This window comes from Callithrix jacchus, chromosome 20, assembly GCF_049354715.1.
Source record: "Callithrix jacchus isolate 240 chromosome 20, calJac240_pri, whole genome shotgun sequence".
Classification (NCBI taxonomy): Eukaryota; Metazoa; Chordata; class Mammalia; order Primates; family Cebidae; genus Callithrix; species Callithrix jacchus.
In genome coordinates this window covers 1,282,105-1,354,193 of record NC_133521.1, presented here as the reverse complement: position 1 = coordinate 1,354,193, position 72,089 = coordinate 1,282,105, and the positions used below count along the sequence as shown (strand labels likewise).

Genomic DNA, 72,089 nt, shown 5'->3' with positions numbered 1-72,089 from the left:
ACTGTCATCCAGACCTCACTCACCCAGGTCCTGTCAGTCATCCAGACCTCACTCACCCAGGTACTGTCGTCCAGACCTCACTCACCCAGGTCCTGTCAGTCATCCAGACCTCACTCACCCAGGTACTGTCATCCAGACCTCACTCACCCAGGACCTGTCAGTCATCCAGACCTCACTCACCCAGGACCTGTCAGTCATCCAGACCTCACTCACCCAGGACCTGTCAGTCATCCAGACCTCACTCACCCAGGTCCTGTCAGTCATCCAGACCTCACTCACCCAGGTACTGTCATCCAGACCTCACTCACCCAGGTCCTGTCAGTCATCCAGACCTCACTCACCCAGGTACTGTCATCCAGACCTCACTCACCCAGGACCTGTCAGTCATCCAGACCTCACTCACCCAGGACCTGTCAGTCATCCAGACCTCACTCACCCAGGACCTGTCAGTCATCCAGACCTCACTCACCCAGGTCCTGTCAGTCATCCAGACCTCACTCACCCAGGTACTGTCATCCAGACCTCACTCACCCAGGACCTGTCAGTCATCCAGACCTCACTCACCCAGGACCTGTCAGTCATCCAGACCTCATTCACCCAGGACCTGTCAGTCATCCAGACCTCACTCACCCAGGTACTGTCATCCAGACCTCACTCACCCAGGTCCTGTCAGTCATCCAGACCTCACTCACCCAGGTACTGTCATCCAGACCTCACTCACCCAGGACCTGTCAGTCATCCAGACCTCACTCACCCAGGACCTGTCAGTCATCCAGACCACACTCACCCAGGACCTGTCAGTCATCCAGACCACACTCACCCAGGACCTGTCAGTCATCCAGACTTCACTCACCCAGGTACTGTCAGTCATCCAGATCTTACTCACCCAGGTACTGTCATCCAGACCTCACTCACCCAGGACCTGTCAGTCATCCAGACCTCACTCACCCAGGACCTGTCAGTCATCCAGACCTCACTCACCCAGGACCTGTCAGTCATCCAGACCACACTCACCCAGGTACTGTCAGTCATCCAGATCTTACTCACCCAGGACCTGTCAGTCATCCAGACCTCACTCACCCAGGTACTGTCAGTCATCCAGAACTCACTCACCCAGGACCTGTCAGTCATCCAGACCTCACTCACCCAGGTCCTGTCAGTCATCCAGACCTCACTCACCCAGAACCTGTCAGTCATCCAGACCTCACTCACCCAGGTCCTGTCAGTCATCCAGACCTCACTCACCCAGGTACTGTCATCGAGACCTCACTCACCCAGGACCTGTCAGTCATCCAGACCTCACTCACCCAGAACCTGTCAGTCATCCAGACCTCACTCACCCAGGTCCTGTCAGTCATCCAGACCTCACTCACCAAGGTACTGTCATCCAGACCTCACTCACCCAGGACCTGTCAGTCATCCAGACCTCACTCACCCAGGACCTGTCAGTCATCCAGACCTCACTCACCCAGGACCTGTCAGTCATCCAGATCTCACTCACCCAGGATGGACGCACCTGGCTAAGCCTCATGGGCGAGCACTGCTGAGCTGCCCTCCACCTGGCTCAGGACTGGGGCCTCCTGGCATCTGCATTCACTTCCCCTCTGTGGTAGGAGCGTGTCACAGGGTGCTCTTGGGGCACCTACTGGGCTGAGGACCTCAGTTCCCACTGACTCACGGGGCTTATGATTTTGTTTCCATCACAGCCATCTCTCAGGTCCCACTCAGCTCCACCCGGGAAGAACACAGGCCTGCAGGCGGCGCTCCTGGAGACGCTAGTGGACTTACTGGACAGGAGCTGGGGTGACCGCAGGTCTCTGCACAGCAACGAGGCATTCCTTGGTGAGTCAGGGTGGCTGCCAGCTTTTGCCCTCCAGGCGACATCTGTGTGGGATCCTGGGTCCTCTGCATGCGGTGACCTGGGAGTTATCTTAGCCCTTCCCATGTGTGTGTGGTGGCCCTGCACTGGGGCCTTCCTGGCAGTCTGCCTCACACGGTCACCATGCCTCTTGGCACCATGTGGGCCTGGGCCTGTGGGTCCCCCATGTGCTCTGGGTGTTGGGGGGCCTGTCACTTTGTTTTGCTCAAAATGCCATCCAAATGCGTTTGGTTCTGACAGTGGTGTTCACGTGTAGCCTGTGCTGTGCCTGCCTTGCTGAGCTTCTGCTTGGCATGGGGCCCAGGAGGGCAGTCCCTCTGCAGACAGGACTCAGGTCTGTTTGATTCTTCCGGGTGACCTGTGTGGGAGCATGCTGGGGTCTCCCTCATCTGGGGTCACAGTAGGAGACCAGGAGGCGCCATGTCCCCAGTGGCACCTTCTCTTTTTCCTACAGCCTGGGGTGTGGCTGTACGTGTCCGTCAGGAGCCTGGCCTCACTAGCCTGTTCCTCCCACCAGACCTTGGGTGTGGCTCTGAGCTGTCTGAGCGCCCCTCGAAGTGTTGTGGCCCCTCAGCTCCTAGAACAAGGATGCCCTGCAGTTGCAATCCACCTGGACCCCAGCCCCGTAGACCCCTCCCCTCTCCCTCGCCTGGTGTCCATGCAGCCCATCCAGCCCCCAGCCCCCAGTCCTCACCTCTCCCTGGGCTAGTGTCCTGCAGGAGCCTCCTGAGCTTGCTGTGGTCAGTGGCAGTGGCACTGTCCCTGGCTCTGTTCCAGTGTGGAGTTGCCGGCTGTCGTCTTTGTGGTGGTTTCCACAGCAGGGCGGTCGGTGCTTGTGGAAGGCGTAGCGAGTTGCGGCGGTGCCATTAAAACCTTGAGACGTGGCGGCCCGTCACAGCCTTTTTTTGGGGTCACCTCTTCTCTTTCTTCAGTTCCTACCCTGCCTGTGTGGACGCGCAGAGCCTGAGGTGGTTTTCTGGCGCCCCCTCCCTGCCTGCCGTCTTTTTAAGGCATCCTCTGTGTGATTCAGGACACACTGAACCGGTTTTATGTTCACCCTCCAAGTCTCAGTGCTGACGTAGCATTTGATTTTCACTCCTAGCTCAGGCAAGACGCATTTTGTCCTCTGTTGAAGAACTCACAGTAGCCCAGGATGGCTCCGCGATGGTGGGTGACGATGTTGGCTCCCCGGCTCTGGAGAGCAAATCCCTGCAAAGTCGCCTTGCAGAGCAGCGGCACGCCCTGGAGATGAGCGAGGTGACGGCGGAGCTGCACCGCACACGCAAGGAGCTGGTGAGCCCGCCCTGGCGGTGCTTCTGCGCCCACGTGACTGGGGGAGATGGGCTTTGACTTCCAGGAGTGAGGGCTGCTCCTTGATGCCACACTGCCCCAGCTGCCATCTCTGCAGCACATCTCCCCTCCCTGCCCAGGACCCGGCCACCCCCAGGATCACTGCCGGCCCTGTTTCACAGCAGGCCAGAGCACTTCGGGGACAGCAGCAGTGCTGGCCACCTTCCTTCCTTGGAGGGGCTGGGCTGGGGAGGTGGGCAGGGGTGACGCCAGCAGGAGACGGTCTTTAGGCCCCTGTCCTCTGGCCCAGGCTCCCCAGTCCCCTACCGAGAGGCTCCAGTGCTTCAGGCCATCGCAGGCTCCCTGCTGCTACCCTGCCTGTGCCAGGTGAGCAGCCCCCTCCCCCGGGCCTGAGGGAGCCACACGGTGCCAGGCGCTGCGGGAGCCAGGCCTGGACCTGACTTTATCTTGTTGGCCCGCCTCACAGGGCCTTGAATTGGAGACACCTGAGCCCACTCTCCTTTTACGAAGGAGATGACGGTCAGTGTCTTACAGGGAGGTGCAGCTACAGGGCAAGTTACCCCAAAACCAGCAACTTAAAACCCACCTTTATCAGCTTGGATTTATGTGAATCAGGCCTCAGGCTCAGCTCAGTTAGGTGTGTCCATCTCCATCTCCACTGAGGCCTCATGGGCAGGATCCTCCCAGGCTCCCTCCAGGCTGCACGGGCCTCCTTACGGGCTGCTGGAATCCTCAGGACATGGAGGTGGTGGTCAGAGAGCCACGCCCAGACAGAAGCCACCCTCCAGGAGTCCTGGTGAAGGCAGGGCCCCACGAGTGAAGGCACTGTGGGATGGCTGAGAAAACCACCTCTGAACTTGTCTGACAGGTAGATGCTGTCTATTTTATGAGAACCTACATCTCAGAGAGCCCACACAATGTTTCCTCTTTAGAGAAGAAAAAGGACAGTTGGCGAAACAGCACAGGCAGCCTCTGTATTTAAACACACGTGGCCCATGCCCCGTCCCGTCCAGAAGCCTCTGTTTAAACACACGTGGCCCCACATCTAAAATTCTCCCTTTAAACCTATGTGGCCTTCATTTGGAAGCCTCTGCATTTAAACACATGGCTCCCTGTCCAGAACCCTGCATTGAAACACACGTGACCTCCTACCCCCCATTTGGAAGCCTCTGCTTTTAAACACACGTGGCCCTGTCTGGAAAGTGAGCTGGGCGCCATCACTGCTGATGTCTTTTCTGTGGGATGCATCCGGGCACACCCCCTGCACTTCTGTGCCTGGGACCACACAGAGCTGACAGACGGAGCCCGAGGGTGAGCTGAGCACCAGGGCCGCCTGGGGTGGGAGTCACATACAGCTGTGGCCACCACGGCAGCCTTCTTTTTCACCCTGTGCTGTTTGTCCAACCCTGTCCCTCAGGGCAACCCTGGGCCACGGGACAGAGCAGCCTTGGTTCCCTGGTGAGTGAGCCGGAAGAGTCACCACGGGCAGGAACCCCAAAGAGAGAGCAGCCGGCAGTCGGGTGGACGCCGCCTTCCAGGGAGGTGCTCTGTCATTCCAGAAGCACCCAAGTTTACTCTGTAACACGGGGATGCTCATCCCTCAGTCACGTGAACTGTGCTTCCTGTGGAAGCTGCAGTGGTGTGTCCTGGGATACAGTTGGCCCCACTCCCAGCTGCTGTGTCGGGCACAGCCTCTGAGGCATATGTGCTGTGCCCAGCCTGGGTGCAGCTGGTCATCCATTCCCCGCACCTGCCATGGCCTCAGCCTCAAAATTAAAAGTCAGTCACATGTGGTGGCACATGCCTGTCATCCCAGTTATTTTGGTAGGTGGAGGCGAGGCTCAAGAGTTGGGGGCCACGGTGAGCTGTGATTGTGCCACAGCTCTGGCTGGATGACAGAGCAAGAACTTAAGTTCGATGAAAAACAGCTGGGAGCCCACAGCTGCGCCTTCCAGAGCTCATTGCATCCTTCGGAGGCCAAACCATGAGACGGGTGCTGCCAGGAGCTTTCAGAATGGCCCAGAGCGCTGCAAGGAGGTGCAGGTTGGCATCACTGCAGCAGACGCCTTGGGGAGGAGGCTGCAAAATGAACAATTGGTGAAGATAAGCCTGAGGGGAAGAGTCTCAGACCCAGCGATCAGCCTTCACCACGGGTGTTGGGAGCCTGGTGGATCTCTGCATGCCAAGGGGTCATTGGCAGGTGGGCTCAGGCGGGTGGGCTCTCCGAGCAGAGATACCCCGAGCATGAGGGCTCTACTGCACAGACTCTGGCACTCCCTTTCTTGGGGGTAGCAAGGTGGGGCCTGCTCAGCGCCCCCAGCCCCAAGATGTGCCTGCTGGTGCCTGAAAAAGCAGCAGGCAGGTGAGACTGGATCCCTGGGGACCTTGGCTACAGCTGCTGGTGGCTTAGATGGCTCACGCCTCACTAAGCACCCTGGGGCCCGGGAGGGGCAGAGGCTGCCATGTGGCTGAGGGCATGGCCCTATCCTCTCCTTGATGACAGCTTGTCCTGTGCTTCATGTGTTCACGATACTTTGAGGATATGAGAGCCAGAGCAGAAGGGGGTTCCTGCAGGGCCCCCGTGTGTCATGTTGGCACCAAGGCCTGGGACCTGCAGTGTTTGTGAGGGTGTCCTGGGAGAGGCATCAACCACCACCAGCTGCCCTGCCCAGCATCGGGCCTGCAGGTCCCACTGGAGCACAAACCACTTGGGAGACTTAGGAGTGGGAATCTCGGGTCCAGGCGCCCCTTCTGTCCCCTCCTCTCTGCCCCTACCCTGAGGGTGCTGGAGGTATGGGGAGATTTGGAAGTGGGGCTCTTGCAGGCTGGGGTCCCCTCTCCATCACCTCCTCTCTTCCCGCCCCTTCCCAAGGGTGCTGTGGAGCTGGGCAGGGCTCAGGGCTGGGAGCAGGGAGCTTTGCCAGAAACGGAATCATTGCCTTTGCGTTGTGACTACGTGAAACGAACTGGGGTTTTCAAAAGGTTTCAGTTCTGTTTTCTTTATGCATTTTACTGAATTTGACTTGTGCATTTTAAGTGTGTTTTCTGTGTCCCCAGAACGATTTGAGACAACATTTAGATACATCTTTGGAAGAGAACAGTGGCTTAAAATCGCTTCTGTTCAGTATGAAAAAAGAGGTGAAAAATGCAGACGCTGCAGCTACATTAAATTTGCAGATCACTGGTAAGTTTGTCTGGTAAGAACGTTGCAAAACGTCAGTGTTCGGATGTGCCTGGGTGGACCTGTTTAAATTCCTACTGAGGGAGGGAGCAGCCACAGACACAGTTGCTAAGTGCAGAGCCTAGCCCCTGCCTCGCGGCTGGCATGGAGGCTGCCTTCGCCAGAGTTTGTGCCACAGACACGTTTCGGGGAGGTCTTGGCGTGGATGTGGTGTGGCAGCCTGTGTGGACGGTGAAGGTGGCTTCATTATATGCTGTGGGAATGTCACTCCAGCTCCCGTCAGTCTGTGTGGACACTGAAGGTGACTTTGTTACACGCTGTGGGAATGTCACTCTGGCTCCTGTCAGCCTGCTCAGACAGTGAAGGTAGCTTCATTACACACTGTGGGAGCGTCACTCTGGCTCCTGTGAGTGGCCTGTGTGGACGGTGAAGGTGGCTTCATTACACACTATGGGAGCGTCACTCTGGCTCCCGTGAGTGGCCTGTGGATGGTGAACATGGCTTCATTACGCTGTGGTAACGTCACTCTGGCTCCCGTGAGTGGCCTGTGGATGGTGAAGTCGGCTTCGTTACACACTGTGGCAGCGTCACTCTGGCTCCCATGAGTGGCCTGTGGATGGTGAAGTTGGCTTTATTACCCACTGTGGGAGCGTCCCTCTGGCTCCCATGGGCGCCCTGTGTGGACGGTGAACATGGCTTCATTACGCTGTGGTAACGTCACTCTGGCTCCCGTGAGTGGCCTGTGGATGGTGAACGTGGCTTCATTACGCTGTGGTAACGTCACTCTGGCTCCCGTGAGTGGCCTGTGGATGGTGAAGTCGGCTTCGTTACACACTGTGGCAGCGTCACTCTGGCTCCCATGGTCACCCTGTGTGGATGGTGAAGTTGGCTTTATTACCCACTGTGGGAGCGTCCCTCTGGCTCCCATGGGCGCCCTGTGTGGACGGTGAACATGGCTTCATTACGCTGTGGTAACGTCACTCTGGCTCCCGTGAGTGGCCTGTGGATGGTGAAGTTGGCTTTATTACCCACTGTGGGAGCGTCCCTCTGGCTCCCATGGGCGCCCTGTGTGGACGGTGAACGTGGCTTCATTACGCTGTGGTAACGTCACTCTGGCTCCCGTGAGTGGCCTGTGGATGGTGAACGTGGCTTCATTACGCTGTGGTAACGTCACTCTGGCTCCCGTGAGTGGCCTGTGGATGGTGAAGTCGGCTTCGTTACACACTGTGGCAGCGTCACTCTGGCTCCCATGAGTGGCCTGTGGATGGTGAAGTTGGCTTCGTTACACACTGTGGCAGCGTCACTCTGGCTCCCATGGGCGCCCTGTGTGGATGGTGAAGTTGGCTTTATTACCCACTGTGGGAGCGTCCCTCTGGCTCCCATGGGCGCCCTGTGTGGACGGTGAACGTGGCTTCATTACGCTGTGGTAACGTCACTCTGGCTCCCGTGAGTGGCCTGTGGATGGTGAAGTCAGCTTCGTTACACACTGTGGCAGCGTCACTCTGGCTCCCGTGAGTGGCCTGTGGATGGTGAAGTTGGCTTTATTACCCACTGTGGGAGCGTCCCTCTGGCTCCCATGGGCGCCCTGTGTGGACCGTGAACGTGGCTTCATTACGCTGTGGTAACGTCACTCTGGCTCCCGTGGGTGCCCTGTGTGGACGCTGAAGTCAGCTTCCTTACATGGAGGTTCCTTTGCTTTGTGGCCGTTTCTGGGAACCATCAGTGGGAAGGGAGGGCTTGCTGGGCTCTGTCTTAGCTCCTTCTTAGCCTTCCTTCCAGCGTGATTCTTCTCCGAGTTCAGACATCTCTTTTCTGATGTTTCCGTCATTGTTTTTTCATCTCTTCTGTCATTTCCTTTTTGTGTTTTGCTCATTTTGAAATGATGGCTCTGGTTGTGAGCTCATTCTGTGGGCGTGGCTTGCCGTATGATGTTCTTGTGCCCTTACCCTTTGTCTCACAGAAACTATGGGATTTGGCTTCAATACTTTACTCCTTTTTACGTGAAATTGATTCTTCTGAACTTCAAGGAGGAGGCAGGGTCGGGACAGCTTTCTGACCTCATGGATCAAGGCCAGGGCAGCCTCCTTCTGGGGATTTTCACGCCCTGTTCTCTCCTCTACCCTTCCCTGATGCTGTCATCTGCTTGACCTCGACCCTGACCCCACACCCACTGTTCCTCTTGGTGCAGGCTGTGTTCTACAGGGCCCAGGTGGATCAGCTTTGAGGGATAACAGGGCTGCACCAGCTTTTCCACACCACGTGGGGCTCCCGGGCCTCACCATCTTGGATGGGGGGCAGGACTGTGGTTCCCTAGTTGGCCCACTGGGTTTCCCAAGGGAGCAAGGACACTTGGGGGCTGTCAGCTACCCACTGCTGATAGCTGCCTCACCCCTGCAGAGGTGGACATGGTATGTGACATGTGGCTGCTGGGGGTTTGTCCCAGGTCTTGTGTTTGGGGTCCCAAGGCTTCTTTGTCTCTGGGGTGCTGTGGTGTCATCCCTGGGGTGCTGTGATGTCATCCCTGGGTGCTGTGGTGTTGTCCCTGGGTGCTGTGGTGTCGTCCCTGGGTGCTGTGGTGTCATCCCTGGGTGCTGTGGTGTCGTCCGTGGGTGCTGTGGTGTCATCCCTGGGTGCTGTGGTGTCATCCCTGTCTGCTGTGGTGTCGTCCCTGGGTGCTGTGGTGTCGTCCCCGGGAAGCTGTGGTGGTGTCCCTGGATGCTGAAGTGTTGTCCCTGGGAAGCTGAGGTGTTGTCCCTGGGTTCTGTGGTGTCGTCCCTGGGTGCTGTGGTGTCGTCCGTGGGTGCTGTGTTGTCATCCCTGGGTGCTGTGGTGTCGTCCCTGTCTGCTGTGGTGTCGTCCCTGGGTGCTGTGGTGTCGTCCCCGGGAAGCTGTGGTGGTGTCCCTGGATGCCGAGGTGTTGTCCCTGGGAAGCTGAGGTGTTGTCCCCGGGAAGCCATGGTGTTGTCCCCAGATGCCGAGGTGTTGTCTCCGGGAAGCTTTGGTGTTGTCCCTGGGTGCTGTGGTGTTGTCCCTAGGTGCTGTGGTGTCGTCCCTGGGTGCTGTGGTGTTGTCCCTAGGGTGCTGTGGTGTTGTCCCCAGGAAGCCATGGTGGTGTCCCTGGGTGCTGTGGTGTCGACCCTGGGTGCTGTGGTGTCATCCCTGGGTGCTGTGGTGTTGTCCCCAGGAAGCCATGGTGGTGTCCCTGGATGCCGAGGTGTTGTCCCTGGGAAGCTGAGGTGTTGTCCCCGGGAAGCCATGGTGTTGTCCCCAGATGCCGAGGTGTTGTCTCCGGGAAGCTTTGGTGTTGTCCCTGGGTGCTGTGGTGTTGTCCCTAGGTGCTGTGGTGTCGTCCCTGGGTGCTGTGGTGTTGTCCCTAGGGTGCTGTGGTGTTGTCCCCAGGAAGCCATGGTGGTGTCCCTGGGTGCTGTGGTGTCGACCCTGGGTGCTGTGGTGTCATCCCTGGGTGCTGTGGTGTTGTCCCCAGGAAGCCATGGTGGTGTCCCTGGATGCCGAGGTGTTGTCTCTGGGAAGCTGTGGTGTTGTCCCTGGGTGCTGTGGTGTCGTCCCTGGGTGCTGTGGTGTTGTCCCCAGGAAGCCTTGGTGGTGTCCCTGGGTGCTGTGGTGTCGACCCTGGGTGCTGTGGTGTCATCCCTGGGTGCTGTGGTGTTGTCCCCGGGAAGCCATGGTGTTGTCCCCGGATGCCGAGGTGTTGTCTCCGGGAAGCTGTGGTGTTGTCCCTGGGTGCTGTGGTGTTGTCCCTAGGTGCTGTGGTGTCGTCCCTGGGTGCTGTGGTGTTGTCCCTAGGGTGCTGTGGTGTTGTCCCCAGGAAGCTGTGGTGGTGTCCCTGGGTGCTGTGGTGTCGACCCTGGGTGCTGTGGTGTCATCACTGGGTGCTGTGGTGTTGTCCCCGGGAAGCCATGGTGGTGTCCCTGGATGCCAAGGTGTTGTCCCTGGGAAGCCATGGTGTTGTCCCTGGGAAGCCATGGTGGTGTCCCTGGGAAGCCATGGTGGTGTCCCTGGGAAGCCATGGTGGTGTCCCTGGATGCCGAGGTGTTGTCCCTGGGAAGCTGAGGTGTTGTCCCCGGGAAGCCATGGTGTTGTCCCCGGATGCCGAGGTGTTGTCTCCGGGAAGCTGTGGTGTTGTCCCTGGGATGCTGTCATGTTATCTCTGGATCCTGTCGTGTTATCCCTGGGGTGCTGCACTGTCATCCCTGGGTGCTGTAGTGTTGTCCCTGGGGTTCTATAGTGTTGTTTCTGGGGTGCTGTAGCTTAAGATGGTTTTGCCATCTAAGGACTCTTGGTTTGACTACCATGGGGACTGTGGAATGTCCCAAAATGGTGCTGCCTTGCGTTTCCTTCACTCATGCCCTCCGTGAACATATATGTCAACACAGACTCCACATGGCATGGCGTGGCATGGCCTTAACACTGTGGCTCCTCCTGCAGCGCCACTGCCTTGTGGGTGAGAAGAGCCTGCCGTAGGAGTCACCATGACCCTTTGCCTGCCACCTTCCCCCCAACCCCGGCTTTCTCACTGCCTCGGTCACCATGTGGCTCTGTAAGAGTGGGTCTGTATGTGTGTTGATTTGTATCCCATGTGTGAATTTGGGAAGCCACTAAAGAATATCTCTCTTCTCCTCTTGCGTTGGAAATCCAGAAACAGGCAGGGGTTTGTAGATGGAAACCGGCCATGTGTTTCACTGCTAATGGATGCAGAGGCAGAGGGCACTGGGGAGACCTGTGGCCACTGTAGGCCGCTTGGTGCTTTTCCCTAAACCCATGGGCTCTCTAGCCGGTGCTGCCTCCCCCTGCCCTCACATGGGTGTGGCTCCATGGGGGGCTGTGGAGGGCAGACCACACAGCTTCAGCCCTGGGAGGGCAGGGGTAGAAACAGCACAGGTGGGGCCGTGGCATTCATGCTCACCCTGTCTTTGAGTCTCATTAAAACTGATCTTTTCCTGCTGTATTCCTCTGGTAACCAAGATCCAGTTTAAATCTAGAATTGTTTTCATTTTCTGCCAGGCGTGGTGGCTCACGCTTGTAATCCAAGCCCTTTGGAGGCCAAGGTGGGCAGATCACCTGAGGATGGAAGTTCAAGAGTTGTTTTCATTTTCAAAATGCATGGATGAGTTTTACCAAAAAGTGGCACTTTCTTTTCTGTCTCTTTCAGGACTTCAAACGAGTGTGACGAGGCTGTGTGGTGAGATTGTGGAGCTGAAGCAGCACCTGGAGCACTATGACAAGATCCCGGAACTCACGCAGATGCTGCAGGAGAGCCACAGCTGCCACCGGGAGGCCTGGCGGGGCCCTTGGGAGGAGGCTGAGGCACAGGGAGGGCGGGGCTGGCCTGGGTCGCACCAGAGGGCACAAGGAGTAGCTGCTTTTGAGTCTTGCTGGATGGCACCCAGGACCCCTGCTGCCTTGAAACTTCCATAAATGTTCCTCTGAAAACTGAGGTGTTTCCTGCTCTAGCAGGTATGAGGTGTGGATCAGGAAGTGTGACCCAGTAAGTGTGACTGCGAGGTGTGGATGTGAGGTCTGACCATGAGGCATGACTATCAGGCATGGACAGTGAAGTGTGGACCGTGAGGTATGTGACCTTGGGGAGTGGGTCGTGAGGTGTCAACCATGAGGCATGACTGTGAGGCATAGACTGTGAAGTATGAAGGTGAGGTGTGGACTCTGAGGTATGGGCTGTGTGGTGTGACTGAGGTGTGGATTGTGAGGTCACTGTGCAGTATGGACTGTGAGATGTGACTTAGGTGTGGACTGTGAGGTGTGGACTGAGGTATGGGCTGTGTGGTGTGACTGAGGTGTGGATTGTGAGGTCACTGTGCAGTGTGGACTGTGAGATGTGACTTAGGTGTGGACTGTGAGGTATAGGCTGAGGTGTGGACTGTGAGGTGTGGACTGAGGTGTGGACTGTGTGGTGACTGAGGTGTTGACTGTGTGGTGTGGACTGAGGTGTGGACTGTGAGGTGTGACTGAGGTTTGGACTGTGAGGTGTAGACTGGTGTGGACTGTGAGGTGTGGACTGTGTGGTGACTGAGGAGTGGACTGTGAGATGTGGACTGAGGTGTGGACTGTGAGGTGTGACTATGAGATATAACTGTGAGGTTGGGACTGTGAGGTGTGACTGTGAGATATGACTGTGTGGTGTATACCCTAACGCATGGACTATGAGGTGGGACTGTGAGGTGTGGACTGTGAAGTGTGATTGTGAGATATGAATGTAAGGTGTGGACCCTGATGCATGAACTGTGAGGTGTGAACTCTGTAGTATGGACTGTGATGTGTGACTGTGAAGCGTGGACTGTGAAGTGTGGAATATGAGGTGTAACTATGAGGTGTGGACTGTGAGGTGTGACTTAGGTATGACTGTGAGGTGTGGGCTGTGAGGTGTGGACTGTGAGGTGTGACTAAGGCATGGACTGTGAGGTGTGGATTATGAGGTGTGATGAGGCGTGATGAGGTATGACTGTGAGGTGTGGGCTGTGAGATGTGACTGTGAGGTGTGGATTATGAGGTGTGACTGTGAGGTATGGACTGTGATGTGTGACTGTGAGGTGTGGACTGTGAGATGTGACTGAGGTATGACTGAGGTGTGGACTGTGAGGTGTGACTGAGGCGTGGACTGTGAGGCGTGGACTGTGAGGCATGGACTGTGAGGTGTGACTGAGGTATGACTGTGAGGTGTGGCCTGTGAGATGTGACTGAGGTGTGGATTGTGAGTTGTGACTTAGGTATGACTGTGAGGTGTGGGCTGTGAGGTATGGGCTGTGAGGTATGGGCTGTGAGATGTGACTGAGGTGTGGACTGTGAGGTGTGACTGAGGTATGACTGTGAGGTGTGGGCTGTGAGATGTGACTGAGGCGTGGACTGTGAGGCATGGACCGTGAGGCACGGACTGTGAGGTGTGACTGAGGTATGACTGTGAGGTGTGGGCTATGAGATGTGACTGAGGCATGGACTGTGAGGTGTGACTGAGGTATGACTGTGAGGTGTGGGCTGTGAGATGTGACTGAGGTGTGGACTGTGAGGTGTGACTTAGGTATGACTGTGAGGTGTGGGCTGTGAGGTATGGGCTGTGAGGTGTGACTGAGGTATGACTGTGAGGTGTGGGCTGTGAGATGTGACTGAGGTATGACTGAGGTGTGGACTGTGAGGTGTGACTGAGGTATGACTGTGAGGTGTGGGCTGTGAGATGTGACTGAGGTATGACTGAGGTGTGGACTGTGAGGTGTGACTGAGGTATGACTGTGAGGTGTGGGCTGTGAGGTGTGACTGAGGCATGACTGTGAGGTGTGGGCTGTGAGATGTGACTGAGGTATGACTGTGAGGTGTGGGCTGTGAGATGTGACTGAGGCGTGGACTGTGAGGTGTGACTTAGGTATGACTGTGAGGTGTGGGCTGTGAGGTATGGGCTGTGAGGTGTGACTGAGGTATGACTGTGAGGTGTGGGCTGTGAGATGTGACTGAGGCGTGGACTGTGAGGCGTGGACCGTGAGGCATGGACTGTGAGGTGTGACTGAGGTATGACTGTGAGGTGTGGGCTGTGAGATGTGACTGAGGTGTGGACTGTGAGGTGTGACTGAGGTATGACTGTGAGGTGTGGGCTGTGAGATGTGACTGAGGTGTGACTGAGCTGTGACTGAGGCATGGACTGTGAGGTGTGGACCGTGAGGTGTGGACTGTGAGGTGAGACTGAGGTATGACTGTGAGGTGTGGGCTGTGAGATGTGACTGAGGTGTGGACTGTGAGGTGTGACTGAGGTATGACTGTGAGGTGTGGGCTGTGAGGTGTGACTGAGGTATGACTGTGAGGTGTGGGCTGTGAGATGTGACTGAGGTATGACTGTGAGGTGTGGGCTGTGAGATGTGACTGAGGTATGACTGTGAGGTGTGGGCTGTGATATGTGACTGAGGCATGGACTGTGAGGCGTGGACCGTGAGGCATGGACTGTGAGGTGTGACTGAGGTATGACTGTGAGGTGTGGGCTGTGAGATGTGACTGAGGTGTGACTGAGCTGGGACTGAGGCATGGACTGTGAGGTGTGGACCATGAGGTGTGGACTGTGAGGTGAGACTGAGGTATGACTGTGAGGTGTGGGCTGTGAGACGTGACTGAGGTATGACTGTGAGGTGTGGGCTGTGAGGTGTGACTGAGGCATGGACTGTGAGGCGTGGACCATGAGGCGTGGACTGTGAGATGTGACTGAGGTATGACTGTGAGGTGTGACTGAGGCGTGGACTGTGAGGCATGGACCATGAGGCGTGGACTGTGAGGTATGACTGTGAGGTGTGGGCTGTGAGGTGTGACTCTGAGTGTGATGTGACTGGGGAGACAGGCACGTGGAGATGGCCAGGCATGGTGGGGCATCCTGGTTCCCTGGGCTGAACTCCTCCAGCTCTGCTTCCCCTCATTTCAGTTGGTGTTCAGTTAGAAACATGGAGATGTCACCTTTACTCCCTGGTTACAGTGGGGAGTAGTGAGAAGGAGGCTGGGTGTGAGGGGTTCCTCAAGGCGGAATCTTAGTTTGTATTCAAAGAATTGTGTGTTGGGAAGTGGTTGAAGGCCAGGTGTGGTAAGGAAGAGGCGAGCTGCTGGAGGAGGCGAGGACAGGCTGCTCTGGGTGGTTTTGTGGGTGCTGTTATGTGAACCCCTGTTCCTGTGGCCTGAGCAGGGAAGGCTGGTCTGTGTTCGGTTCCTCCCCCTCCCCCTTTCCCCCACTCTCCCTTCTTTCCCCTCACTTTCCCTTTCCCATTCTCCCTCCTGTTCCTCCTCGGTCCCCCCCACTCCCTCCCTCCCCCTCCGGGCGAGGCTGCTACACCTCACCTGGGTTAGAGTATAGTCTGGCCATATGTGTAGCCAGGCTTTGCCCCTTCCTGGATAAATGCCACAGACCCCCATAGGTCCACCACAGGTGTAAGTTAGAGGGGAGGGGTCCTGAAAGATGAGACTGGGCCAAGACAAGATGCAGAGGAGCAGAAGGAAGGGGACTATGATGGGCGTGTGCAGCCACGCCACTCCCTGTAACCTGGCAGGCCTGTCTGTGGCAGGTCAAGGTAGAGTTAGGGGTCATGCTCCTTGAGCGCTGTGGTCTGGATGTGGACGAGGCAGGGTGCACAGCTCCCAGAATGGTGGGACTGGGCTTCTGCCCCCAGGATCCATGCTGGCTTCATCCAGTCTGGGCCTCTGCCTGCCAGCGGCTCCATGGTGTCCAAGGGAACAGGGCCTGTGCCTGCACAGTGGCTCTGTCCATGGCCTGCACATCTCTGCGGCTCATGTGGCAGAGGTCAGTGGGCCCTGCCTGGTGTAATACTTGCAATGCCCTGAATGTCCTTAAGTCACCGCTGACTGGGTGAGCAGGGCAATTTGGAGATGACAGAGTTGGTAAAATGCAATAGCCCTTTATTTCTAAAAATCCCTTCTAGAATAAAAATGGTCAACAGTATTAAAAACTAGGGCTTTTCTATTAAACTGTTATGATATCAAAATTATTAGATTGTACTGGGAATCAGAAAGATTCAGTTCTGTATCTTTTCTAGAATTAGAACATTGTCAACTATGATGCTTATCATCCTTTTCTCATGAAACCGTGTGTTAGCTGGTATACCAGGGGTGTGTTCACTCACTCATTAGCCCATTCAGCTCATCGATTCTCAGTCGGTGCGGAGCAGCACCTCCCAGCTGCTCAGGGGTCAGCCAGTGGCCGGGAGGGAGGAGGCAGTAGCCAGTGGGACACAGGTGATGAGACCATGTGATGGGTGGTGGAAGGAGCCTGGCATGTGTCGGGGGACGTCCAGGTCTGGCAGGTGAAGGCGGCACTGCTGGAGAGGACAGAGGCCTCAAGCAGCCGCTTCCCTGCCGTTCTGCAGCTCCCTGATCAGCACCAATGAACACCTGCTGCAAGAGCTGAGCCAGGTGCGGGCACAGCAGCCGAGGTGGAGCAGATGCACTGGAGCTACAAGGAGCTCAAGAAGACCATGGCCCTGTCTCAGCATGGGAGCGCCGGCCCCAGACGCTGCTAGGCCTGCTGACTCCTGCCAGGAGGCAGTGCTGCTCCTCGAGCTACCTGCTGAATTACATGGCCTGTGCCTTCCTATTTCTTTACTGAGTGTATTGACTGGCAAGAGTTCTTGCTTCTGTTTGTAAGTACTTAGGGTTTTTGGAATGTATTCAGGGGCTATAGCTTGGTTTTCTAAAGCATCTGAAAATGATATGACCCATCCAAGCCCTTCGCATGTTTGGAGACAAAGCACACTGACATATTTTGAGACCAACTGACCATTAATCTTTCATCCAGTATCCAGAGAGGACGTAAATGCAGTGTTTCACTACCTCATGTAAATGAGAGCTGTGCATGATCTTTATTTAATAAATGGACACATTGTTCTGAAATGTGTCTGGATACACATTATAACAGCTTGTTGTTGAGTTATTTTCTAGAGCAAGTTATGCACCAGCTGGGTGAGTGGGAATAATCGAGTTCAGAGACTTAATACAAGTAACACTTACAGATGTGGGCAAAATCCTTAAGTGTTGTTTCATGGTATGAACGTATTGTAGCTAACGCACCTGCCTAAGCCCTGGCTCTCTCGTTCGCAGGGTAGTTCCGAAAATCGTGCCATGATAGAACACAAAAGTAGATGTTTACTTTGGAAATTCCATATCTATGTCACACTCGCTGTGATGGTAAAACAGGGTTTTGTAAAATGACATTTAAATGATTTGGGAAGATGAGCAGGCCTAAGAAGAAAATGCTCTGTGCTAGGTGTGTGTGTGTGTGCATGTGCGTGTGTGTGTGCATGTGCGCGTGTGTATGTGCGTGTGCGTTTGTGTGCACGTGTGTGTGTGCATGTGCACGTGTGCATGTCCGTGTGCGTGTGTGCGTGTGATCCCTGGGGAAATCAGAGGTGGGACTCCACGGTCCGTTCCCCAGAAGAGGACTTCCTGGGCTTTAGGCTGCCTGCCCTCTTGTGTCACCTCTGTGTGGTCCTGGTTGTAACTCAGCAGGAAAATGTGTCATACCAGATTTATTTTTCATAGGGTTGGAATGGGGTTCATCTGTCATCACATAATTTATATATGTGATAGGCCACTTGAAGCTTATAGATGCTACCTCCTCTGAGTGTCAGTGAGCTTCTTGGACCTGGGAGTTCATATTTTTCCTCAGCTCTGGCAGAGTTTCAGCCACTATTCATACTCTAGTCTGACCCCATCTCTCTCACTCCTCCCTCCCTCCCTGCCCCGGCTGGGACTCCAGTTCGCTTTCTGTTAGACTGTGATCCTGTCTGTGGGTCACTCAACTCGAATATTTTTCATCCCTGTTCTCTTATCCTTTACTGTAGATGGTTTTATTGTCCTGTGGCAAAGTTTACCGATCTTTTCTTTCACTCGCCTAATTTGATGCTACGCTTGTATGGTGAAGTTTTTATATCAGAAATTAGATATATTTTTAGTTCTAAAATTTATTTGAGGCCGGGCAGGGTAGCTAACACCTGTAATCCCAGCACTTTGGAAGGCTGAGGTAGGAGGACCACTTGAGGTCAGGAGTTCGAGACCAGCCTGGCCAGCATGGCGAAACTCCATCTCTGCTAAAAGTGAAAATAAGACAGTTTATGGCACGTGCCTATAGTCCCAGCTTCTTGGGGGCTGAGGCAGGAGAATCGCTTGAACCTGGGAGGTGGAGGTTGCAGTGAGTCGAGATTGTACCACTGCAGTCTAGGCTGGGTGACAAAGCGAGACTCCATGTCAAAAAAAAAATTCCACTTGATTATTTTTATTAGTTTTATATCCCATTATGTTCATGTTTCCATTTCTGCTTTGTGAGTTCCATTTGCAAATAGCTTTTCTTGTGTTTTTACTTTAATGGTGTCTTTTAGTGAAGAGAAATTTTAAACAATGTGGCCCAGTGTATCAATATTTTCTTTTATGATCAAAGCATTTTGGATCCTAATTTTTAATAATCTTTACTCTGCCTTCATCATAAAGATATTCTGCTCTGTTGCATATTTTGGATTTTAGATATAAATTTGACCCAGAATTAATTTTTGTGCCTGTGGTGAAGGCGAAGGGTCCCGTTTCATGGTGTTCCGGACATGGTGTTCCTTTTTTTTTGAGATGGAGTTTCGTTCTTACCCAGGCTGGAGTGCAATGGCACAATCTTGGCTCACTGCAACCTCCGCTTCCTGAGTTCAAGCAATTCTTCTGCCTCAGCCTCCCAAGTAGCTGGGATTACAGGCACGGGCCACCATGCCCAGCTAATTTTTGTATTTTTTAGTAGAGACGGGGTTTCACCATGTTGACCAGGATATGGTCTCAATCTCTTGACCTCGTGATCCACCCTCCTTGGCCTCCCAAATTGCTGGGATTACAGGCATGAGCCACCGCGCCCGGCCCGTCAGGATGATTTCTGTGTCTGTTTCTGCACCTCCTTGTCTGTCTCTGTGCCAGTACCACACTCTCAGGTGCGTCCTTCCATCTGAAGTGAGGACTTGGCTGCGTTTGACCCTTGCGGCTTATGCATTTGAGAAGCAGCTGGTTGAGCTGGGATTTTGTTTGGGTTTGCACCTGTCAGTCAACTTGGGAGTGATCCACACCCTGTGATGCTGGGTTGAAGAGACAGTGAATATGGACTGAATACAGGTTCTCTCCTGGATAGAAGGATGTTAGCACAGCCGGATGCTTTCTCAGTGGTCTGGTATCTTTTGCTACATTTAATTCTAGGTCCTTGTTATTTTGCAATGCTGCTTTTAAAAATGCGTTTGGGTTTCATTTTCCTAATTACGAGTTGCCATTTCATGGAAATTCCATTTTCATGTATTAGTTTGTAGCCGGCAATCTAGTAATGTTGATGACTTGCCTCCAGCTCTTTTCTCCTCACTGGGCACACAGTCATGTTCCCTGTGAGTAACGGGTTTTCTTTCCCTTTCCTGCTACTCAGGATCTTCACTTTATGTTTGTATTTTTGTTTTGTGTTTTGCTTTCCTGTGCTGGTCGGAACCGCTAGTGCAGTGCCGATTAGAGGTGGCAGAAGAGCAGGCATCACGTTCGGATATTCAGAGGGGTGATCAGTCCTCACCATTCATCCGCTTATTTGTCATAGTTTTTTTTTTGTCATTTTAAAGCTGCTTCTGTCAGTAATTTGCATCAGGAATGGATGAATTATATCACCTTTTCTGCAATGATTGAGAATACCACGTGATTTTTCTCATTTTAATAATTGATGTGGTTAACAACCATAATTTGCTATTGTGAAAAAAGCCTTGAATTTCTGAGGTAAGTCCCGCTTAAAATTTCCAATTTTCTTTTACGTACATATTATTGTGTTAGGTTTGTGAATATTTTGTTTAGCATTTTGTGGCCCGGCTGTACCATTTACCAACTGTGTTTGGGCCCTGATTTCCTCATCTGTGAAACGGAGTAGTGCCTTCCTCACAGCGTTGTTGTGAGGGTGAAACGAGTTGGCGTGAATGGAACTCTCGGACGGCCTCTGCGCATCCTGAGCGTGGGGTGGCTGTCTGCTGGAGCGCAGCATCAGTGTCTGTCTTCACAGCTGACGGAGACGTACGATTGTCCTTTGTGATGCTGTTCTTGCCAGGCACCGCATCTTTACACCACCGAAAAACGAGCTGGGTTGTCGTTCTTCCTCCATCCTCTAGGAGAATTTACTTAAGATTCTAATTATTCCTTCCATGGATGTGTGATGGATCTTGCTGGCGAAGTCCCTTGTGCCTGCAGCTTTCTTTGTCAGGGGTCTGACTGCAGATCCAGTAGAACTCATGTTCCCGGATGTGGCAGAACCATTCACATGACCATCCCTATGTCCCCCTCATTGGCCCTGCGTGTTCCTGAGCTGGGTAGGGGCCGTGTGACTGCTTCTGAGCTACGGCCTGTGCGTGGGGTCGAGGTGAGTCGTTTCGGGGCCAGAGCGGTGCGGAGCTGGGGCGCCACTTGGAGAGCCTCCCTGCCAGTGACCCGGGCAGCTGCATCGCAGGGTTAGGAAGCCTGCTCGTCTCTGTTGGAAGAGCTCTCCTGTTACTCCTGCAGCTGGGCGTGCTGTGAGTAGTAAGTTTTGTGTGCCCCACCATTGAGGTGTCAGCGTTTTCCACTGTAGCTGGCAGTGACTTACCCTGAGTCACAGGGCTGAGCAGGCATTCCATTTCTTTTGGAGTTAGTTTTTATAAGTTATGTGTCTCTGAGAATTGGTCCATATTGTCTTGATTTTCAGTTTTGGGGGGTATAATACACATAATCTTTAACGACATTTGAATGGCTTCAGCGTTTGAAGTTGTGTTCCTGTGTCAGAGATGTAAGGACAGTTGTGTGCCTTCAGGCAAGTTCTTGCCATCCAGGGCAAGGAGTGCAGGGTCAGAGACCATCTCTAGCCACCCATGCCATCCGGCTGTGCCTGGGCTCTGGAGCTGAGGACACATGCCCAGGCAGCCGAAGCCGGGTTCCCTGCAGCAGAGCCCAGCCCTAATGCGAGCCACGGGGGGCTCCCTACCAGGCATCTCCAGCCAGCAGGCCACATCCCCCTGGCCACCCTGCCTCCTTTCCTGTGCCGTTCAGTGAGCCTCTGGTAAGACAAAGGCCACTCAGTGTGGGTGGGAGACTGCATAAGTGCCGGGGCAGGAGTCAGAAGCCTCAGCCTGTTCCCATATAAATAATGAGGAAGAAAATAACTAGAGATATAACCATAGTAGTTATTCACAGGGGATCTTAGTTATTCACATGGGACCTTAGTTATTCACAGGGGACCTTGGTTATTCACAGGGGACCTTGGTTATTCACAGGGGACCTTAGTTATTCACAGGGGACCTTGGTTATTCACAGGGGACCTTGGTTATTCACAGGGGATCTTGGTTATTCACAGGGGACCTTGGTTATTCACAGGGGACCTTGGTTATTCACAGGGGATCTTGGTTATTCACAGGGGACATTGCTTATTCACAGGGGACCTTGGTTATTCACAGGGGATCTTAGTTATTCACAGGGGACCTTAGTTATTCACAGGGGACCTTGGTTATTCACAGGGGATCTTGGTTATTCACAGGGGACCTTCCTTATTCACAGGGGACCTTGGTTATTCACAGGGGATCTTGGTTATTCACAGGGGACCTTAGTTATTCACAGGGGATCTTAGTTATTCACAGGGGACCTCGGTCATTCACAGGGGACCTCGGTCATTCACAGGAGACCTCGGTTATTCACAGGGGACCTCGGTCATTCACAGGAGACCTCGGTCATTCACAGGGGATCTTAGTTATTCATAAGGGATCTTAGCTATTCATACGTAACCATTAAGATATGTATATCTTTTACTAATGCCTCTCAGGTCGGGAAGTGTGAACCTAAGGTGACATTGTGAAAGAAGTGACCCTGAGGCAAAATGTTCTAAGCCCTCTGTCATGCCTGGGTAAGGGCTGCAGGAGGACGCCTTGGCTGTGCGGCAGCCACAGTGCTGGGAAAGCACTCGCTGTTTAGCCAGCTGCAGAAGGAGATGTCTCCTTCCTCGGGGGAGTTAGGAGAAAACTCCGCCCCTCCAAGCTCTTGTGGTTAAGTCCTAACATTGGGGACATAACTGTCTCTGTGTGATGCTGGGCTTCAGGGGTCACGTTCCATGTTACTCTCAGGTTCCGCTTCTGCACCTGGTTCCTCTTTTTCTTAAAAGAGATAACCAGTAAATGTAACATAAATCTTAATGTGTTTGTTCTGTCCTGACCAGTCTGGAAGAAGCGCTGACACATTATGCTCCTTACCTCATCTCGGCTACTTGAAAGTCCTGGCCCATCCCTAAGATGTGTGATGTACCTTACCCTACCACTGACCAGCATCACCTCACCCCACCTGCCCTGCCCCCTGCTGTGTACTGAGTAAAAGTCAGAGCGTGCGGACACTTGGGCCACGGCCAGGCTCCGAGCTTTGGTTGGCAGTGACCCTGGGCCCAAACTCTTTTCTCTTTCTTGGTGTCTTGTGTCTTTCATTTCTGCAGTTTCTCATCTCCACACCAGCATAGAGGGGCTCACAGGACTCTGCAGGGCTGGACCCTGCAACTCAGCATCTGCCTCCCAGAGACCCAGCCCATTCTTACTGGTTGTTTGAGCTTTCTCTTCAGTCCTTTTGAAAAACCAGCCTTTGCCTCCATTTTCTTTTCGTTTGGAGTTCTGATCTGGTCTATCTTTAGCTGAAGTTACAACTAAGTAAATCGTATTTTATCAGTTTCCCTGTTCTGTGTTTCTGTCTTGCTTTATCAGTGAATGTGACTGATCCACCGTCTCACTAGTTTAAGTCTGCCATCTCATTTCCTGCTTTGTGCCGTGTTCCATGATTTTTTCCCTCTCCACATTTGCCATTCTCAGATGCTCTCCTGCTGTCTCCCATGCCCCGCTCTGCTCATTTGGAGACTGCGCTCTGCCTCTGTTCCATTCCTACACCAGGTGTGCGCTCAAGCCACGCTCTCACCCACCCCGGGTTCCTCCAGCGCGAGGCGCACGCCCCTCCCCATGCTCCCTTCTGCTTACCTCTGGTGGTTCCCATGTATTTTCACAAAACATTTTAATCTCACAAAGTATTGATGCAGTCGCTGGTAATTTGGATTATTTATTGATTCTCTTTGCTCCACTTTGTTTCCTCACACACCAGATGTATCATCTGTGATCACCTTTTCTTTCTGCATTTATGATTTCTCAACGTCTGCTAGTGGCAAATTCTCCCTTCACTAAGAATGCCTTTATGTGTCCTGATTGGGGAAAACGGTTCACTGGGTGCTATTTCAGGCATTTTTCTTTATAGCAGCCTGTGATGACATCGCCCTGTTTTGGGGGCGACGATGGTTGGTGGTCAGTGTTCACATCCATTCCCCTTCAATCTACACCCCACCCAGGGCTGCACCGGCACCAGACCAGGCCTCATACCTGACAGGCGGCTGGTCTGCCTCTTCCTTCTTCACAGTCCTCCTAATGAGGAAGTGAGAGCCTCCCTTGGGCGACAGGGACACAGGACTCTCAGCCTGGTGAGCTTCAGCCCAGCAGAGGCGCTCTGCAGACTCCCACCTGAGCCCCTCTGGTACCCATCCCCCACTATCTGTTATGGACGCCGTGCACTCCAAGGAACAGAGAAATCCATGTTTTAACACATTTATTTTTCTCTTGACCAATGTGACACACAATGTTAACGACAGCAGACACACAGGGGCAGTGTGCACACAGACATGAGCTGTTTCACTACAGGTTTGCAAGCCAGGCTTGACGGCAAGTCCAGCAGGCGACACCACGCCTCGCGCTGCAGGAGCCACAGCAGGGCCACGGAGCCCGCAGACGTCCCCGTGAGCACGGGTCAGACAGCGCAGAAGTGCCTTCCACAACATGCAAGACGTGGACACCCGTCCGCTGATAAAGTGATTCGCTTAGTACTCCCCAGCGTTACTCAGTGTAAAAATATATTGCATATATATATAAATTTGTTTCCCTTTCTTGAAAAAAACTTAGTGGCCGGGCACAGTGGCTCAAGCCTGTAATCCCAGCACTTTGGGAGGCCGAGGTGGGTGGATCACGAGGTCAAGAGATCGAGACCATCTTGGTCAACATGGTGAGACCCTGTCTCTACTAAAAATACAAAAAATTAGCTGGGCATGGTGGCGCGTACCTGTAATCCCAGCTACTCGGGAGGCTGAGGCAGGAGAATTGCCTGAACCCAGGAGGCGGAGGTTGCAGTGAGCCGAGATTGCGCCATTGCACTCCAGCCTGGGCAACAAGAGCAAAACTCTGTCTCAAAAAAAAAAAAAAAAGAAAAAAACTTAGTACAAACTAGTAGTTACACCATCCCTTTCAAGTTTCTCTTAAGTTGTGCAGGTTTCCTTTGTGGTTTGGCTTGGTTTAGTTTTTTAAGAGGTCGAAAGAAAGAGTTAAGTAAAGCATCTCCAAGTGCCCTTGACTCCCTGCCCTGTGCCCATGGACAAACGCCACACCCTGAATCACCCGAGGCCACACAGCACTCAGTAGTAAGGGGGAAAGGTGCAGGCTCAGTGTTTGAAAGACATTCTAGACTATTGGCATATCACGGCCCAGCCTCATGGTCACCTGTGCTATCCCCTCATCTATGGGCTGCAGGTGGGAGAGTGGCCAGTGCATGTGTGATTGGCTGCAGGAGGAGATGGGCTGGACCAGCATGCCCGCTTTCCCCGTGGAGGGACAGAGAAGCATCCAGGGCCAAGGTGTCTCCATCTCAACTCCTCCCCGCTCCAGCCACAGAGCCACAAGCAGTGTGTGAACACACAGGACAGGCCCCCTGCCCATAAAGCACCATTCGCAAAAGCAGGTGGCCACAGCAGCCTCAGGCGGGGTGGGGTGGGGGTGACAGCCATGCAGGGCAGTTGTGGCCAGCCCTGAGCTGGCACCACTGGGGCCCAGGATGGAGTGGCACCCATGGGCAGGTGGGGAGGCCACAGGGCATGATGCCCACCCAATGCCAGCATCTGTGCCCAAACTTGAGACAGGATATTAGAAGGTGTAAAAATAGTCCAGTATAAATATATATCTTCTGCTACAATATTTTAAACATAATTTGAACTTTAATTTTGGTAAAGCTGTTATGAACACTACCTAGTTGCTTATCCTATGGCAGTAAATAAAAATAAATAAGTACTCTGGTGAGACCAGTCTTCACACACTCTTTCCGCCTTTCTCCCTTCCTGATTCTGAGACACCATCAGCACTGTCCTCCCGACAACCTGTCGCTGTGTCCTGGTGTCACCCCCCCAACAGAACCTGTCCCTCTCTCCTGGTTTGCAGGCTGTGCAGTTTTTTTTTTTATCACAAATACACATTTATTTTCTGTTGAACCATGGTTAGTAGAAGCTAATTGGCAGTGCATAAAAACATAGAGAAGAGAAAAAACATCTGCCTGGAATTCACAATATTCAGAAACCGACTGAGGAAGATGCACGGGTCTCTTGTGCAGTGGACAGATACAGTCACAGATTCTGCAGACAATTTTTAACTGACAGTGGTGACCGTTCTGTCCTCACGACTTCATTTTTGCTGCCCCCCTGGTTAGGTGGCAGAGACAGGAGCAGGGTAGGTGTTTTAAAAGGTTCGCCTTGGAGCTGAGTGGAGAAGGGCACTCTCCTGGTTCCCGCACATCTGAGGACAGCCTGGGGGTTGCGGGGGGAGGGCGGGACACCAGGGAGGCCTCCCCTCTGACTCACGCTGGGTGTCTGGAGGAAGAGCAGGGGCATGGGGCCTCTCCCTCCAGGAGCCCAGGGTGCTCCAGGTAAGATGGACAGGGTGCCATGGCAGCCTCGATTTTATTCACGGAACCCACAGGCATGTCCGAGGGTTTGGGACACACGCCATGATGTCCCTTGGAGTGAAGGGGCCACTTCTGTGAAGGAGCTCATCTCCAGGGCCAAGATGGATGCCATAGGCCCCATGGCTCCAGCCACTCTGGCCAGGTCTGGGGAGGGCTTGGTGAGTCGGTACTGGTGCATGGGCAAGGTGGCCTGGCATGGGCAAAGTGGCCGGCAGTGGCAGGGCCTGCTCCCTGCGAGGTTGCTGGTGCCTGGGCTGGGCGGAGGCACTTCTCGTGCTCAAATCCAGCTTCTGGTTGCTCCTGACACAGTTTCACTCTTTTCTCAAGGCCAACCAGGGACCAGGAGGCAGCATCCTGCACCCAGCACCTGTCCTCAGTGTCCGTCATCCCCACAGACCAAAGCAGGGCCTGGGCCAGCCTCTGCCTGCTGCACAGTGTGGAGACCCATGACCCCCAACCCACCTGTCCCTCCATCCTGACCCAGCGCCCTCAGTTCCAGCACTGGGGTCCTCTGGAGTCACGTTCATTCTGCATGACTTGGCTGTCACTGTGGGGAACGGGCTGCCCATGGACAGAAGAAAAAGAAACGCAGCCTCGGACTAGGAGACGCAGCCCAGGGTGAGCTGCACTGGGGCCGGGGAGGCTGAAGAGGACAGGAGCATGAGGGGTGAGGGTGCCAGGGTCCTCTGGGTCTTGGGCTTCGGGACCTGGGCAGCCTCCCTGTTCAGTGACGTTGTCCTCAGCCTCTTCGAGGGCTTTCCGGGTTGTGCTGGGGCTGTGATTGGGTGATAACACACTTTGCACATTCAAAGTTGTTTTCAAACGTTTCCTGCATGTTAGTTCTGCCTTTCACGCGTGGTCCCGCCAGGTTCAGCGAGGGCATAGGGCTGGGCTTGTGCAGTCTTTATTGCCAGGCACCATGAACTTCCAGGACCTGTCGTGGAAGCTGCCTGCCAGGACCCTGTCCTCAGGTTGAGGCTTCCCTGCCAAGGGGCCTCAGAGCCCCGCCCCAGGTCTCAGTGGACCATGCTGGCTGGAAGCTCAGGCCCTGGGGCTCCTGTTGTGCTCAGGTGGGGGGAGTCTTCCGTGGGGCAGTGGCTGCATGTGCACTCTTGGGAGGGGGGAGGTGGGTGGTGCTCACGTTTGCCATGGCGATGAGGGAGAGACCTCACTGTCCTGTACTGTGAGCCTGGCCCTGGCTCTGACTGTGGCCACGGACAAGCAGGCTCTGAAGTGTTTCCCTGAGACCACTGAAGGCTCCTCCGCAGGTGGGCTCCAGACCCATGGCCCAGCAGGTCCACAAGAGGCTGTGGCTATGTGCGTGCCAAGGGACAGTGGCAGTGGGGCCACTGTGACAGTGGTGGCCACACCCATCAGCCACCCCAGGAGGGAGCAGGAGCACCGGGTTCTCCCCAGGTGCATATGGGCAAGGGTGGGCAGCCTGGGTGTGTCCTGGCAGTGCAGAGGGTCCTGGACAGGCTCTGCTGGGCTGCCCACTAGCAGAGAAGCACCCCAGACGCTGCAGGCCTGGGGGTCCTCCTGGTGTCCCGCTCTGAGGGGAGGGGCTGGGAGAGGTCAGGCGGGGCCATTTAGGGAGAGTTGAAGGAGGTGCTTGGGCTGTGGGTAGGAGGTCTGTGAGCAAGCAGAGTGCAGCTAGTGAGGACGAGGCCGGGCGAGTGGGAGGCCGGACAGAGCCCTGCCACATGTGAGGTGAGGAGTGTCTCGGCACCTCGTGTCTCCTGACTGGTGACACCAGGGAGATCAGACATTCCGAATCTTCCCAGACCCACTCTGAGAACGACAGGCAGCCACTGCCCCTTCTCCATAAAGCAGAGGGAGCCAACTCCAGCCACACACTCTGGGGCACTACAGTCAGCTGGGAAGCCACCCTCTGTTCCCCACAGCCTTCCTTTTACCAAGGCCGCCCTGGGCACAGAACTGGCCCGTAGGCACGTGTGCACACGTGTGTCTGTGTGGTCAGCCTCCCCACACCTGCACCAGGCGCCCAGTTCGCCTGCCTGGTGGGCCGAGTCTCCCCTCTGCCCAGGAAAGCAGGCAGGCCCTGTGGTGTCCGCCACGTGCAGGACAGGCCTTGGCCCCATAGACACCTCCTGCATCTGGGGTGGGGCCAACTCGTGTTAGCCGCCTGCTGGTTGGTGTTAGCTCCTGCTGCCCTGAGAGCTCCTGGAAGGGGTCTGCTGGTCAGGAGGTCAGCATGGCCTCCTGTTGCCACGACAGCCCGCTCCTTTAAAATGCCCCTTTGACCAGCAAAACACGTGCCCAACGTGGCGTGATCAGGGAGACATGTTGGAAACAGCTTCCTCTTCCCAGCTGAGGACGAGGCGGTGTATTGGAGAGTCAGTGAACGGGGGCCCAAACCTGGTTTGAGAGGGGAGCGCTGGGGGCAGCTGGCAGGAGGAGGGGCAGGAGGGAGGCCTGGGCCCAGCCTCCCCACAGCCCCTGCTGGGGCACTGGTATGAGTTCTGCCCGAGTGAGCACAGGAATGTAACGAAGTGTGAGGTGACAGAGTCCCTGCTCCGGGGACACCTGCAGTGCCTCGGGCATGGGGGGCTACTTGCCCCCTTGCACCTTCTGGTCGTAGGTGCCCGTGTGCTTGTAGCTGGACCCGTAGCCTGACTCGTCCACCAGGTCCATGCGGCCGGCCTTGCCCTTGCCGTTGCCAGAGGGGTCGAAGCACTCCTTGTGTGAGCCCGTGAACTTGGTGGTGTCTGTGAGCCTCGACACGGTGGGCGAGGAGATGGCTTTCTGCAAGAGGAGTGGGAGGGAAGGGGCAGGTGAGTTGCGAGCCAGGTGAGGTGGCTGCGCCCTAAGCAGGTCTGCTGGTGGTGGGCGGTGGGCAAGGGGCATAAACCCTGTGATCTATGCCCCTTTAAATTTTCATTTTTATTTTTACTTCACCTGGCCCTGGGGCAGCCTTGGGCCTGTGAGATGCCACAACCCTAACAATTGCCCAGCTCCACCTGGTATTTATGTGGTTGAGGACACTATGGCCTGCACCCTCAGAGGAAAGGAAGGGGCTGTCAGGACAGCCAGGCCCCACCCTCCAGGCTACGCCCCCAATCCTTGCCCCTTCTGACCATGCCCCCAGGCCACACCCTCTGAACATGCCTCTCATGAACTGCCCAGGCCACGCCCCAATCACTGCCCCTCCTGGCCACGCCTCCACAGGCACCACCCACCCACCAGACCACGCCCCAATCCATGCCCCCTCCTGACCACGCCCAAGGCACCACCCACCCTCCACGCACCCAGCCCCCTCCACGCCCTGCCTTCCGTCCCGCCCCGCTCAACGTCACCCCTGAGATGATGGGCGCCTTGCCCTCGATGAGCCTGTGCACCTTGCGAACCGCCTCCTCGCTGCTCTTATCTTCCACCCAGGAGACGGGACGGGGCTGGACCCGGGGCTGGGGGAACCGTGGAAATGAAGCCACTTCCACCCAGGAGACCGGACGGGGCTGGACCTGGGGCTGGGGGAACCAAGGAAACGAAGCCAGTTCCACCCAGGGCTGCAGTGAGTGCAGGAGCAGACCGTCAAAATGAAATAATAGAGGGCACGTTTAGGCTCCTGTGTCTGGGCTGCTTCTGAGAAGGGTGGGGTCTTGAAGCATGACCCCGTTCACCTCACCATGGCCCGCTCCCCACAGAACCCACCCAGGGACTCAGCGCTGCAGACCCCGTAGGTGAGGCTTTGGGCTCGAGATGCCAGCGCACTCACTTGATCTTGCTGAAGATGATGTCCACGTCGGTGACAGTCACATTCCTGCCATCGATCACCTGGCAGTCCTTGCACAGCTTCGACCAGTTCTTACCGTGCATCTCCCTCCCGGTGGCCCTGGTGTCCCCGTGCACAGCGAAGTGCCAAAAGGCCTCCTCCAGGGCGCTGAGCTTGGAGGCCACAGCCGCCCCCTCACCAGCACCCTCCGACTCCAGCGACAGCCTCTTGGCCACCCTGTCCTTCGAGGGGTCCCCCGGGGACTTGGGGGGCGTCTTATTGGCAGCTTTGGTGGGCTTGGCCTTGTGAGCCATGTTGCTGTGGAGGAAGGAGAAGAGAAAGGTGTCACCCAGGCCATGTCCTGGCAGACCCTCCTGGGGCTGGGTTCGAGGCCCCTCAGACATTCAGAGCTGAGGCACTTCTGTCCAGCTGCCAGACAGAGCTGAGCCGAGCGAGGCCCTGCCCGCCGCCATCAGTGGGTCAAGGACCCATAAGCCAGATAAATCCAGCAGCACAGCAGAGCCCAGGGTGGGAGCTGAGCTGAGTGCCCAGGGACTCCAGGCCAAGGAGGCTCAGGGTGTGACCTGGCAGCGTCAAAGCCTATCCCAGGTCCCCCACCCCACAGTTCCACTGCCTTTCCGGGTCCCACGCCACAGTTCCACTGCCTTTCTGGGTCCCCCACGCCACAGTTCCACTGCCTTTCCGGGTCCCCCACGCCACAGTTCCACTGCCTTTCCGGGTCCCTACGCCACAGTTCCACTGCCTTTCCGGGTCCCCACGCCACAGTCCCACTGCCTTTCCGGGTCCCTCATGCCGCAGTTCCACTGCCTTTCTGGGTCCCCCACGCCACAGTTCCACTGCCTTTCTGGGTCCCTCATGCCGCAGTTCCACTGCCTTTCTGGGTCCCCCACGCCACAGTTCCACTGCCTTTCTGGGTCCCTCATGCCGCAGTTCCACTGCCTTTCTGGGTCCCCCACGCCACAGTTCCACTGCCTTTCCGGGTCCCCACGCCACAGTTCCACTGCCTTTCCGGGTCCCCCACGCCACAGTTCCACTGCCTTTCCGGGTCCCCCACGCCACAGTTCCACTGCCTTTCCAGGTCCCATACCACAGTTCCACTGCCCCTCCTGTGGACGCCAGCTCTGCAGCTCTGGGGGACACCTCAGGTCATACCCTCCCCAGCATCCATGAGGGGACGCCCTCCTCTGGGGTCCATGATGGGTCACACTCTCCAGGGGGTCCACAGCAGTCATGTGACAGCTGCTATCACCACAGTGCAGAGCCTCTAACTGAAGAAGGAGCTTTGGGTTGGGGAAGGTGTATGGTGGCCCTGGGGATGCCTGAGGAGGCTCTGCCCAGGAGCCCAGGGCCTGCTGAGCAGGAGGTGGCCCTGGCCAGGGGAGGGACTGTGAATGTTCAGGCCTGAGGCAGTGGGGGGTGGGGCAGGGACACCCTCTGGACTTTGCAAGGCACCCACCTCCAAGCAGATGGCTGGGCCATGGGGTTGAAAATGGCACCATAGGGGTGCTGCCCAGGCAGGGCTCAGGGATGCAGGGCTACCCAGAGGGGCGGTCGTGGGCTGCTGAGGCCACCTCCCCACCATGTGTGGCCTCCAGTGAGACCCAGTCAGGCCCCAAAGGACCCAGCATGTGGCATTAGACTCAGGGCACCACAGCCACTTCCCTGAGGGGCCAGGATACCAGGTCACCTGTCAGCACCATGCTAAGAGCTGAATGTGGCCTCCACATACAGGCACAAGAGCAGGTGGAAGGGTCTGTGCTGAGGACACAGGTGCATGTGACACAGGTGCGTGTCCCAACCCTGGGCCTCACGATGCCCTCTCAGACCTGCAGTTCTCAGCACCAGTCATGGCCAAAGTGCGCTCCATCATCGTGGGGGTCCTGTGGGTGGCCCCTGATGACCTTGAGATCCCACAAATTCCCCCAAAACAGCTGGAAAAAATCCTGGGGCACTCCCTACATTGAGAATCAGGACCTTGGTCCCACCCACTCACCCCTTTCCCAGAAAGGCACTGAAAATGCAGATGCCAACCCCAAGGGGGGCACAAGGGTAGGACTGAGTCAGGGGCCAGGCCATGTGGGGGCAGGATCCAGGTGGTGGGGCAGGGCCATATGGGGGCAGGATCCCAGTGGTAAAAGGGCCGGGTTGGGTGTCAAGCTGGGAACAGTTTCCAGTTTTACCGCTGACACCATTTCTTTGTCTGAAACAGGAGTTTCTCACAGGCCTGACCTGTGTTTCCCCCGGGCCTCAGCAGCAGGCAGGAGGACCGAGTGGGAAATTACTGGAAGCAAAGACAGGTTCTGTGAGCACCCAGAACTGCGGTGAGCATGCGGGTGAGAGAGAAAGAACCTTCTGGGATGCTTCAAACTCAGGGCTGCATTCTGTGTTCTCATCTCCTATGGGGACGTGCCTAAACAGACCCATATTCACACACCTCAGCGAGGCATCTGAGAACCTGCCCTGTGGGGCCTGGCTGGGAGCAGAGGGATGAGGGGAGCCCCTCAAAACTGCCTTCTGGGTTCACGCAGGACATCCCCGCCCAGCAGCCCATGGTTTGCATGATACGTGCACACATTTGTTCTTTGCAGCACTGTTTACAATAGCAAAGACTTGGAACCAATCCAAATGCCCATCGATGATAGACTGGACAGGGAAAATGTGGCACATATACACCATGGAATACTATGCAGCCATAAAAAAGGATGAGTTCATGTCCTTTGTAGGGACATGGATGAAGCTGGAAACCATCATTCTCAGCAAACTAACAGAAGAACAGAAAATTAAACACCGCATGTTCTCACTCAAAAGTGGGTGCTGAACAATGAGAACACATGGACACAGGGAGGGGAGCATCACACACCCGGGCCTGTTGGGGGATGGGGGGCCTAGGGAATGGAGAGCAGGGGGTGGGGGGATTGAGGAAGGATAACATTAGAATAAAGGCCTAATGTAGGTGACAGGGGGATGGATGCAGCAAACCACCATGGCGTGTGCATACCTATGTAACAATCCTGCATGATCTGCACATGTGCCCCAGAACTTAAAGTGTAATAAAAATAAATAAACTTGGAGACTGGTCTTGGAGGGCTGAGTGGGACATGAAGTGTCCTGTCCTCATGAGGCCTTCAGCTGGGACAAGTGATAAGCAAATAAGCAATGAAACATCGGGCAGTGAAGAGGAGAAACTGGGGCAGATCTGAGGGAGGCCGGGCAGAGAGGATGCACAGGAGCACAGACCTGGGCAGAGGGAAGCTGGTGGGAGAGGACACACAGGAGCATGGATCTGGGCAGAGGGAGGCCAGTTGGAGAGGATGCATGGGAGCACGGACCTGGGCAGAGGGAGGCCAGGTGGAGAGGACACACAGGAGCATGGATCTGGGCAGAGGGAGGCCAGGTGGAGAGGACACACAGGAGCACGGACCTGGGCAGAGGGAGGCCGGGCGGAGAGGATACACGGGATCATGGATCTGGGCAGAGGGAGGCCAGGCAGAGAGGATGCATGGGAGCACGGACCTGGGCAGAAGGAGGCCGGGCGGAGAGGATGCATGGGAGCACAGATGTGGGCAGAGGGAGGCCAGGTGGAGAGGATGCACAGGAGCATGGACCTGGGCAGGGGGAGGCTGGGTGGAGAGGACACACGGGAGTACGGACCTGGGCAGGGGGAGGCTGGGCAGAGAGGATGCACAGGAGCATGGACCTGGGCAGAGGGAGGCTGGAGGGAGAGGATGCATGGGAGCACAGATCTGGGCAGAGGGAGGCCAGGAGGAGAGGACACATGGGAGCACGGATCTGGGCAGAGGGAGGCCAGTGGGAGAGGAATCACAGGAGCACGAACCAGGGCAGAGGTGGGCCAGGTGGAGAGGATGCATGGGAACATGGACTTGGGCAGGTGGAATCTCGGCACGTGAGAATGGTCCAGTACACGGCCCCTGTGCCTACGTGGCCCTGAATCCCTATTGGGCAGGCACCACCTGTGCTGGGCTCAACCCCTCCCATTACAGCAAGCAGCATGAGACAGCACCCAGGAGAGCACTGTGGGGCCGTCGGGGAGAGGGCAGAAAGGAACAGGGGTCAGGGCATCGCCAACGTTCTGAGGAAATGCTTCCAGCTGGGACTTTGACCCCCACATCGACTGCCCCACTCAGGCTGAGGGGAGCAAGGCCACCTGCAGCGGGTGTGAGCTCAGAGGTGCGACCACCCCCCTGCCGAGGTGCTTGGCAACTGACAGCTTCCCAGGAAGAGGAGGGTGACAGCCGTCAACAGCCAGAGGAGGGAGCAGATGCAGGAACCCACGGTTGGCCACCACACGGGAACCCACGGTCAGCCACCACACAGGAACCCACAGTCGGCCACCACACAGGAGTGAGGCCACAGGTGCTTGGGAGGGCCGAGGGCCAGTCCAGGAGGTTCTGGAGGGAAAAGCAGAACCTGTCTCAACTCAGCCTGGGCCTTTCTGCACCAAGGGATGGGGTAGTGTCAAACTCAAATGCCAGCTGCTGGAAACGCGTCCAGAGCCCCGCTCTGCGTGGGGTGCCTGCCAAGGGATCTCACATGGGACTTGCCTCAGAGCCAGCTCCCAGGCTTCGGTGTCTGGACAAGAGGGGGCAGGTGGGTGGGGAGGGGCTTGGAACACCCCTTGGGGGCAGCAGAGGGGTCGGGCCCCAGCACACCACAGACAGCAGAGCCCCCTCCGGCAGCCCCAGAGCCCATCCAAGGTCACTGCTTTGGGTTCTTGTAGTTTTGGCTCACCTCAAACGTGCATTAACTTAAAATATTTTTTAAAAGTTCTTAAACTAAAAATGACAGAACGAATGAGGCATGTTGTGCCCTGTGGGAAGAGAGCCAGGCTGCTGTGGGGTCTGGAGGAGCAGGATGCGTGGCCACACACCGGAGCAGGAGGAGGACATGGAGCCACGCTGGCTGGCTGGCTTCATTAAACCCATGTGCAGTTTCCATAATGACAGTAATAAGAATACATTTAATTTTAAAAGAATGTGGAGGTGTCAGAACTTGGACAATGAGCCTGGGTGGGCGCCTCACCCTCGGTGCTCTTCAGTGAGCAAGGTGTGCGGCTGTGCGGGCTGCTTCTCCCAGACTGCAGGGTCCAGGCACCCTCCACTTTCCCAGGTTTCCCAGGCAAAGCACAACTGACCCTGGGTGCGGATCTCACACTGTTTCCCCCGGAGGCTCTGCTCTTCCACCGTAAGGAAAAGGATGTCACGTAGCAGAAGAGACTCCAGGAGAGAGTCCAGAGAGTCCAGGAAGACAAGCTGCTCACCCAGGGGTCAAAGGACAAGCTCCCAGGTACCATCTCCAGGCGTGTGCCCTGAGCCCCAGGAGATCGCCCAGCACTCCCAGGCCTGTGCCACATCCCACATGTGTCCTGCACTCCCAGGCGTGAGCCACCATCCCACATGTGTCCAGCACTGCCAGGCCTGAGCCACCATCCCACATGTGCCCTGCACTCCCAGGACTGTGCCACATCCCATGTGTGTCCTGCACTCCTAGGCCTGTGCCACATCCCACGTGTGTCCTGCACTTCCAGGCCTGTGCCACATCCCACGTGTGTCCTGCACTTCCAGGCCTGTGCCACATCCCATGTGTGTCCTGCACACCCAGGCCTGAGCCACCATTCCACGTGTGCCATGCACTCCCAGGCCTGTGCCACATCCCACATGTGTCCTGCACTCCCAGGCGTGAGCCACCATCCCACATGTGTCCAGCACTGCCAGGCCTGAGCCACCATCCCACATGTGCCCTGCACTCCCAGGACTGTGCCACATCCCATGTGTGTCCTGCACTCCCAGGCCTGTGCCACATCCCACATGTGTCCTGCACTCCTAGGCCTGTGCCACATCCCACGTGCGTCCTGCACTTCCAGGCCTGTGCCACATCCCATGTGTGTCCTGCACACCCAGGCCTGAGCCACCATTCCACGTGTGCCATGCACTCCCAGGCCTGAGCCAGATACCACATGTCCTGCACTCCTAGGCCTATGCCAGCATCCCATGTGTGCCTGGCACTCCCAGGATTGAGCCACAACCCATGTGTGTCCTGCACTCCCAGGACTGTGCCACATCCCATGTGTGTCCTGCACTCCCAGGCCTGAGCCACCATTCCACGTGTGCCCTGCACCCCCAGGCCTGAGCCAGATACCACGTGTCCTGCACTCCTCAGCCTGAGCCACCATCCCATGTGTGCCCTGCACTGCCAGGCCTGAGCCAGATACCACGTGTCCTGCACTCCTCGGGCTGAGCCACCATCCCATGTGTGCCCTGCACTGCCAGGCCTGTGGCTTTCATCCAGGTGTGCACCTGCGCCCTCCCCCACTGGCTGGGGCCTTGGAGGTCTCCCTGGTAGGAGGGACATGTTCCGCCCTGCCCTGACCCAGGTTCCTGCTCACAGCACATGCCCCTTCCCTGGCCAGACCCCATAGGAGCCCGAATGGGGCTGGCTGGACTTGCACAAGCTGGGGCCCCAGCCAGCAGCTGCTTGGAGGCTGAGGCAATTCCACTCCCACCCCCACCCCCACCCCCAGGGCCTCCCCAAGCAGTCAGGAGGACAGAACCAATGGGCTCACCACAGGTGTGGGGTAGACTGTGCTGCTGACTGGCATTTTCAAAACGGGCTTGGAGAGGGCAGAAGAGAGGGCAGAGGCAGCATGACGGACCTCACAGCTGGGCAGGCAGAGGTGGACCCCAGAGGGCGGCTGCCCTGGGGAAAGAAGGGCCCTCCCTGGCCTGCAAGCCTGGGGACACCTGCCCCGGGTGTATCACCAGTTCCAAGGACTCTCGGCCACCCAGGCGGGGCTGTGTCCCAGACACCCTGGGCTACCTTGTTCTAAACCCACAGGCTGTCCCTGTTCCCAAGAGGCCCCACGGAAAATCAGCTGGGCCCCATTTGTCAGAACAAATCTCCTGGGAAACTCCTTAAGACTGGACCCTGGACTACCCGAAGCCAAACTTACAGAAAAGCTGCCAGAACTGAATTGACAGGGCCCGAGAAACAGCAGCCCCGGCCTCTGTGCACAGAGCCGTCCGTGGCTGGAAACCTGGTCATCCACGGGGCGTCAGCAAGCAGGGCCTGGGGTCTGTCACTAGGTCCTGGGGTCTGTCACTAGGTTCAGGGTTCAGTCACTAGGGCCTGGGCTCTGTCACTAGGGCCTGGGGTCTGTCACTAGGACCTGGGCTCTGTCACTAGGTCCTGGGGTCTGTCACTAGGTTCAGGGTTCAGTCACTAGGGCCTGGGCTCTGTCACTAGGGCCTGGGGTCTGTCACTAGGGCCCGGGCTCTGTCACTAGGGCCTGGGGTCTGTCACTAGGTCCAGGGCTCAGTCACTAGGGCCTGGGCTCTGTCACTAGGGCCTGGGCTTGGTCAGTAGGGCCTGGGCTCTGTCACTAGGACCTGGGCTCTGTCACTAGGGCCTGGGCTTGGTCAGTAGGGCCTGGGCTCTGTCACTAGGACCTGGGCTCAGTCACTAGGGCCTGGGCTTGGTCAGTAGGGCCTGGGGTCTGTCACTAGGACCTGGGCTCTGTCACTAGGGCCTGGGCTTGGTCAGTAGGGCCTGGGGTCTGTCACTAGGTCCAGGGCTCAGTCACTAGGGCCTGGGCTTGGTCAGTAGGTCCTGGGCTTGGTCAGTAGGGCCCGGGGTCTGTCACTAGGGCCTGGGGTCTGTCAGTAGGTCAAGGGCTCAGTCACTAGGGCCTGGGCTTGGTCAGTAGGGCCTGGGGTCTGTCACTAGGTCCTGGGGTCTGTCACTAGGTCCAGGGCTCTGTCACTAGGTCCAGGGCTCAGTCACTAGGGCCTGGGCTTGGTCAGTAGGGCCTGGGGTCTGTCACTAGGGCCTGGGGTCTGTCACTAGGTCCAGGGCTCAGTCACTAGGGCCTGGGCTTGGTCAGTAGGGCCCGGGGTCTGTCACTAGGGCCCGGGCTCTGTCACTAGGTCCTGGGCTCAGTTACTAGGTCCTGGGCTCTGTCACTAGGTCCAGGGCTCAGTCACTAGGGCCTGGGCTTGGTCAGTAGGTCCTGGGGTCTGTCACTAGGTCCAGGGCTCAGTCACTAGGGCCTGGGCTTGGTCAGTAGGTCCTGGGGTCTGTCACTAGGTCCAGGGCTCAGTCACTAGGGCCTGGGCTTGGTCAGTAGGTCCTGGGGTCTGTCACTAGGGCCTGGGCTCTGTCACTAGGTCCAGGGCTCAGTCACTAGGGCCTGGGCTTGGTCAGTAGGTCCTGGAGTCTGTCACTAGGGCCTGGGCTTGGTCAGTAGGGCCTGGGCTTGGTCAGTAGGGCCTGGGGTCTGTCACTAGGACCCGGGCTCTGTCACTAGGTCCTGGGGTCTGTCACTAGGTCCAGGGCTCAGTCACTAGGGCCTGGGCTTGGTCACTAGGGCCTGGGCTCTGTCACTAGGGCCCGGGCTCTGTCACTAGGGCCTGGGATCAGAATTTTCCACAGCCATAAACTGAGCATGGTCTTAGCGGTGGCATCCAGATCCCGCCGCGGGAGGGCGGGTCAGCAGGGAGGCGACAGGAAGAAATGCGGCGGCGGGGGCGGGGGAAAGCGGGTAGCGGCCACGGGTCGCGGGAGGCCGGAGCAGCCAGCAGGGGGAAGGGCGAGGGCCGTGCAGGCAGCGGCGGCAGCGGCTGCGGGGGCGGCTCGGAGACCAGGGGCAGGCAGCGGAGGCAGTGGAGGCAGCGCCAGGTGCGCGGGCAGGGCGAGCGCGGAGGGCGGCGGCGGCCCGGGGCTCAGGCCCAGCGGCAGACCGGGCAGCGGCGGGGGCGGCGGGGTCGGCGACAGTGGGCGAGCCGCGGGTGCGAGCTGGAGCCGGGCGGCAGCGCCGCCAGCTTAATTGAGGCCGCCACCCCTGGGCTCCGGAGCGCGCAGCCCGCAGCGGCCTCGAACCTGCGGAGGTGGCCAAAGGAGAAGCCAAGGTGCGCACCCCTTGTGTATACACACATACGTATAATTATGTATACATATACATAAACTGCATGGCGCTCCCCATATATATATATATGTGTGTGTATATTTATATATATACACACATACGTATAATTATATATACATATACATAAACTGCATGGCGCTCCTCGTATATATATGTGTGTGTATATTTATATATATACACACATACGTATAATTATATATACATATACATAAACTGCATGGCGCTCCCCGTATATATATGTGTGTGTATATTTATATATACACACACATACATATAATTATATATACATATACATAAACTGCATGGCGCTCCCCGTATATATATGTGTGTGTATATTTATATATATACACACATACGTATAATTATATATACATATACATAAACTGCATGGCGCTCCCCGTATATATATATATGTGTGTGTATATTTATATATACACACACATACATATAATTATATACACATATACATAAACTGCATGGCGCTCCCTGTATATATATGTGTGTGTATATTTATATATATACACACATACGTATAATTATATATACATATACATAAACTGCATGGCGCTCCCCGTATATATATGTGTGTGTATATTTATATATATACACACATACGTATAATTATATATACATATACATAAACTGCATGGCGCTCCCCGTATATATATGTGTGTGTATATTTATATATATACACACATACGTATAATTATATATACATATACATAAACTGCATGGCGCTCCCCGTATATATATATATGTGTGTGTATATTTATATATATACACACATACATATAATTATATATACATATACATAAACTGCATGGCGCTCCCCGTATATATATATATGTGTGTATATTTATATATATACACACATACGTATAATTATATATACATATACATAAACTGCATGGCGCTCCCCGTATATATATATATATGTGTGTGTATATTTATATATACACACACATACGTTTAATTATATATACATATACATAAACTGCATGGCGCTCCCCGTATATATATGTGTGTGTATATTTATATATACACACACATACGTTTAATTATATATACATGTACATAAACTGCATGGCGCTCCCCATATATATATGTGTGTGTATATTTATATATACACACACATACGTATAATTATATATACATATACATAAACTGCATGGCGCTCCCCGTATATATATGTGTGTGTATATTTATATATACACACACATACGTTTAATTATATATACATATACATAAACTGCATGGCGCTCCCCGTATATATATGTGTGTGTGTATGGTTGCGGCCGCCAACTCCGAGCTCCGGAGCACACAGCCTGCAGGGGCCTCGAACCTGCGGAGGTGGCCAAAGGAGAAGCCAAGGTGCGCACCCCTTGTATATGTATGTATGTATGTATGTATGTATGTATGTATATATATGTGTGTGTGTATATATGTGTGTGTGTATATATATACCTATATAGGTATACACACACACACACATAATAACGATACATGTATACACTCTGTTGCCTCCTGTCTTACAGTTCTGCTGTTGAAGTGTCAAAAGGAAATACCGCATGTTCTCACTCATAGGCGGGTGACGAACAATAAGAACACATGGACACAGGGAGGGGAGCACTACACACTGGGGTCTATTGGGGGGAACAGGGGAGGGACAGCGTGGGGGGGAGCTGGGGAGGGATAGCGTGGGGAGAAATGCCAGATGTGGGTGAAGGGGAGGAAGGCAGCAAATCACACTGCCACGTGTGTACCTATGCAACTATCTTGCATGTTCTTCACATGTACCCCAAAACCTAAAATGCAATAAAAAATGTTTTCTTTATAACAAAACCTATGAGTTAAGAAGTTACACAGTAGAGCCATAAAAGCATTGCAGATAAATATGGCTTATCAAATAATAAAAATAATTTTACTATTTTTAGAAAACCGTTGGCCCACTCCATATTATTTCATTATATTGTTCACTCTTCTATTTTTTTTTTTTTTAATGAGACAGAGTTTCGCTCTTGTTACCCAGGCGGGAGTGCAATGGCACGATCTTGGCTCACGGCAACCTCCACCTCCTGGATTCAGGCAATTCTCCTGCCTCAGCCTCCCAAGTAGCTGGGATCACAGGCACACACCACCATGCCCAGCTAATTTTTTGTATTTTTAGTAGAGACGGGGTTATCCCAGGCACTAGGGATAACCATGTTGACCAGGATGGTCTCGATCTCTTGACCTCGTGATCCACCCGCCTCGGCCTCCCAAAGTGCTGGGATTACAGGCGTGAGCCACCACGCCCGGCCTCACTCTTCTTTAACACATTGTTCTGTGCATTTCACATATTTTGGAGATCCTCTCATGTCAGTCTCTAAACCTGTTTCTAAATTATCAATTTAGATAGATAATGTTTCCATATATGAGTGTACCTCAGATTAGTTCATTCCCTACCAACACGTATGTAGTTTCTATTCTGTCATTAATTATAGTGTTGCAATGTATATACTTGTACCTATCTTGTTTTTACCTTTGTGAGTGCATTTACAGGGAAAAAGTAACTGGAATTAATATAGCTACATCAAAAGGGTTTAATTTTTATGGATACAAATACCTAAGAGTGAATAATTTGATAATATTTAACATATATTTAACTGTTTAAATAAATGACCAGAACTATGTCATAATGTTATGTCATGTTACATTGGCATTAGAAGTGCATATAATGATGTATTCATGAGCATTTATAGCAGACTTATTTATAATAAACTAAAAACCACTCAGCTGTTCTCTAACAAATAACTGGATAAAGAACTTCTATATACCCATAAAATGGAAGTTATTCAGCAATAAAAGGGAACAGACTATTAGATATATACAAACAGCATTGATATACCTGAAAGTGATTCTGCTAAGTGAATGAAACCATACAGAAAAAGAAAAAAGTGGATACTGTATAATTCCATTGATACACATTTCTATGAAATGCAAACTAATCAGAAAGCAGATTAATGATTGGCTGGGAATACAGGAGTTGGGGATAATAAAACAAAGGGGCATGAGGAAAATTTGGGGGTGATTATGTCTAAAGCTTCGTTGTGATGATGATTTCACAAGTGTGTCAAATCTTATCAAATTGTGTGCTTTTAAGGCATGCAGTTTTTATGTCAGTTACTCTTTAATAAGACTGTTAAAATATGTAAAGATATACTGGCACAAAGGAGAATGAAATAAGTTCTGTAGACTCTATTATTCAAAGCATTAAACCTATAGTTTTTCTTGTAGGTCTGCAACAAATTAAGAAGCTGGTACCAGAATGTCATGCATTGCCTTGTACCTTTCATTGAGAAACTCTTGCTATGAGAAAAATATGTAAACAGATCTAAACAGTCAGCTTAGTCACATGCTGCTTTTCTTGCTGCAGACCTACAGCACACAGTTCACAGACTAAATAAACTTTCCACTGAATTATGAAGCCATTTTTATCATAAAATGAAAATGTACCTGTTTTCACATGTATATGTGTGTGTGTATAATCCTGTATATGTCCTCCCTTCAAACTTTATCTTGTTCCATTGATTTGTCTTTTTCTTCATGTCCCATTACCATACTATGCTAAATATTAAAACAAGTTTTAAATTCAGTCAGGGTTTGTATGGCTTGATTACATTTTAAAAAATATTAACTAGTCATTCTTGTATATTTTTTCTAATTAATTTTAGAATGATTCTCTGTAGTTCCAAATATAAGATCTCTTTACATTTTTATTGAGATCATATGAGACTTTTTGAAACATATTAGGAAAAAATGCAGATTTTTGATACTGAAATATCAGAACACAGTACTTTTCAAAATTCATTAAACTTTTTTCTATGAGATTAAGGAGGTCTTAGATTTGTTTATAGAGATTTTTGGTCCATATCAATATTTCTTGTCCACACTTATTCATATTCTTGTATTAAATAGCATTGTTCACTATAAATTTTCTGCTATGTTTTGTGTTAGGTAATTCATGTCTTTAGTCAACAGGTATTTACTGGGAACCCATTACGTTTCTGGCATCATTCCAGGCACGAGGGATAAGCCGGGAAACAAAACAGATAGAAATTCTTCACTTAAGCAGCATTCGTTCCTAATAAACATGTGGGAGGATTGCAGCTTTGCCTAGAGTGGCCTGGAAATGCTTGACAGAGAAGGCGTTTAACGAAACAAACTGATTAAACATGTGAGGTAGCCATCTGGACAGCAAAGGGACACTATTCTAAGCAGAAAAAAAGAGCAAGCACGGGGCTACACCGTTACTGGAAGGTTAAAGGAACATTGAGAAAACCCATGTGGCTAGAATAGAGTGAGCAAAAGTATAATGTGTTCTAAGAACGAATGAGGATGTTGACCATGTAATATTTTCAATATGAATAAAATGGGAGGCCAGTTGAATGCTTTGAGCAGAGCAGTTACAAAGTATGTGTTTTTAGAAGATCAGTCTCGTAGTTACATCGAGAATAAATTTATGGCAGTAAGGGTAGAAACAGGGAGAACAGTAATTAGGTGATTTTAAAAGTCTTTGTAGAAAAACACGATGGTTTTAGTCAAGATAGTACCAGTGGGTTTGTTGAGAAGCAGTGTCATCTTGAATATATTTTTAAAATAAGTGCTGGGATTTTCTGATGGACAAGATGAATGACTTCGAAACAGAAGGAAGAAGGAGACTCAAGGGTGAAACTGAGGTGTACCAGGTGCAGGTGTGTGCAATTAGAACCATGTCATCACTAGCTGTGATGATGATGACTCCAGGAGAAGGAGCAGGGTTGGAAAGTAATAACAGACGCTCAGATCTGGGCATGCTATGCTTGAAATTCCTACTGTAAATCCAAAGAGAAATGTCATATAGGTGGTTATACATGCGGAACAGAAATTTAGAGAACACTGGATTGAAGTCATCAGCACATGGATGGTCTATAAAGCCAGGAGACTAGATCAGATAAAGAAAAAGGGGAGTATAGATAGAAAAATAATCGAATGGTTGATCCCTGGGCCAATGTAAACATTCCTAGTTGGGAGAAACAAAGAGAAAGCAGAAAAGTCACCAAAAATGCAAATCATAAACATAGGTAGAAGATGAGCTGTCCATGAAGTCAAGGAAATGCATTCTTCACAAAGGAAAAGTAATTAGCCAATCTGAGTGCTTACAGATGCTTCAAGAGGGATAACAGCAGAGCAGTTACAATTGCATTTGTTAAAGTGGAGGCAACTGATGACCTTGATCACAGCAGTTTGGGTAGGATGTTGAGGGTGAAATGTCATTTTAATGGGTTGAAGACAAGTTTAGACAATGCTTTCAAGTAAAAATGACAGAAATGAGGGGGTAGTTAGAAAAGGAGGCAGATATAAAGCAAATTTTCATCTTAATGCACTACTGGGAAGAATTCAGTCTCAAAAGAAAAAATAACACAGGATAAATGGGAAAATTCTGGGGTGACAAAGAAAGAGGGAATGGAATCTAAGATACATGTGCAGAGGTTGATAATACCTAGGATCTCAGCGCTGCAATTCATGGTAGCAAGAAAAAAGGGAGGGTAAATATATAATCACAGGTGCAGGTAGATGGCTCTATGAAATTAATTTTGATGTGTTTTAGGAAGCAAGACTGTCAGCTGCAATTTAAAATAAGAGGAGGAGGATTCAAAGTTTGAAGAAAGAGAAAATATGAAAAACTGAGAGTTAATGGATGAAGAAAACAGAATGTCAGGCAGAAGTAAACGTTCACTTACGTTTATGAAGCACCAATTTGAAATAAGAAGTGTGTGTGTGTGTGTGTGTGTGTGTGTGTGTGTGTGTGTGTATTTGCCAGGCATGAATATCTTTGTCAGCCCAGGCATGAAATGGGCAGAGTTGGATTAGCCAGGTTGTGTTTTAACTTAATGAGCACAACCACTAGTCTGATTTACACGGTCTGATTTACACAGCTGTGATGCAGTTGTACCTGGTCTACAAACAAATATACGTCTGATGATAGATATGCCTTTTGGGTGTCATTCTTCACAGAATAGGATTGATCAGAAACTTGGTTCCAGTTAATCTCATTTAAAGAGCAGGAACTTGATGTTAGTATCTACAGAATTGACTCAGTTGATTGAATTAGCAGCAGCAATTTATTTTGAGTTTGTGTCCTGAGAAAGGAATGTTTCTAATCTGCCACACTGTAGTTTTCAAGTGGAATTGCAGAAACCTAAGTCATTGGCAACAGCTCCAGAGTCAAGAAACAGATTGGTCCTGTCATTCACCAAGGCTCTTCCTCATAGTTCTTAGCACTTTCCACCTCCTGAGTCCAGTATTTCTTTCCCCGATGGGAGGGGTATACTGATGACTTTGGTGCCTATGTACAATAGAGCTATAGCAGTTTGAGTCCTTCCCCTGCTCCCAAATTGTCCAGGATTCTCAGCGTTTTCTTTAAAGTACCCAAAGTCGTGGGAGACAAGGAGGGCATCATCAGGTGGCTTAGAGGGAGAGAGGGGCTCAGCTCTTTTAAGTAACTTCCTGGTCCAAGTGGTTATACTTGGCTTTGGTTCATTCAAAGCTCTATCATTACTGCTGACACCACTGACTTTAACGTGGGGACCTTTGACTCAGCAGCCACAGTCATATTGCCTTTACTGTGAGGCCCCAGACCATTGTGGTGATCACATTCTTTCCTCCTCTTTTCCAAACGAGGGTGAGCAACAACTAAGGGTGGTGAACAACGAGGCAGAAGTGAATAATAATTGATCAGGAGGCTGGTTTCAGTTTCACCTCTCCCTATTTAGCCTCTAAAGACTCATTAAGAGATAAGGCAGTGGAAGACACTTATTCTGCCACCCAGACTTCCCATACTGTGAACATTCATTACAGAGTCTTGGAGAGTCTTTTTATGCCCATTCTCTTTATCTTTTCTCTTAAGAATCCAGATCTCTGAGAAATATCACATCCTTGTCACAAAAATTGGCAAGAGTGGTGGAGGGTCTGAGATTTTATTTTTTAAAAAAGTTAACAAGCTCTCTTATTGATGTCTCATGGATGCTGAATTCCTGTTGTGATGCCTGAGCATGCAGCAGATATTTTGTAGGAGAGAAGCACTGAGCTTCTGGAATAATCAGTTTTATAGAAGGCTGAAGTAAGTCTGATCTTCATCTTGGCAAGACGTAAACTCATCCCTCAAGATTACCTGCTGTAAACACAGGACAAATGGGCTGAGTAGAAAGTAGACAGGACCTTGCACATTTGGTGCAAGGGCAAGGGCATGCAAGGTTTCTAGCAGTTTTCCCCTCTCAACATGATGATGAAAGGAATCTAATAGGTCAGTCTTGGTCAATTAGATCTAGAAAAAGAAAAATAACATTAAATACATATAAATTGAGTAGACGTCTTGGGTCTTTATTTCAATACCCAGGAGCATAAGCATTCACCTCATTCACCTTCAGATTTTACAGAAGAAATATAGAGTCCAGGGCCACTGAAATGGTAAAGATGAATAATGTGCATCAGCAAACTTGGCCCCACATCAGTGACCTGTTTACATAAACACAGTTCATAGAATGTGGCCATGCACATTCAAGTCTATGGCTGATTTTTGTTTGTTTTATTTTTCTTCAGAGGAAGGAATAGTGATGTTGTAACAGTCATAGTACAGCCTACAGATTTAAACTGTATACTATTTGGCTTTCTTTTTCTTTTTTTGAGACAGAATTTTGCTCTGTTGCTCAGGCTGGAGTGCAGTGGTGCAATCTTTGCTCAGTGCAACCTCTGCCTTCCAGGCTCAAGCTATTCTCTTGTCTCAGCCTCCTGAGTAGCTGTGATTACAGGAATGTGCCATAACAGCCAACTAATTTTTTGTATTTTTAGAAGTGATGGGGTTTCAACATGTTAACCAGGCTGGTCTTGAATTCTGGTCTCCAGAGATCTGCACATCTTGGCCTCCCAAAGTGCTGAGATTGCAGGAGTGAGCCAAAACGCCAGGCTCTATTTGGCTTTTTAAGTGAATATTTGCTAACTTCCGATGTATGTTTACATGCATATGAGGGAGAATGAGAGATTTTTTTAAAAATCTATATAATTTTCTATAATTACACTAATCATTTTTGGGTTGTAAAAGCAAATGACAGGCCGGGCACGGTGGCTCAAGCCTGTAATCCCAGCACTTTGGGAGGTGGAGGCAGGTGGATCACGAGGTCAAGAGATCAAGACCATCCTGGTCAACATGGTGAAACCCTGTCTCTACTAAAAATACAAAAAATTAGCTGGGCATGGTGGCGCGTGCCTGTAATTCCAGCTACTCAGGAGGCTGAGGTGGGAGAATTGCCTGAACCCAGGAGGCGGCGGTTGCAGTGAGCTGAGATCGAGCCATTGCACTCCAGCCTGGGTAATGAGTGAAATTATGTCTCAAAAAAAAAAAAAAAAAGCAAATGACAAAACAACGCTGTATTCTTAGCTGAATTCGTGAACTCATCTCTCTTCAGATAATTAAACTCTACAAACTTAAAATGAAACATCAATGCTGCGATTAGTATATGATTAGATGGAAGGAAAAGCTGATCAATATTAGGCAGTTTGGTGATTCTGTCCTTCAACACCACATTTCTGAAATAAATCAGATACAAGGCTCACCTGGTTTGGGTACTCACAGTCTGTTAAGGCAAGCAGCTTGACAGATGCCTGAGGCTAGCCTAAGGTCACAGCCACCAGCATGAACTAAAATCACCAGTACATCAGATTTTTAATATTTTCATTAAGCTCATTCTGTCATTATGTGCATTGCAAATTTGACCTTTAGCATCAAACCAACTTATTATGTGCATTTGGCATTTTCTCCATGTAAATTTTAAAATAAAATGTTTTCCTCATGCTATTTCAAAAATAATGTTTTAACTGAAATGAGCAGTTTTGATTTTTATATTTTTTTATGATAAATGAAACTGGAATGCAAACTAGATTCATATCCTAGAGCATATGTGATATGATTTGTTATAAGGACACTCATAGGAATAAAGACTATAAATAAATAAAGACTATAAATAAAGACACTCATAGGAATAAAGCCTATAAGAGCAATATAGAGCTTCTACTTAGAGTTTTTAATAGTAGTCTTATGCTTTAAGAGAAAAAAATAAATAGACATCGCTCCTGGTGATACTTAATTCTATTTCACGCTTGTGAAAAACCATAGAAATGCCACAGACACTTTCTTAATGTGCTAAGGAGTTTTCTTGTCTTCCACCTCCAAACTGCAGACTTCACTCTTTCTGAGAAAATGTAGAAAGAAAAAATATTTGGAATGTTTACCCTCGGAAAACTTCATCTTTTTTTTTACTGACTAAGAAGCCCCAAAGCACTGTATTTTCTGACCTACCATACATTTTCTTAATGAAGCCAATAAATCTTGCTGCATAGTGAAACTAAGATTTCTCTGCAGGGAAATCCCCATCTGTTACTGTATTCTTAACACAATGTTGCAGCCGGTTTTAAAATTAATAACTACCAAAAATAATCACATGCTTGATGCCATTATTAAAACCTTCCCATTTCTTAACTAAGTGTTTTCACAGTATAATGTTTAACATAATGTAACAATGCATTTTAAAGCAAATTTTATATTTGACTACATTGATATTTCCTGTAATATAGATGACAATTCAATCAAAATGATGAGAATGTTTATGAGTTTGGACATTCAATCCATATTCTTCTACATTCAATTTATTTAGTCATGGTCTTGTCTATATCACATGCAGCTTGTCAGAAAGTGATCCAGGGATACACTGTAATCGATTCTTAGAATCCCACCATTTTTAAATGTACAACAGTTCATCTCCTTCTGGTTCAGCTCCTCTGAAGAACCTTGAATAATACAACAAGATCCTCATGCCATAAAGTTATTATTTCTTCTTCTTAACTTTATGGATGCTCCCCCTCCAATGTGGACTTGGCAATTAGCAAGTCTGTGAATGGAAGCTGAAAAGACTACTTATATCATGTGATGACAACATGCTTCTCGAAACTGCAAACTTCAGGCTAAATATGTTTAAAGTGTAAGGTAGGCATGATCATCAAAGTTCTGCTGAGTCCTGTTTGTGTGACTGTCTTCTTTCCTCCAGTGTCTTCAACAGACAATTGGGACTGAATTGATGATGCTTCAGAAAAATATTTTCTTGCCTCCAGTCCATGCACACTCTGTATTTTTATTGTTCAACTGCTACTCTCATAATCTTTGGTAAATTTTCTCTCTGATTTTGCAGTTCTCCTTAATATAATCTTTCCCTGGACTCACCAAAGTGTCATCTGACATTGAGAAAATTATTCTCTAATGTCAACTCTTTTGATAATATTGACTTTTTTCTATCTCAATGAAGATCTTACTGTCTGTACGTACTTCACCCCAAGACACTGGCTTTCCTTATAAGGATGTGTAGATTAATTTTTGCTATTTCCTATAAATTTAAAAAAATCCCTCAAATTCAAAAATCTACTCTGGCATCTTCCTTCAGAACTTCCAACTTGATTGCTTACATAGTATTCAACTGCATTAGTATCTTATTGTGATTCTTATCTGTTCTTCTTATCCACTATTGCAATTTATCATTAACTGTTCACTAATTCAACATTTATTTATTTAATTAATACTATATACCCGCTGTAGTTTTGATTTATAATTTTCAGAAAACCAAAGATGAACATTTTTTCATGTTCTTAGAGGCCATTTGTATATCTGCTCTGAGAAAAAAGTTTACTGAAGTCCTTTGCCCATTTTAAAAAATAGATTATTAGTCTATTTATAATTGTAAAGTTTTGTGTATATTCTGAATATAAATTGTTTATCTTATAAATGACTTTGAAATACTTTCTTCCATCCAATGGGTTTCTTTAGTTTAGGGACAGACATTTGATACACAGAAGCTTTTTAGTTTTGAAGTCCTATTTATCTATATTTTTAAAATTGTGTGACTCGTGCATTTAGTGTCAAAATCTAAGAATCATTTGCCAGATTAATGGTCATTAAGATTCACTTCATGTTTTATCATAAGAATTTTGTAATTTTAGCTCTTACATCTAGATCTTTGATTCATTTTGAATAAGTTTTTGTGTATGATGTGAAGTAAGGACCCAGTTTCACCCTTTGGCTATCCTGTCTCACAGCATTTGTTGAAAAGACTCTTCTTTTCTTTTCATATGGTCTTGTTACACCCATAGATGTTAACCATAGATGTAAGAGTTATATAATCAGTTAACTGTAGATGTAAGAGTTTATTTTTGTATTCTCAATTCTATTCCGTTGATCTAAAAAATTTTCTTTGTGTAACTAACACAGTGTCTTGATTACTGTTGCTTTAAGTAAATTTCAAAATTGCAATGAGTGGCCTTCTACTTTGTTCTTTTTCAAGATTATTTGGGCTTCTGGATCCCTTTCAATTGTACATTAATTTTAAAAATAAGCTTGTCATTTTTTAAGAAAGAATTCAGCAGGGGTTCTAGTAGAGATTGCATTCCAATTTGGTGAGTATTGTTATTGTGGAGTAGGTTCACTGATAATGAATCCTAAGGGAAGACTCCCATTGCATGAAAGCTAGCGAAAGTTACCACCACATCAACCCTCAGGAAGAGTAGTCTGAATTTCCGTCCACTACCTCTTGAGTTACACTTTTGTTACTTGTCCAAATCTGATGACACAGAACACACACAAACCAAGTTATATGAAGTGGATTTATTATTTGCAGATAAGCAGCAGAAACCTAAAATCCATGATGATCCAGTACCCCCAATGCTGAGGAAAATTCCCCAGGGTAGGTAGAGTTTCATCTGCATCATCTGCATGTGCCCCTCTTGTAGCACAGCTGAGGGACGTCAAAAAGTAGCCTGACCTTGGTTTTATAACCTGCAGGAAACATGTTTGGCTAAAGTAATGAAGAACATCCTGTTTCTAGGGAAACAGAAACAGAGCCCAGGTTATCCCCAGCAGTCTTTCCTAACTCATGATGTGAGGTTCCCGAGGAGTGACAGGAACAAAGTCCAGGCTATTTCAGGCAGTTTCTCCCCATCTCAGGATGCATTCCCTGTGTACTCTATAGCTATTCTGAGACCCAAAGTCAAGAAGAGAGGAGAAAAACTGGGTCAGTCAAGACTACTCAAGGATCATCCTGCAGAAAAATGAACAATTTTAAGTCTCTGACCCATAAACATGGGATGCATTTCCATTCATTTAGGTGTTATTTACTTTTCCATAATATTTTCTAATTTTGAACATATATGTTTTGTATTATATAAATGTATGGGATTTTTATGGAAGCTTCATTGTATAGGCATGACAGGTAATTAACTCAATAGGTAGCTCCTTTCTTTTCCTGGAGGATAAAAAGGGGGGCAAAACATTTCAAGCTTCTAATTATAACGTGGTGTTTTTGGTTACCAGTTCCCACCCAGGGGCCTACCAAGGTAACCTCATGAGAACAAAAGACATTCCTATTACTCAAGAAAATTCAAGTGATTAGAAGCTGTGTGTCGGAAACGAGGACAAAGACCAAACATTAGAACAAAAGATTCTCCTAGAGCCCCTATTTGCTCAGGTAATTGCAAGGATTTTAGGCTTCCTGTACCAGGAACTGGAGACTATATATAAAATATAATATAATGTGCGTGTGTGTGTGTGTGTGTGTGTGTGTGTAATACCTATGCCATACGCATTTAAATTTCTTCCATATCCTTTCATGGCTTGATAGACATTTTTTGGAACTGAGTAAAATGTAGTTTCGTGAATCTAGCACAGGTTGTTTATTTATTTATTTATTAGAATATCTTGGTTGCTTTCATGTTTCAACAGTTGTAAATAAATGTGCTATAAAATTTCATCTGCAGGTTTTTGTGTGAAGGTAAGTTTTAAACATATTTAGACAAATACAAAAGGGCATGATTGCTGCATAACATGGTAAGAGTATGCCTAGTTTTGTAAGAAACTGCAAATTACTTTGCAAAGTAGCTGTATATTTGCATTTCCACCAGCAATAAATATGAGTTTCTCTTGCTCCACATCCTCACCAGCATTTTAGCAATTCTAATAGTTTTGTCATGCTGTGTTTTTGTTATTATAATGTGCAGTTCCCTAATGGCATATGATAGTATCTTTTCCCGTGTTTATTTGCCATCCATAGATCATCTTTGATGAGGTATCTGTTCAAATCTTTTCTATATTTTTCCCCACCCAATAAGGTTGTTTTTTTTTAATAAATGAAAGTTGGGAAAAATAATATTTCTTCATGAGAATGTTACAAAAAATAATTGTATTTTATTGTGACACAATTACCTGGAGAAGAAAAGATAAGAAATAATTTTGTTGTACCTAAATATTTAAATCTTTATTTTCAATTTAGTTTATCATTTTGTTTCACTTTACCACTGTCTTCAATTGTATTTGATTTAATTAAAAATCAATGTGTTTATTATTTTAACCTAGGCTCAAACTATTTTAAATACACAATCTGTTCTTTTAGTATGTCCAAATAAAAAGAGGCCCATTCAAACAGGAGCATCCTTGACAAATATCATTTTAATGGGTGCTCTTTTGCTTTGACATGTGATTTAATTTTAATAGAAAGTATCTTACACAATGCTTTTACTAATATGCTTCCATCTACCATATCAGAATAGTTACATCATAGATAAGTTAATCATCAAACTACATTAATATTAATAAAAACCTCAAACTAAAAGCTACAATGCTGAAACACTGTAGCATAATGATTAAATCCATGGATTCTGAAGCCAGATTTTCTATATTTGAATACTAAACATATCTTTTAATGTTTGTAACTTTCAAACAATTTCATATCGTCTCTGAACCATAGCTTTTCAATCTCTGATATAAAGGTGAAAAATAATATTTTTTAAAAATTAGTACAGAGACAACATGGCTTAATGTTGAAATTCTATGGAAAATATGAAATTCTACTGTCTGGTGATTAAAGATAACCCTGTATGTCATATGCACTGTGATTTCTACTAGTAGAATTCCATAATACAAATTTTGAATTAAATAAATTAAGTAGAAATATTGCCATAAATTTGCATTTGTAATGTGAAAACTGTTCTAGAGGTATGTGAACTCCAAAATAAAAGAAAATGCGCTAAAAATTCAAATTTTGAGTGTACAGCTTGTGAGAAAATAATTATATTCCTGGCACTGAGAGAATAATTGATTTAAGTGTTTTTGAGATCAAAATTATTGCTGACTGTGATTCTTTTCCCCCATGTGGCAATAATGGCTTATCAAATGGAAAACAGGGCTCTTCCTCTGAATTCAAGGCTTGTAGTTGATTCTATTAAGCATGGATGCTTTTCATGTGACTTTTCTGGCATGTAAGAAACACAAAAAATTCTCTGTTGCAGCAGCAGCCAATTCCACTTTTAAAAATTGCTCAACGGTTCTCCCATCATGGTCTCAGGAAAAGCAAATATGCAGAACAAATAATCCACCCGGTTAGAATTCATTATTGGAGAGTCTCAAGGAGATCTTCTCCTGAGTTGGCACAGAGCCACCTGCTCTAGTGCCTCATCATGATTTTAGAGGGTTTCTCACTAACTGGGATGTGGCCCTGTGAAAAGAGGAGGGAATAGTGTATCCTGCAGTGCTATGTCACGACGATTGCCAGTTGCAATGAAGTTTGGAGAAAATCATAGTCTATTGTGTTGTTGTGTTAACTATACCATGAAACGTTGAACAGTATAAGACATAAGCACTTGGGAATATTCCAAACACTTTCTCCTTGAACTGACTGTGAGTGACGGGGTGTTGGGCAAGTCATATTAAAGTTATCTATCCAACATCTGGTGAAATTGCAGTGTATACAGACAGAGTCAATGCACTAAGTCTATTTCAACCATCCGTTTTCTTTGGGAGTACTAAAATGTCACGATTGCTTTTAATTCTTTTAGTCTAGAGGAGTTCACTCTTTTATTTTATAACACACAATTGTATGAAGTCTACTCTTTTTATGTGTCATACTCAGGAGGAAAAAGTTTTCTTCAAGGGGGTTTATTGTAATAAAAACCTTTTATTTTTACTGTTACAAGATTCATTATGATATGTTACCTGACTTCCATTTCAGTTTAAAGTTGTTCAGAATCTTAAATATCTTTTAAGTCTTTACGGCTAGGGTAGCCATAAAGACTACCCGATGTTTTTGTGCATTCCCAGGTTGATCATTAAAAATTTAAGTAGTACTTTTATATAATGGAAGTCACTTTTATCCCACTTGCTTACTTACATTTCCCAATAGGTGTCATATTTTCAAAACTATGCAATCTGGAGGAAATGTATCTCGGTAACTTAGATTGTCTGCAGTGAGATTTGTCTTCCCATTGCAATCTGGCAGTAGGATTATGTAGTTAGTCATCAGAGCACACCAGTGATTGCCTTTCTTTATACCATTTGAAAAGAAACATTTTTTGCAACTCTTAAGATCTTTTCTCGTCTTTTTTTTTTTTTTTTGACAATCTAACTTGTTTATTCCCACAAGGCAGCCAGGGGTGGGTGCACCAAGCCGGGCCCAGCGGGCCACGGGACCTTCCTCCTGCAGGGTGCATGCCGGGTTTTCAGGTCTGCCCCCACCATCAGCTGGTTTGCAGGCAGGCCATCATGGGTGCCGGTGGAAGGCTCCGAGTGTGAGGGCAGGGGCTTGGACAGGGCCACACACTTTTGGAGCTAGAAATAGCAGGGCAGGTCCTTCTCTGTCACCTGGGGTTCCTCCATGGGTCAGTAGCACTTCACCACACAGCCATTCTTGTCGATGAGGATCTTGGTGAAGTTCCACTTGGTGGCATTTCCCAGGATGCCCTTGCCCTTGGGCTGGAGCTTCATCCACTTCCACAGCGGGTGGGCGTCATCCCCGTTCACGCGGATCTTGCTGAATATGTCGAATTGGACGTTATAGCCAGCGGCGAACCCTTTGATCTCTTCGTTACTCCCTGGCCCCTGCTTCCCGAACTGGTTGCAGGGGAAGGCCAGGATCCGCAAGCCACACTCAGCATATCGGGCGTGCAGGTCGACAAGCTGAGTGTAGTTCACTTCGGTTTTGCCTCACTGGGAGGCCACGTTGGTGACGATGCACACGAAGCCCCGGTACTTGTCCAGGTTAACCATGTGCCCATAAATGCCCTTGGTGGAAAACTCGTGCATGGAGTGCGCAGAGCGCCAGTCGTCCTGGGACGTGCACATGGTGCGGGTCACAGCCCCACGGAGCAGTGCCGGCTTCAGCAAGCGTCACAGGCATGGTGAAACTCCGTCTCTACTAAAAATACAAGAAATTAGCTGGGCATGGTGACGCGTGCCTGTAATCCCAGCTACTCAGGAGGCTGAGGCAGGAGAATTGCCTGAACCCAGGAGGCGGAGGTTGCAGTGAGCCGAGATCGCGCCATTGCACTCCAGCCTGGGCAACAAGAGCAAAACTCCGTATCAAAAAAAAAAAAAAAGAAAAGATTTTTTTTTCTCCACAGTTCTGAGGGACGGGTAAACAAACAGCAAAATCAAAACACATGGGATTCAAAACACATAACTTACTAGCATCAGCAGAAAATATGAAGATAGATCCTTTTCTTTTTGTGGACACATGCTGGAAGACAGATGCAGAACACTACAGAAATTATAGTGGGTGACATTTGAAATGTTAAATAAATTTATATTTCAGAGATTATTTTTGATCTGATATCAAAATTATTAAGTATTTGAACTTTTATTTTGTTTCTATGTTATTATGAGATCTGAATTTTTCCATTTTAATGGTAATCTCCATGCACAGTAAAATACATATATTTCGAACAAAATCACAATCCAGATTAAGAATTAACCAACTCTTCAGACAATCCGATGACCCTTTCTATGGAAAATATTTAATTATTGCAGTTCTTGCATCAGAAATATGAATAAAAGTAATTTGTTTTGTAAAAGATGCTTCTCAACAATGTAATCAACGTCTACCCATTTGCCGTCATCTCTAGTGAGAGGAACATTCAAATATCTGAAACTAGATCTAAAAAATACGCATATGGTAAATGAGATTAAGATTTTTAAAAGTGTGTCTAAATAACATTTTAATTGTAAGTCATTTTTATGCATGCATATATGTATTTTTCTTAACAAAGTAAAATTATATTGCAAAACAGTTAAATTTGATTGTGCCATATGACTGAGGAGTGTATAAAACTCAGAATTTCGTAAATATTCAGTGAACACATATTTTTCTGCATCATAAATGCCTCTGAATTTTCTTTTCATTTAGGTATTGTATCCACTAGAAATTTTTTGGTGTGTTATTGTTCTAGGTAGGCGTTGAATTTCATTGTTTCCATAAAGAAAACTGATTTTGCCAGCAACTTTTATTGAAATGATCAACAAATCATTACTGCTATTTTTTACTATCTCCTCTCAAAGGAAGTGTCCATATATGCATAGGTTTATTTGGGGAAGTATTCCTTGACATCCTGCATTTTCATGGTTTGCATCAGTTTATAAATTTCTGCTAAAATCTTGAGATTTTGATTGAGACTGATATAAAACTATAAATAAATTGCAGGAAAAATGGCACATTTATGTTATTGTGTTTTCTAACCCATGATGCAAAATGTCTTTTTTGCAGGTTTTTCTTTATTTATATTCTCCGGAAGAATCTAAGTATTGCATATATATTATTTTATTTGAAATTTAACTTCTTAAATCACAAAACATACATTTTCATTTAATTCAGTTAACATATATTCTATTTTACACTTTGTAAACCCAATGAACTTTTAAGATTATCATATATACAAACCACATGAGATTGTATGTGTATACATATATATCACATACAATCTCATACTGTATGTGGTATATATACAATCACATATATATGTGTATATATACATATATATGTATATCCATACACACAGACATACACACACATACACACATATATGAATAAGTGATGATAGTGTAACATCCCATTTCTTTCTGGTTTACCAATCACACTACTGGTCATTTAAATGTAAGCTATGCCTCTACCCTCACCTAATCCTTAACTGTAGAATTTTTCTTTTGCTTTTCTGCAGTGCAGTTTCCTTTTTGGTGTAGATTTTTAAAAATTTGCTCTATTTGAATTCATTGGTTTCCTAAACCTGTGAATTTCTAGGTTTTCTTAATTATTAAAAAAATGCATCTTCAATGTTCATTAACTGGATTGGCCCCAGCTCCCATTTTTCTCCTGGGACCAGCTATGTTTTAGATACTTTCAATATTGTTTTGTTATTACTCTCTTTCCAATTTTCTTTTATCTCTATCTCTATCTGCTTCATTCTGGATAATTCCTGATCTACCTTCCAGTAAACAATTTCTATCTTATGAGTTGCAAAATATGTACAGTGGGCTTTTAATTTTAAATATTGCATTTTTTACTTTCTAGGAGAGTCACTTTTAGGTTCATTTTTATGAAAACTGGGTTCTGCTTATTTCTTTCTTTTAACATGGCAAACATGTTTTAACAACCAGATTCCTTTAAATATATACTTTGATTATTGTTTGGAGAATTGATTGATGGTAATAAGTTGAAATTTCAAAGATAATTCAACTAATACACACAAAATTTTAATTTTGGCAGTATGGTTGCCAAAATACTCTAAATAAACTGTCAGCTCAAATAGAGCATAATTATGAATATATTACCATAGGAAGATAACATACTTTTTAAAGAATTGAGAAAATGAGACAACACTTCAAGAATAAAAATAAAAACAATAAAGCAAGCTACAATTAAAATGAGAACCATAGCTATTAGGTCATGCACAGTTTGAATTGTGTCAGCTTTAACATAAGCAAACATAGAAATGTAATTTATGCATACATACTGTTCAAAGAAATAACACATAAAATTATCTTTACACATACAGAAAACCACTGACTCATTTTTTTAAAAGTCCTTAGCAAACTAGAAATAAAAGAAGTTTCTTAACCTAATAAATATATTTTAAAATTTTAACATTTGCAATATATCATTAGCAAAATTGGCTTATGCTTATGGACAACTTTAGAATGCCTACTGACAATGCATTTATGATATTTTCATGTGAAGGCCTAGCTAATTCAATAAAACAAGATTTTAAATATGAGATTTTGGAAATTATGGGACAAATCTGTCACTCCTCAAAGGTGGTGTGACTGTCTACATAGAAAAAGTCAAAGTAATCTACTGAAAAAACTTTACAGTTTAGAAAATGTTTATCACGAGTGATGGGATGAAAGGCGAATAATAACACATTTGTAAAAATTACACTTATAAGGTAATAGTTTTCTAAATTTGATAATTAAATATAAAAATCTACAGTTCTTTGATGAAGCAAAAATATAATCACTGAAAGACATTTGAAAACAAATTTAATAGAATATGCCAAATTAAATTAGAGAATCAATAATTAAAATTTTTGATTCACCCAATTATATCCATAGCTTTATTGCTATGCCAATCAAAATTTTTATTATTTTGTACAAATTGACAAGATGAGTCTAAGTATTTGTGGAATTACAAAGAACCAAAGATTTCCAAGTATCTCCTGAAAGAAATGTTGATATTGGAATAAACTGATTCACCTGAGACCAAGAACTATTATAAAGCTAGTACAATTGGTACAGCAAAAAAAAAAAAAAAGAAAGAACTGTAATTAGGACAGTTCATTTGACAAAGAACTCATGATATTAACCAATACAACCATTCAGAAGGACAGGAAAGGTCTCATGCAAATAGGAAAGATCAACACCTGAACATAGAAGAACAAATCAGATGGGGAAGTCTGCATTATTTAACAAATAGTATTGAGCTCATTGGAATAAAATAAACGAACCACATCTCTACCACATTACATTCAAAAGGCAGTCAATACTTAGTATGGAAAACAAAGCTTGAAAAGTGTTATAAAACAATTCTGGAGATATTAGTAAAATAAAGATGAGAATGATTTATTTTTTAAAGCCTGAGTGTACTATTTTTTCTGAAAGAAAAGAGGTACATTTGTTTCCATTGAAATTAAATAGCTGCTTATCAAAGGATGCCATAAAAAAAGAAACTATCAACTGAAAAATATATTCGGAAAATATAAAACTGAAAAATGACAATTTTATAAAAATGTATAATGAGGGAATATATTCTCTCACCAGGTCCACAAGGGGGCGTAGTTTTAGAGAACTTTCCAGTGCCATTCCCTCTCCCTTCTCTCTCCATCCAGGAGATTTAACGGTTTATGTTTGAATTTCGTGGGCGCAGGAAGAAACTAAGGGTCAATCACTCTAGTGGAAGTTTAAGGAACTCCTTTCATTGGCCAGAGGAGCTTGGGAAGGTGGGAATTTCTTCCAGGATAAATTCCCTTTCTCCTTCACCCACACTGGATTTCCAGCTCTCTGGGATCCCCTCCACATAATGGGAGCTCTCTTTCCCCTCTTGGATTTCCCGTCTGGAATCACCTTCCACATGCTCTTCTTCTCTTTTCTCCACCTAAATAAAACCACCTTTCTGCAACACTTCTCGAGTCCAATATTTATTTTTATGAGCTTACTGCACACCTGCAGCAGTCCCTTCTCTTATTCATGAGAAGGCGGAGACCAAGAACCTACAACATTCTCTTAGAGGAACTGTGCCTCACCAGCACCCAAGGAAACCTGGTTACAATAATGCATACGAGTAAATGAGATAGTCACCAAAACATACTAGAGAAATGAAGAAAAGACATGAACAGAAATCTCAGAAGAGGATAATATAAAGGGCAATTATTTACATGAGAATATGCTTATTAATAGTAATTTAGAAAGGAATAATTAAGATTCCAATAAGCTAATACTTCATAAAAAAGAGTAGCAAAATGTTAGACAATTTGACAGTAATTTATCTTTGCCCCTCATAAAAGGAATAGGTTTGATGTAGTCAATCTGGCATCCAGTAGGACTTCTTGGGGAACTCAGCTATTTTGAGGGCACTCGCTGCAGGCAGGCTGGAAAATGGCACATTGGCAAAAATTAGACCAGCTTTGGTGAGATAGAGCTCATGCTCTGTGTGCATTCTGTGTCTGTAATTTAATAAATGTTAGACGGCAGTGAGAGAGACAGTGATTTTCCATTGTGGGAGTGGATATCAGTCTTTGGATAGCCAGCCTGTCACAAAAACTGTGGCAGTAACATCCCGTTGGTTTTTAATCTTTACCCATGAATTCTGCAAAGTGTTGGCCATTGTTGCACATTCTTTTGGGTCAAGCCACTCTGTAGAAATCAGCTTTTCTACAATTTCAGTAATTACATCCATTTAGTCTCTTATGTTTAAGGGCTGCCACCTGGTCTGCCATTCTGAAAATTATTTTCCTCACTGATATTTCAGAGCCAATTTCCATTTTAGCATTTCGTACAAAACAGCCCCTGTAGGGCTTCTCTATTCTGTTAATGAGGATAGGAAAATCTTGCTTGCTTTGGATAATAGAGCCAAGTGATAACTTTCAGTATAAAATAAATTCTTTCTAACATTAGTATCCCCCTGAGCCTTTGATCCCTTATTACTATTTCGAGAAAGTTCTAGCATCTTCTCCTTTTACTGAATGCTGTTCTCATCGCTAAGCATCAAAGGTCCACTGCAGCATAAGTAACTTTCAGCCTCAGCTGTTCCTGTTAGGATATTGAATGCAGACTCATTGATCGTTTTCCCCTGTCAAGAAGTTCACCTTCTCTAGCCTCCTATTCTGCACCTTCAGTCTAGTCAGGCAGACATAAGATTATAAGATCCATTCTTAAAAGTACTTCCTTTATTCCTAATGATACATATTATGCACAACTTAAGACTCAGTTATCATCTAGGACTTTCTTATGTGAGCAGAGACTGGTCTCATCTCAGTCCTGAATGTGCGTATTAGCTTGAATCATGACAGGGCATCATCTTTAAAAGGGCAAGTAAAATGTTGAGAGACATCTACCTTTGGTAAGAACCTCAGAGGAGCTCAAGTGAAGGACGACTGCTTTCTTCCATTATGTTGGTGCAAAAGTAATGGCGGTTTTTGCCAGTAAAAGTAATATTGGGGCTGAGCGTGGTGGCTCATGCCTGTAATCCCAGAACTTTGGGAGGCCCAGGCAGGCAGGTCACCTGAAGTTAGCAGTTGAAGACCACCGCATCACTACTAAAAAGAAATAGAAGAAAAAAAATAGCGGGCAGGGTGGCGCGTGTCTGCAGTCTCAGCTACTCTGGAGGTTGAGGCACAAGAATCGCATGAACCTAAGAAGCAGAGCTTGCAGTGAGCCGAGATCATGCCACTGCATTCTTTCCTGGGAGGCTGAGTTAGACCCCATCTCAAAAAAATAAAAATAAAAAGTAATATTGCGGCTACTTCTGCCAGAAGGAAGCTTCAAAGAAAACTTGTGGTTTAAGATTCAAATCTTTCAGTCTTTTAAAAAGTTTTTAAAATTGCATTTTAGGTTTTGGGGTACATGTGAAGAACATGCAAGATAGTTGCATAGGTACACACGTGGCAGTGTGATTTGCTGCCTTCCTTCCCTTCACCTATATCTGGCATTTCTCCCAATGCTCTCTCTCCCCAACTCCCCACCCCCCATTGTCCCTCCTCTGTTCCCCACAACAGACCCCAGTGTTTAGTGCTCCCCTCCCTGTGTCCATGTGTTCTCGTTGTTCAACACCCGCCTGTGAGTGAGAATATGCGGTATTTCATTTTCTGTTCTTGTGTCAGTTTGCTGAGAATAATGGTCTCCAGGTTCATCCATGTCCCTACAAAGGACAGGAACTCATCGTTTTTGATGGCTGCATAATATTCCATGGTGTATATGTGCCACATTTTCCCTGTCCAGTCTATCATCGATGGGCATTTGGGTTGGTTCCAGGTCTTTGCTATTGGAAACAGTGCTGCAATGAACAGTCGTGTGCATGTATCCTTATAATAGAATGATTTATAATCCTTTGAATATATACCCAGTAATGGGATAGCTGGGTCAACAGGAATTGCTCTTTCTAGGTCGTTGAGGAATCACCACACTGTCATCCACAATGGTTGAACTAATCTTTCAGTCTTTCCTTTCCACATTTTGTCAATTTTATCCATCTGAAATGTCAAATAGCAACTGCTGTTGTCATTTTCCCTCCATCATGGTTATTTTTATTTCATGCTGTTGGTCTATTTGTAATTTATAATGCATTTTAGCATTTTTTTCAGAAATACCTTCCACCTCCTGTTTTTGATGGTGGGTCTACACTACTACTTAGCTCAGTTAGAGAGTTTTTCTTTAAATTATTATATTTTTTAAGTTTCAGTGACTACATTTTTTAAAACTTAACCATAGTTATAAATGCACAGAACTAAACATCTAAGATATAACTTCCTTTTTTTTTTTTTTTTTTTTTGAGACGGAATTTCATCCTTGTTACCCAGGCTAAAGTGCAATGGCGTGATCTCGGCTCACTACAACCTCCACCTCCTGGGTTCAGGCAATTCTCCTACCTCAGCCTCCTGAGTAGCTGGGACTACAGGCATGCACTACCGTTCCCAGCTAATTTTCATATATTTTAGTAAAGATGGGGTTTCACCTTGTTGACCAGGAATAACTTCTTTTTTATAATGAAAGATAGACCTGTACACCTTCCCAATTCTTATCATTACCCTATTATTGGGAGAGGGCTCAATTATAATATTTTGACACATTTTTACTTTTTAACTGCGAAATAGTTTATATAGCTAGTTTATCTTTAAGTTGCTAATAATTATGTTATATTGCATCTCCTTACTTTCTATACCACCTAACTCCAAATACTAAATTTTAATTAAATTAATGAAATATTAGGATCACTACAGGTTATATAAATGTTATTCATTACTATGATTACTTTATCATGCACTATTTTATTATTTATAGTTAATACTGATTTTTTATTTTCATAAATGTTAAAGTTATGGTTCTTTTATTTCCAGTTGCTCCATAAATCTAATATGGTGTTTCTAATATGCTCTAGAAAACAAGCAGCATCAGCGTAGCCTTAGAATTTTGTTTCATATACAAATTATCTGAGCCTCACTAAGATTTATTGGGTCATTGATATGGGGTGAATGTTTGTTTCCCCCCAAATTTATGTGTTGAAATATTAACTCCCAATATAATGATATTAGAAAGTAGGACCTACAGGAGGTAATTTGGTCATGAAGGCTCTGCCATCGTGAATGGGACCAGTGCCCCTATAAAGGGACCCAAGTCAACAGTAGGCAAGCTGGAGCAGGGCAGACCTAACAGTGCTAGCACAGTGGTCTCAGACTGTTAGCCTCCAGAACTGTGAGAAATGCATTTCTGTTTTGCATAAGATATCTAATCTATGATATTTTGTTACCGCTGCCAGAGCTGATTAAGACAGTCAGAAGTGGAATGGGTTCAGTACACTCTTTAAAAAAGTCTCTAAAGGAATTTTTTCATGTTCATTTTTCCTTTTGTACTACTCAAAGCTCAAATTGAGCAGAAATGTTTTAAATTTCTGCCCTTTACTTCTTATTTCTGCTGCCATCTGAGCTGATTTTTAGAAAAATAAGTGCATGCAAGACATTCAAAGATTTCCCTGTGCAATCATCCTTAATCCTTATTAAGTCTGTTGACTCCCAGATCCCAAGACTTATACTCCCTTCTTTTTGTGGTTAATATTTTTGTTTTACTGACTCATATCCTCTGAAAACTATCTAAATATGTGTTGAGTTCATGCATGGGAATAATTTTATTAAATTTAGTTTGTTTTTGTTTTTAGAAGTATAGCATTCTTAGTTGAACAACCAACTCACTCAGAAATTGTCATATTGTTTTCTAGAACATACTGACCTTATAAAATCAGAAAAGATCTTGATTTCAATCATGTACTTGTGTTCCTGGAAGTTGTTTAACTTCTCTCATTTTACCCTGATGATTTATGTGATATTACTGTCAGAGGTGTTTGAACCAGAGAAACTTTATCTTGAATAGGGAATAGGTAAAATAAGGCTGAGATTTGCTGGGCTGAGTTATCAGTTGATGAGACAAGAGGTCAGCAAAAGATACAGGTCACAAAGACCTTGCTGATAAAACAGTTTGCAGTAAAGAAACCAGCCAAAACCCACCAAAACCAAGATGGTGATGAAAGTGACCACTAGTTGTCTCGATGCTGCTAATGCACTAATTATAATACATTAGCATACTAAAAGACACTCCCATCAGCACCATGACTGTTTACCAAATGTCATGGCAACATCAGGAAGTTACTTCCTATGTCTAAAAAAGAGGGAGGAACTCTCAGTTCCAGAAATTGCCCACCACTTTCCCGGTAAACTCATGAATAATCCACGTCTTTAGTGTATAATCACTAAATAACTCTAAGTATACTCCGTGTAGCAGCCCGTGCTGCTGCTCTCCCTATGTAGTAGCCATTCTTTATTCCTTTGCTATTTAATAAATTTGCTTTCAATTTACTCTATGGACTCACCCTGGTTTATTTGTTGTGCGATATCCAAGAATGCTCTCTTGGGGTCTGGATCAAGACTTCTTTCTGGTAATATTCTGATCATGTTACAAGTCAGATCATGTAACCTGTAAAAGATTTGTGTTTGTTTCTTGTTCTGCCCATTTTGTTGTCTCAAAAATCCCATTTATTCTTTTCACTATAAGTAAGTTATGCAGAAATAATATTTACAATTAATTATGTTTTTAGATTTGAAAAAATACTCTTTGTGTACTTTTGTGAGAATAAGAAGTTAAAGTCTCTTTAATGATTTTAACAGAGTACAGGATGCTTTTAAAATTTCATTGTATAACACAAATATGAGCAACATCTTTAATTTTATTTCTTTAACTCTTTCTATAACCTTAAAAATTCATTAAATCATATGTTCCAGACACAGGACAAATTACCGTATTATGGAAAAAGTACTTCTTTTCCAAATAAAGAAATGTATGTAATATAATGATTATGAAACCTATCAATTTTTCCTTTTCCTTTCTTCCAAAATAACATAAAATTGTACATGATACATATAAATCATACATACATACATTTATACATATATAAATAGTGCCTATTACTGTTTAACAAACAGCCTCAAAATTTCATGACTTAAATGATGATGATTGAGTATTTCCTGTCATTTTGTGAATTGGCTGCATGATGCTCTGGTAATCTTGCCTAACCTAAGATTAGGGAGCTTAGGGAACCTATTATTTTAGTGTTCTATTAATTAAAATGTGCATGTTATGTGATGCCACAACCCTGTATATGAGAAGTTACACGGAAGAAAAATAAAAAATGCATTAAAGTTCTGTGAGTGCAAGAAAATATATTACAATCAATCTGTTTCTGAGAAACGAAACCAGGTTATAGGACAATATGATCTTATTTGTATAAAACTGTACACAGAAAGAGGTACATAGAAGGAAGTCTGCAGGCTACTAACCAAGTTATCTATGTCCTGGAGATGGATTTACTATTTATTTTCTGGTTTTGTATTGATTCGCTAATAGCTCATGTGTTGTTTGCTAATGGGGAAAAATAAAGCCATTTATTTTTTGTAAAAGGTGTCAACTAAGTGTGAAGGAAAGAGTGCTGATGGAGTCAGATCTGCTTGTGGCTGGGGTCCATGAACAAATGACTTCATACTTGCTGACCTTAGGTTTCTCATCTGTAAAATGTGGGTATTCGACACTGTGCTCATGTTTAACACAAATATTTTAAAAATCAGTGTCAGAACCACTCTATTGTATTTTCTTTTTATTTATTTATTTATTTTACTTTAGGTGTATACTATATCCAGCATTTCTCCCCATGTTAGCCGTCCCCACCCTCCCCACCCCCCACTGTCCCTTACCTACCCCGTGCAACTGCCCCCAGTGTGTGATGCTCCTCTCCCTGAGTCCACGTGTTCTCATTGTTCAACACCCACTGACAAGTGAGAACATATAGTGTTTGGTTTTCTATTCTTGTGTCAGTTTGCTGTGAATGATGGCTTCCAGATTCACCAGGGTCCCTACAAAGGACACAAACTCATTTTTTATGGCAAGGTAGTATTCCATGGTGCATATGTACCACAATTTACTTTGTCCAGTCTATCATTGATGGGTGTTTGGGTTACTTCCAGGTCTTTGCTATTATACACAGGGCTGTGATGAACAGATGTGTGCATGTGTCTTGATAGTAGAACGATTTATACTTCTTTGGGCATATACCCAGTAATGAAATTGCTGGGTCAAATGGAATTTCTATTTCTTGATCCTTGAGGAATCGCCACACTGTCTTCCACAATGGTTGAACTAATTTACACTCCCACCAACAGTGTAAAAGTGTTCCTATTTCTCCACATCCTCTCCAGCATCTGTTGTCTCCAGAATTTTTAGTGATCACCATTCTAACTGGAGTGAGATGATATCTCAGTGTGGTTCTGATTTGCATTTCTCTAATGACCAGTGATGATGAGCATTTTTTCATATGTTTGTTGGCCTGATGTATGTCCTCTTTTGAAAAGTGTCTGTTCATATCTTTTGCGAACTTTTGAATGGGCTTGTCTGTTTTTTTCTTGTGTATCTGTTTTAGTTCTTTGTAGATTTTGGATATTAGCCCTTTGGCTATGATTATAGCCAGGTGAAAACAATGATGAAGATAAAAAGTACAAAGACAGGAGAAAGGTTCGAAGTCCAACAGGACTTGCAAGTAAGCAGATCTGGTGTCAAAGGTCAGGGAAATCCAAAGACTCCCAGGTCTTCAGGTGGTGAGGCCAGATATGGCACATGAAAGTGCTGGCAGATGGAGGGGGAGTGCATTCCACCACAGAGTCGGCCCCCACACTCTGGCTGCAAAGGGCCAGGAACCATGTGTCTACAGTTTGCTGCCTGAATTTGGACAACTCACTCAGTCTCACTGCCTGTCTTCACAGTTTCAAAACAAAGCCTAAACAAACCGTTCTCTGGCTTGTTTCATTTATTTATTTATTTATTTATTTATTTATTTATTTATTTATTTATTTTTCTAGAGGCAGAGATTTTCTATTACCCAGGATGGAGTGCAGTGGTGCAATCTTGGCTCACTGCAACCTCCGACCCTGGGATCTAGTGATTCTTTTTGCCTCAGCTTTCCAAGTAGCTGGGATTACAAGCTCCCGCCACCATGTCTGGCTAATTTTTTTTTTTAACTAAAGATGGGGTTTCACCATGTTGGCCAGGCTAGTCTCAAATTCCTAACCTCAGGTGATCCACCGGACTCAGCCTTCAAATGTGTTAGGATTACAGGTGCAAGCCACTGTGCCCGACCTCCAGCTTGTTTTAAGAATCCAGTAACATCATGATGTTTAACAATTGGCTTAGATATTCAGAAGCAGCGAATGTAAACTTTTAATAAATTTTGTGCATAAATAAATTATATCAAAGTAAGCGAATTCCATGAAGCTGAGAATGATGTCTTCTGGCTTTGCTACCTAGTAACTCCTTTAGTGCACTGTGCCCACTGACAAGCATCATAGGGAGCAGGGTCCAAGGAGGTGGGTGGGAGCACAGGGACACAGGCATGGTGACATCCATCCCTGCCTTGCCCCCATCCCATCCACCCCTTTCTATAATACAATCATTTGATAATGGTTTCCCATGTGTAAAATATTTGCCTGGTTCAGTCACAGAGAGACACTTGATGTTCAAATTTACTGAGGAAAAAGCTATTCACATGCCAAGTAGGAACTTTTAAAAAAATCTCTGAATTAGCTGTGTTCTTGAAGTAAAACCAACATAAGGGATTGAGTGTGTATCCAGGCAAGCCTGCTTGGCTTCTTGGATTTCTGTGCTCCCCATTTCTTCCTCCTTTCAGAGCATGGATTCTATTTTCAAGCCTGGGAAAAGAGGTCCTCAAGGTGGGAGGTGAAGGCAGGAGGATAAAAAATCAGTTCAAGACCAGCCTTGTCAATAGAGTGAGATCTTCTCTCTAGAAAAATAAAATTAATCGGCTGATTCTGGTGGTGCCTGCCTGTGGTCCCAGCTCCTCAGGATGCTGAGGCATCACTTGAGCCCAGGAATTGGAAGCTGCAGTGAGCTGTAATCATGCAACTGGACTCCAGCCTGTGTGGCAGAGCAAGACCCTGTCTAAAAACAACAAAAAGGCAGGCTCAGTGGCTCACACCTGTAATCCCAGCACTTTGAGAGGCTGAGGCAGGAAGATCTCTTGAGGCCAGGAGTTTGAGACCAGCCTGGGAAACATAGTGTGACTGTGTCTTTATATATTAAAAAAAAAAAAAAAAGCTGGAAACAGTGGCTCAGTCATGTAATCCCAGCACTTTGGGAGGCCAAGACAGGCAGATCACAAGGTCAGCAGTTAAAGATCAGCCTGGTTAACATGGTGAAATGCTGTCTCCACTAAAAATACAAAAATTAGCTGGGCATGATGGCACATGCCTGTAATCTCTGTACTCAGAAAACTGAGGCAGGACAATTGCTTGAACTGGGACCTGGGAGGCAGATGTTGCAGTGAGCTGAGATTGCACCACTGCACTCCAGCCTGGGTTACCGAGAGAGATTCTGTCTCAAAGAAAAAAAAGGTGTTTTGGAAATTCCACTTCCACAATGTAGACATCCGGTGCTGGGGACTATTTTGCATCATAACCAAGGCACGTGGCCGGAGAGCCTGTGATGATTATTTGTGTTTGTGCAAACTCTAGAGAAGACAAGCTCCTGGACCAAGAGGCACTCTGTAACTGTATGGAGCAGACACATGAGGAGAGACAGGTCATTGTCTCCTGCATCAAAAGAATGAACCAAGATATTGATTTTCAAGAGCCAACACTTTCCCAAGAAGCCTCCACAGTGTGACCTCACAGGGCCTCCACCAGCACTGAGTCAGAATTATGGCCTCCAAGTGTGGGCCATATTCTTGTGAAGGCCCTGCTCAAAACTTGGTCTCAAGTGATGAAAAGATGTTGATTTGGCAGCTCCTCACGAGACGTCCTGCTCCCACTCATGTTTTTCCATACCCAGTCTCTTCATAAGCAGCTGGAATATTTTGGTGTTTCTGTTTTTTTTTTCTTTGTGAGTCTCTCTGTTACCCAGGCTGAAGTGCAGTGGTGTGATCTCTGCTTACTGCAACCTCCACCTTATGGGTTCAAGCAATTCTCATGCCTTAGCCTCCCAAGTAGCTGGGATTACAGGCACCTGCTACCATGCCTAGATAATTTTTTAGTAGAGACAGGTTTCACCATGTTGGCCAGGCTGGTCTTGAACTCTTGACCTCAGGTAATCCACCTGCCTTGGCCTCCCAAAGTGCTGGGATTACAGGCATAAGCCACCATGCCAGGCCTCTTTTAGCTATTTTAAAATATACACTAAATTACTGTTTACCATTGTTACTCTGTTGTACTATCAACTACTACACCTTATTCTTTCTAACTGTATTTTTGTAACCATTAATTATTCCTGTGCACTCCCTCCAGCCCACCACCCTCCCCAGCCTACGGTAACCATCATTCTACCTCTATCTCCACGATTTCAATTGTTTTTATTTTTAGCACCCACAAACGACTGGGAGCCTGCAAAATTTGTCTTTCTGTATCTGGCTTATTTTAGTTAACATAGTGATCGCCAGTTCTACACTTGTTGTTGCAAATAACAGATTCTATTCTTTTTAATGGCTGAATAATATTCCATTGTGTGTATGTACCACATTTTCTTTATCCATTCACCTGTTGAGGGACACTTAGATTGCTTCCAAATCTTGGCTATTGTGAATAGTATTGCAATAAATATAGAAATGTAGATATTTCTTTGATATGCTGATTTTCTTTCTTTTGGGTTCATACCCAGCAGTAGGATTTTAATGTCATTAAAAAGCTCTCATTTTAGTTCTTTGGGATCCTACAAACCATTCTCCATTGTGGTTTCACTAATATCTACATTCCCACCAACAGTGTACTAGGGTTCCCTTTTCTCCACACTCTAATTAGCATTTATTGTTGCCTGTCTTTTAACTGCGGTGGGATTGTAGTTTAATTGGCATTTCTCTGATGATCAATGATATTGAGGACCTTTTCATATACCCACTTGCCATTTATAGGTCTTCTTTTGATAAATGTCTATTCTGATCATTTGCACATTTTAAATCAGATTATGAGAGCTTTTTTCCTATTTATTTTTCCCCTGAGCCCCTAATATACTCTGGTTTTTAATCCCTCATCAGATGGATTCAGGATTGATTTTGTCTTTATTTTACACCCAATTCTAAACCATTAAATGCTGTCAAGTGGAGAAGTGACCTAATATTTATATTGGAAGATGACTTTGTGTGTTTGCTATCTATTGCTGTGTAACAGACCAGCCTGGCATGGCGGCTCACACCTGTAACCCCAGCACTTTGGGAGGCCGAGGCAGGTGGATCACAAGGTCAGGAGTTTGAGACCAGCCTGGCCAACATTATGAACCCTGTCTTTACTAAAAATACATAATTTAGCCAGGTGTGGAAGCACATACCTGTAATCCTAGCTACTCAGGAGGCTGAGACAGCAGAATCACTTGAACTCCAGAGGCAGAGGTTGCAGTGAGCTGAGATCCTGCCACTGCACTCCAGCCCAGGGGACAAAGTGAGAGAGTGAGACTCTGTCTCAGAAAACAAACAAACAAGAAAAAAAACCCACCAAAAACCTAAAGTTACAATGATGTTTATAAGTCTTCTCACACGTCTGGAGGCTGACTAGACTGACAGACAGTTCTGGCTCAGGATGTGGTTGCCTTCAAACAGTATGGAGTTAGAATAGTGTCAAAAGTTTCCTTGCTCAAATATCTCCTAATTAATGTGCGATGTCAGCCAGGGCTAGGCTGGGGCTACCTGGTGGAATACCCACACATAACCTCCCTGCATGGCCTGGGCTTTCTCACAAAATGAATGGGATCTAAGTGCACACCTCCCAGGAAGGAGAGCCAAGTGGAAACAGTATCATCTTTTAAGACCTAACTTTGGCAGGTCATGAGCAGCACCTCTACTGTATTCTACTTACAGAAGCAGTGGTCTGAGCTCATTTTCAAGAGAAGAGAAACTGAATTCTATCTCTCCGTGACAAGTGCAAAAAAATGTGCAGACAATTATTAACAATAGTGAAGAGATGAAATCAACCTAAGTTTCCTGCCATCAATAGAGAAAAGAATTAAAAAAATGTGGCTGGGTGTGGTGGCTCACGCCTGTAATCCTAGCAATTTGGAAGGCCAAGGGGGGCGAATCACCTGTGGTCAGGAGTTTGAGACCAGACTGGCAAACACAGTAAAACCTGTCTCTAATAAAACTACAAAAATTAGCAGGATGCTGTGGTGCACACCTGCAATCCCAGCTACTTTGGGAGGCTGAGGCAGGAGAATGACTTGAACTTGGGAGGAAGGGTTGCAGTGAGCTGAGATTGCACCACTGCACTCCAGGCTGGGTGACAGAGTGAGACTCCATCTCAAAAAATAAAAAATATAAGTGAATCAGAGAATGAAAGAACTACATTAAAGCAACTGAAAAAATTATGGAAATTAGAGAGCGTAGTCTAACACTGGGTTGTGAACAGGTGGCCCTAAGTGAGAGAACTTAAAAAAAAACAAAAAACAAGCCTGGGCATGGTGGCTCACACCTATTATCCCAGTGCTTTAGCAGGCTAATTGGGAGAATAGCATGAGGCCAGGAGTTCCGGAAAGCCTAGGCAACATAGAAAAACCCCATCTCTAGAAAAGTAACAAAAATTAGCCAGGTGTGGTGGTGCACGCCCATCGTCAGAGCTACGACGGAGGCTAAGGCAGGAAGATTTTTTAAGCCCAGGTGTTTAAGGCTGCACTGAGCTATGATTACACCACTTTGTTCTAGAACCTGGGTGACAGAGCAAGGCATTGTCTTGAAATAAAGAAATGTAAGAATGGAGGGAGTAAGGGAAGAAGGAAGGGAGGGAGTGAGGAAGAAAAGGACAGAAGAAAGAAAGGAAAAAAAGGGAGGAAAAAGAGAAGGAATGGAGGGAGGGAGAAAAGAAGGGAGCGAGGGAGAGGAGAGAGAGTGAAAAATAAGGAAATGAAGGAATGCAGAGATAGAGAAGTACATAATCAGTGGTCAAAAGGCACACCATATATCTGGAAAAACTAATACAGAATGACTGACCTAGAGTCAATCCTAAGCTACTGAACTTCAATGATGAGAAAAGTACTCCACTGGCCTGTCAGCAGGAAAATACAACACACATGTGAGAAGAACCTCCAGCCAGCCTCAGAACTTCCAATAGCCCCAGCCAGAACCAGATGACGATAGAGTCAGAACTTAAAGAACTAAAGAAAAATGAATCAAGAATACTCTCAAGAGAGATGTCAGCCAAGTATACAAGCCTTAAACAGAAACTATGAAACCAATTTCAAAAATACAGCACCTGTGGGTGAAGATAGAAACTGCAGATTAAAGAGAATCATGACACATTTATATTTTTCATAATTTTAATGAATGTTGAATGAAAAGGTATCACTTGCACATAGGCATTTATCTGAAGTTCAGAAATACTCCCACCTTACTTTAGTTTCTGCAGCTTCTGTTGTATCAGGAAAATGAAACATATATATTTAAACTAAACACAAACAAAATATGTAGTTATTTTTTATCAATTGATCTATTCATCTAACTCCCTATTTGTACAAAAAGACTTTTGAATTAATTATCACCTTTTTTTGTGA

The 72,089-nt window shown here is 47.4% G+C and overlaps 2 pseudogenes; both read right to left on the bottom strand.

Annotated features, from left to right (window-relative positions):
- Window positions 1–29,288: 29,288 nt before the first annotated feature.
- LOC144580510 (tubulin polymerization-promoting protein pseudogene) lies at window positions 29,289–29,911 on the bottom strand (annotated as a pseudogene).
- A 24,178-nt stretch (window positions 29,912–54,089) lies between these two features.
- On the bottom strand, window positions 54,090–54,641 carry LOC144580507 (phospholipid hydroperoxide glutathione peroxidase pseudogene; annotated as a pseudogene).
- Between the last annotated feature and the right edge of the window lie 17,448 nt (window positions 54,642–72,089).